At 39.8% G+C, this 60,948-nt stretch overlaps 2 protein-coding genes across 2 annotated transcripts; both read left to right on the top strand.

The window, feature by feature from the left end:
* The first annotated feature begins 5,292 nt into the window (after nucleotides 1-5,292).
* Nucleotides 5,293-5,835, top strand: LOC131244115 (uncharacterized). Its single transcript, XM_058243770.1, has one exon. The coding sequence runs from the start codon at nucleotides 5,293-5,295 to the stop codon at nucleotides 5,833-5,835; it is 543 nt and encodes a 180-aa protein (XP_058099753.1).
* Nucleotides 5,836-14,234: 8,399 nt separating this feature from the next.
* Nucleotides 14,235-42,973, top strand: LOC131243017 (mitochondrial phosphate carrier protein 1, mitochondrial). The gene is made up of 6 exons (XM_058242069.1): nucleotides 14,235-15,044; nucleotides 17,812-18,161; nucleotides 18,246-18,289; nucleotides 29,832-30,046; nucleotides 30,459-30,583; nucleotides 42,644-42,973. Exons 1-6 carry the CDS (start codon nucleotides 14,886-14,888, stop codon nucleotides 42,696-42,698), a joined length of 948 nt encoding a protein of 315 aa, XP_058098052.1. The 5' UTR covers nucleotides 14,235-14,885; the 3' UTR covers nucleotides 42,699-42,973.
* The last annotated feature ends 17,975 nt before the right edge of the window (nucleotides 42,974-60,948 follow it).

Raw genomic sequence — 60,948 nt, 5'->3', positions numbered from 1 at the left:
TTTCTACAATAAGGAGAGAGAGAGAGAGAGAGAGAGAGAGAGAGAGAGAGAGAGGAGTGATCTTGATAGGCCATCAATCCCATCCCTTCCATCCATCTCAACCATCCATCCCATCCCTTCCATCCATCTCAACCATCTATCTAATCTATCAAGGTAAGTACACCCACCTCACTCATTCTTATTTTGTTTTCCTTGTATTTATATATGGTGGAGATGGTGTGGATGATGAAGATAATATGATTGTTGAAGAAAATAATTATAATGATGATAATGACATGATTAATGGTGTGGATGTATAGGAGAAAATATACAAAACTAGATTATTATAGACTTCATGTGGGACTCATTGATAGTGGACCCCACCAAAATATTTGTATGCCATCCAAACAGTCCAAGCGTGGCCCATTGGGCTGGCCACACACACACAACACCACATGCAATTAAAAGGAGAGAGAAAGTGATGGAAGAGACGTTGCTGCCAGCGTCCCAGCTGCTATAGAAAGGGAGGGACTGTGGGACCATAACCCCACCCCCACCCATAAGATGTATGTATCTGATCCACACTGTGGGCCTTAAGCCAAAAAATGAAGCCATTCCAAACCTCCGGTAGGCCACACCTTTTTAAAAAAATCATTTTAATAGTAAGATTTACTATCAAAACTATTAAGGCCCAGTGTGATGTTTTTGTACACCTATGAAAAACCACGAATAAACCAAAATAAATAAATAAATAAAATAAAAAATAATAAACAACATTAGACATTGTTGCTGTCAGCATCTAGATGACGCTGCAGCAAGCAGAGTCCTGCTGCTGGACGCTGACAAGAACGGTGGGTCCCACCACTGGTCCCACCTTGATGTATGCTGAATATCTACACCGTGCATTTGATGGGTGCCCTTTAAAAATGGGATACCCCCAAAAATCAGCCGTACACGGAACTCAGGTGGCCCACACCATCTAAAATCATGTGAAGACTAGAAGTTTTGTGGGTCTGATCATGAGGTATGCCTTATATCCAAACTGTCCATCCATTTGGTGAGCTAGTCTTAAGGCTTAAGAAGAAAAATAAGACAGATCTAACTATCAAGTGGTCCACACTACAAAAAACAGCGGAGGATTGAACTTATACCATTGAAAACCTTTTCGGGTCACAGAAGTTTTGGACCAATATGAAATTTGTTTTTCCTCTTAATTCAGGTCTTTGTGACCCTATGAACATATTGGATGGAAAATAAACGTTATGGTGGGCCCTGTAAATTGTTTAATGGTGAAATCATTATCTCCACTACTATTTGTGGTGTGGTCCAGATAATCTTCGGATATGATTCATTTTTTTTTTGGATGATGCTCTAAAATGATCTCTAAAAATAGATGAATAGTGTAGATATAATAGATACATCACTTTAGGACCCATGCAACTTTGATCTCCTTGAACCGTTCGTACAACTCGGAGCTTGAGCATATAAAAGCACTTGTTGGGGTCCACCTGAAATTTGATCCATCTGAAACTTGCCCTGACCCCTTAACCAGGTGGGACACACATAATGGATGAGTTGAATTTGTGATCCACGCCTCAGTGGCCCAACAAATGAATGTTTTAACGGAGGGTAAACCTCTCAACTGTTATGCATGGTGTGGCCCACACAAGTCACTGATTGACTTGATTTTAAGCCTTAGGCCCACCATGAAATGGTGAATCTAACTGATGGGGTAGATGTTCAACATGCACCACAGTGGGCCCACACAACTCGACCTCATGGGGAGTTTCCATGAGCTGGACCGCATAGAACCTTTTCCCATATATATATATATATAAATATATATTGGTGGAAATAAATTTTGGGCCTCTTAATAATTATATGTTCTCCTCATCAAAGCCCAAATCAAAACCCATATAAGCCCACCATGAATACTTTGGTGTGTATTGGATTTAAGGTCACCCTATATGACAGGAATTTGTGGCCCAATTTCATGGATATCTTACATAGTAATACTAGGCATCTAAATCGCTCAATATAATGCAATGATCAAATCATGTAGTATGCAATTAGATTGTTAGCAGGGCATTCATACATAAGAAGGGATGTTAATTTATAATAAGGAGTAAGAACTAAAATTACAGTCAAGTATCCTGGTTTAGAAATTACAAGGACTACAATTCGATTAGTCATGATTAAGCAAGAAAGGAAAAGTATTTTGTAGTCGAAAGTACCAAGCTACGAGGCTGCAAGTTGACAGCATTACATAAGGATTGGTTATCCAGGTATGTGACTCTTTAATTATCTTACTCCCTGCATATTGGCATACCTTGAGTTCAAGTTATCCTTGAGTCGCTTGTCATTAGCATCACCATGCATTCCATGGCATGATTTATGATGAGAAATAGTATCCAAATTCTTTACAAACATCACGGATTGACCGTATTACGATAAGGATGGTGATATTGAATCATGGACACTGAAAGTATGAAAATAGTGGGGGATGATGTGCCACTTGGGTTGAGAGACCCTAAACCCCAATGGTACCTAGGGATGCCTCACCGTTGGGTCAGGTGGGCACATGGGACATAGATTTGACTCCCACTAACGAGGCCAGGTTGAGAAGGGGTATGTCCGACTCGCCTTAGGGCTGAGGTGGCAAACGGAGACCGGTTTGACCCGCCGGCGAGGAGAAGTGCAAACGAGGTCCGCTACTAGCATACAAAATGGAGGTTGTAACCCCATTGGTGGGTAGCGAGGTCGATTGCTGGTGTCTGGTGTATAGGCATCGACCCCGATGGATCCTAAGTTCCAACAATATATTGATCATAATCAAGACAATGATGTTTAGGAGTAGTGCGGTCAAGTCTGTGGTGAGAGGACTATTGGCGGGTGTTTCTATAGTTAACATATAGTTATTTTATGCATCTCACACATGATCGCCCTCCATCATTCATTAAGACATCGCTTTGTATAGATTATCACTTTTGGCGGTTCTTTCATTATATCTTTTATGTTAATTTATCTTGTGTACTTATCATGAGGACTTTGCACTTGTTAAGTTATAAGACTTACTTGTCTTTTAACCATTCAGGTAAAGGATCTAAAGAAGAAAAACAAGTAGCGACCACGAGTTAGGTGCCGCGTCAAGGGGACTAATTTGAGTTTTGGAATTTTGAATTATATATGATGTATATATGTATCGCGCAAACAAATGATGTACTTTTGGAATTTTGTAGTACCCAGTTTACATGTATGCAAATGTTACCTATCTTGTCTTTGATACTCACATATTTGAAGAAATGTTCAAGTGAGTGTGTTGCTTCTATTTAAAGGTGGGCATCGAGCCGAGTCGAGTTGAGGTGGGCCAACCTCGAATCGGCTTGTCCATGCTGTACTCGAGTTCGAGCTCGGCCTCGAGCTCAACATTGAAGCTTGGCTTGTTTGCCAAAGCTATCGAGTCGAGCTAGCGGTTTAAGTCGAGTCGAGTTTACCTCGAGTTGAGCTCGAGCTTTTTCATATGCTAACTTACTGAATTTTTGGCAAAAAAATGCAAATTAAATGTCTCATATCATATGCCACCATTACTAAGACATAAACATCTAGATTTTGATGGAGATGATTCTTAGCATGTATGGTGCCCCATGAAGAATCTCACCTGTTGAACGGTTTGGATTCTACATACACATCATGAATGGGGTCCACAGCTCAAATGCATGCGTGTGATCTTTTCACCCTTTCTAAACTATCTGCAGCCAGTAATGGTAGGATTCTCCCAAGGAGATTCTTATATTGTGGCCCATCCACCACCAGACCAAATAAAAATAATCTGGACCGTCAAACCATGGGCCCCACTTTTAAAAACCAACTATGTAACCGTATAATTCCTCAAGTATAAATTTCAATAAAAGCCCAATTTCATTTTTTCTCAAAATCCTTATTGCATTTCCATCTCCTTGTTACAAGGACCTGGTGTTGTAAAAAAAGAGCAGCCGTTCATCCTCCTAATCCATCTCTAATTGCTCAACCGTGTCCAAATCCGAATCATGGTTGCATTAGATGATTTGGAAAAAGGCAAAAAAGAGGATGATTTGGAAACTATGATATGGGAAAACCAAACAAAACAAAAATAAAAAAAGCAAAGAGTAATTTCTTAAAATAAAGGCATGGATGTGCCAGGAGACAGGTAAGTTCTAATCGAGTTAGGATTGGGTGCGCGGCCGTGCGGTCTTCTTCGCTTGGCGAGATCGAGTGGGCATGCAGCGTGTTGGTCGTGCACTGATGGTGGTGGTCCAGTGGATTTTTGGTGGTTGGGTGTTGGGCGAGTGTGTGGCAGGTAGAGAAAGAGAAGAAAGGGAAAGGGACTGCTTGCTAAGGTTGGGTGGGGGTCGGGTGTTTGAGTGACTTATATATATATAATATTTAATAAATTAATATGCTTATAGGGAAAGGGACTGCTTGCTAGGGTTGGGTGGGGCTAGGCCGAGTCGAGCTCGAGTTCGAGCTTTGAGTCGAGTCGAGTTGAAATGCCAACTGGTTGAACACGGCTCGAACTCAACTCGAGCTATAAAAAATCAACTTGACTCGGCTCTGATGTTCCTTTTGTGAAGAGTGAATGGTGAGATTTATCCTTTACATTACCTTGTCGGACGCCGAGATTAGGACTTAGTGCATGGGCATTGGGTATCCATCCCGGAGTTCGGCTTGTTGCACTCCAGATCCGGTAGATATAGCGGTAGTATAAGACTATCGGGTCTGGGGTGTAACAAAGTTGGTATCAGAACATGAGATAAGGGATTACCTGTGGACAAGTAATGATTTAAGAGAAAGCTAGAGTTCTAAAACTTGAAAACCGACTTAACATCTTAGAAACACTAGTTTTCCCCTTAAGGGACTCGGGAACAAAAAAATTACGATTAGGTCTTAAAGATAAGAAGTTAGGAAGATGTGCTTCTTGACCTTAAGAGACTATTTTAGGTTGAAGCTAACCCAGGTGTCCATTTTCTATTGTAGATCATGATGCCTAAGAAGGCCGTTAAAACCAAAACAACAGTAGAGCACGAGCCATCTGAGGATCACCAAGCCAAGGCACCAGATACTCCTTAGGACACCGCTTCGATTCATGAAATCCTTTGTGCCATGGCATCTCTGATGGAACGTCAAGAGAGGAGGTCTATAGAGGCATCTTCCGTATCAAAGCAGTCAGCTTTGATTCGGGAATTCCGGGCTTTGCAACCCCCTTGATTTAAAGGGCGGCCGGATCCACTTAAGGCCGACTGATGGAGGACCCAGGTTATCAAGATTTTATGTGTGATGGGGTGTCCTGATTCTCAGAGAGTATCGCTTACTACCTTCACACTCGAGGGAGAAGCAGAGTTATGGTGGCAGTCAGTTAAGAAGGAAGCTGGGTTGAGTATAGTTTGGAGTTGGAGCATGTTCAGCGACAAGTTCGACCAAAAATATTTTCCTGATAGTATTCGAGAAAAGATGGTGTCTAAATTTATATCTCTGGAGCAAGGAGCTTTATCCGTGGCCCAGTACAAGTCCAAATTCGTTGAGCTGTCTTGTTTCGCATCGAATTTGATTTCGACCTCCAGTATGAAAGCTCGTAAATTTGAGAAGGGACTTTGTCCTAGCTTGAGGAATAGAGTAGTACCTTTGCGACTCCCTACGTTTGAGGAGGTGACGGACCGAGCTAAGATTATAAAAGCAAATTTTGAAGAGATGAACAAGACTCGTGATCAACCACTTCGTAGACAGGATAATAGGAACAAGAGGAAGGGAGGCCTAACCCAGAAGTTTCATCCATCGAAAAGGCTTGCTAGGCAAGGATCAGCCATTCAGGAAGCCCAGTGAGATTAGCATTGATTAGCATTCTGAGGAACATGTTTTAGGTGCAGTGGAGTAGGCCATTAGGCCAGGTCTTACCCTACTCCGCCAGATGTCTTTGTAGAGCGGAAGGATAGGTCTTCTTACAGATAACAGCCTTATGGTCACCCCCAGCAGAGACCTTTTTAGCAACACCAAATTCAATAATACCATTGTAAGGCCCGTATCCGAGTTTGTACTGTTCCATAGGCTTCCGCAGTCATCCCGATCGAATTTCGGTGACTTGTGATCTGTTATTGGCAGTTGCATGCAATCTTGAGTCGTGTCCCATATATCAAAGTCGGTTCAACTCGAAACTTATATCCTTGCGACCGCGCCGTCGCCGCGATTTTAACACCGCGTCTCGGGCACCGAGGAGATACCTGGGCCAGGAGATGTGGGCCAGCGTTCAGTTCGAGAAAAATGCCGCGCATGTGAATTCCGAGAGAATCTCTACCACCCATCAAATCAATCAAGTACAAAGCAACCCAACCCATCCCTCTCTTACACAACCTTACCCAAAGTCAACTCTCTCTCTCTCCACCCATCCCTCTCTCACCCAAAACTCAACCAAGCCCATCCCTCTCTCCTTACGTCACTCCTCTCTCTCTCTCTCTCATTTCTCTCTCATTCTAAGCAACTTCCAAGAGAGCACCCAACGTTCAAGCTTCCTAAGCAACCCAAGTGTGGCCCACTTCTCTACCACCCAATCTCTCATCCCTCCATTAAAACTTCATCATCCTCCATCAAGATCGAAGTTAAGGAGCTTAGGAGTCCAAGGAGCTAAATAAGATAGCCAATAGGTGGGTGATCCATCGTCGATTTTTATTTTAAAGGGCCAACTTGTTGTGGGGCCCACTTGATGTATGCATTGTATAAGGGAGGGCCTAATAGTGGCGGGGTCCCTCCCCTTCATGTTTCTCTCTCTATCTCTCTCCCTCTACCTCTCTCTCTCTTTGATGTGTGGCCCACCTGATGATACATGTATTTTATCCATGCCATCAATAGGTGGGGCCCACCTTTGCTACCTGTCCAGCAGGCCGACCAGCTGCCTGTCCGTCTGGACAGGGCTGGTTGAAGGGAAAAATACGAATGTTAGCTGATCTAAAACAGGTGGGCCATATCCATGTGGGACCCACCTTGTATTGATGTATTACATCCACACCGTCCAATCCTTGGATGCTGGATGCAGATTGGCTGGTGTACTGTGCAGCTATATAGCTGCTGACTTACATAAGCAAGTTTTGTAGCCCACCATGTGGCATGTGAGATCCACACCGTCCAGCCACGTGGACGGTGGATCCCACCATAATGTATATGTTATATCCTAATCGTCCATTCTTTGGACGTGAACCCCACCATGGCAGCATGTGGGGCCCACCATAATGTATGTGTATATCCAGCCGTCCATCCAGGCCTGGACATGGACGCTGGATGCTGGGATTGTAAAAAATATATATAAAAAATAATATAATAATGATAATAATAATAATAAATAATAAAAATATTAATAATAATATATTATATATAATTGCTGTATTGACAGCTAGTATTGTGGGACCCACCGCTGATATCCCCACCGTCCATCTGTTTTGATGGTGGGCCAGCTGCCGCTGCTAGATGCTACTGCATGTGCAGCAGCAACACTCTATTGTATGTGAAAACCCCTCCCCCCTGGCCGTACATGCTGTGTGGATCCACACTGTCCAGACCTTGGATGGTGGGACCCACCATGATGCATGTGTTGTATCTATACTGTCCAACCATTTTTGGGGATCGTTTTATGGCATGAGGAAAAGAATGAGTCAGATCTAAAGTTCCAGCAGCCCACCATGATGGATGTGTTGCATCCAAACCGTCCACCCATTTGACAAGCTCATCTTAAGGCTTGGGACAAAAAAATGATGTAGATCTAATTATTAGGTGGACCACACTGCAAAAATCAGTGAGGGGATTAGAACGTCCACAATTGAAACCCTTTTTGGGGTCACAGAAGTTTGGATCAATATGAAATTTATTTTTCCTCTTAATCCAGGTCTTTGTGACTTTATGATCACGTTGGACAAAAAATAAAATGGTGAGCCCTGCGAATTTAAACGGTGAAAATCATTATCTCCACTGTTATTTGTGGTATGGTCCAGATGATCCTCCGATGTGATCTATTTCTTTTCAGTTAATGCACTAAAATGATCTTTAAAAATATAAGAATGGTGTAGATGATGCCCATATAATGCGGCCCATTTGATGTATGTTTGCCCATTCGTGCGGCCCATTTGATGTATGTTGGCCCAATGGTGCGACCCATATAATGTGGCCCATTTGATGTATGTTAGTCCATTGGTGCGGCCTATATAATGCGGCCCATTTGATGTATGTTGGCCCATTGGTGTCACCCATATGATGCGGCCCACTTGATGTATATTGGCCCATTGGTGCGGCCCATATAATGCAGCCCATTTGCTGTATATTGGCCCATTGGTGTGGCCCGTGGATGCGGCCCGCTTAGTGTGTGTGAGGCCCATTGGTGCGTCCCATGTGATGTGGCCCACTTGATGTATATGAGGCCCATTGAGATGTGTTTGAGGCCCAATGTAATGAATATGAGGACCTTAGGACCATAAGTGAGACCCGATGAGGCGTATGTGAGGCCTTTGTGTGGGGCCGAATGTGTTATATATAAGGCCCATTGCGATGTGAGATTCCACCATGATGTATGTAATGATATTTATGGTGGCCATGCCTTGGGAGCAATGATGGTTTGACGTCCACATTGTAAGAGTAATGTGGTTAAATGTCCGCATTGTAACTCTCCCTAGGGCCCATTCTTAGGCCCATACTTGTAGTGTGTAGGCCGTCTAGGTCCATCTTCGTTATGAATAGAGTCCATCACCATATAACATGCTTAGTATAGCCCCATGATTAATACTCATAAGCATCATATGTATGCTTGATAGAAGGAGTGACTGATCACAGCATATGCCTCAGGCGGATTGTTTATGGGCTCCTTGATAGGCGGAGTTACCCCATATAAGCACGCGGTACGTACAGGATTGCTGCATAACTGGTAGTGTGATTCATACACTTCGCATTTGTATGACATGATTACTGTATGCCCTATCGACATTAGAGTTGTGGCTTCTACAGACATATCGTGTATGGTAGGATCGGACACCGAAAATACTGTTACTAGCATCACGGCGCCATAGATGTCCCTGGGTGAAAATTCCTAAACTCGATGGTACTAGAGGATGACTCCAACGTTGAGACCGAGTGGATACATGAGCGCACGAGGGTTGTATACAGTAGGTTGCGTCTCCCACTGTGTCGTGGTCAGTTGGAAACGGGTGTGACCTTACCCGCCTGAGTGAGGGGGCAATATCTAGGTTAAGTTTGACCAACTTGAGGAATGGGTCCACTATCGATGAGCCGGGCCCGATATTGGTAGGCGGATAGTGAGGTCTCTTCCACTTACCCGGTTGAGCGCTTGGATAGGGGCGACAAGCTGGCGTTGAGTGTATTAGCCTCAGTGGTTGTCTAGTGTGAGAATTGTACTGATATTTGATGCTATAGTGATGAGTTGTATTGATATATGGATTCGGATGAGGACTAGTGTGCTTGAGTTGCATCTTGCATCGCATGGCCTTGGTATGACCGACATCATTTACTCCTTGCATCGTATGGCCTTGATGTGGCCGATAGTGTTCATGCCTCACATTGCATGGTCTTGATATGGTTGATAACATTCATGCCTTGCATCGCATAACCTTGGTATGGCTGATTACATTCATGGACTCATCAGCATGATTTCGCATTACTCTGATATTGTGTTCTGAGCACGCTCATATTGCGCACACACTTACACCACCCTATATGCTTTCTATAAGCTTATGCACGATTGCTATGTGTAGGTGACGTCAGGACGTAGTCATAGCTTAGTCGCAGCAGGAGAGTGCAATCGAGCTTCAAGAGTTTCCGTTATTATTATCTTGTATTTCCCTTCATACGCATTGTACCTTAAAGTTCTTGATCATAGTGGATTTGTGATGGTGTTCCTGTGGTGCTTGTTAGTGGGTTATGCTTACTGCGAATCAAATTCATGTTGAAAATCCTCCTTGTAGGATCTCTGTAGAATGGAAGGATAAGTCTTCTTACAGAAAGCAGCCTCATGGTCACCCCTAATAGAGACCTTTTTAACAACACCAGACTTAACAATACATCCTCAACAACAAACTCAGCAGTATCGCCCTCAACAACACCAGCAACAGCAGCCACCACAAGGTCGAGATCGCTCTCAGTAGTACCAGAGATCGCCCCAAAGACAACATGTAGGATTTGCAGCGACTGCCCAACCTCAATCATCAGCAACGATATGTTATTTAGCAGACTGATCCTCAATCATCAGCAACGATACTCGAGGGTACGACTACTCTCTTCTCATCATTTACACACACCTTATTCGACTCGGGCGCCTCCCATTCATTTAACGAACAATCCAAATACAACACTTATTTGAGCATTTTATTAAATACATGAAACATGTCGCCAAACACTTGCATTAAATCCATAAGTCGCGTAGCAACGATATGATTTCATGAAGAAGCCATACATATGATTAAAGAAATTAACAATCCTATCTTATTACACTTAATAAATACCAACCATTAACATTTTTTCATTCAGACATTTTATCAAACACTTAAACTACACCTTACTAAATACATAGACTAAATTAGTTACAACATTCACTATAACAATTTATTTCACGGCATTGGTTATAAAACATATAATACAAATGGATCTTAGATTAGTAATCATGACAAGCACAAATCAAAATTTCACATTTATTCAAACATTTCAACAAATACATGGAATGCATTTTCATACAACATAGTTCATACATATGTAATATATCGAAATTGACGTGTCTAAGACGATATGGCAGCAGTCAAGTCAGACATAAATCATTAGCTGACATTGAAAGCCTTGAAAACCATAAACTAAACGTTTATAGTCTACACCTTTCGTCAGAAAGCTCGATTCGGACCCGGTTCAGACTATACGTTTCCAAAAACGAGACGACAAACACCTACACGACGTAATAGGTTAGCTAGGTCGATAAACTACCAACCTGAATTTCTATAACGAGATTAGGGTTAGGATTTCTTACCCAAATCGTAATTGAAAAAGATGGTGCAGCGAAACGGGAGAGGTGATTCAGCCCGTGGAGTAGTGGGAGTGAATCCCAGCAACGATCTCCCTATATCTCTCTCTTCTCCTTACTTTTTTCTCCTTTTTTCTCTCTTCTCTCTCTTAGGGTTAGAGAATTTCGTATGAAATGGGAATGTGGTGATTTAAGGGCATTATATAGGCCCAGAACTGGTGTAAATGGCCCCACGGTCATGGTATACTTAGGTTACAGTCAAATGGTGCTTGTTTCGGGCAAACGGGACTCATTTGGAAGTCCATTACTCACCTGCAACATAGAGTAAGTTCTCTGACTAAGGATCTAAACCAGGTTATGATTTTGATATGATCGGATTAGCGGATTGACCGTTGAGGACCCGTATCAGATTAACGGTCGTTGTATCAGATCAACGGTCGTTCTTACCAGATCGGGGCCATAAGTATACGGATGGGTGTAGTCCCGTTAGAAACTAATGGTCTGAAATCTTCAATTTTGCCCGCAAGTGAATGATTCAATTCACTTAAATTTCAATACATTTTCTAAAGATATTCGCGTTTCTCACACACTTCGCTCAGGGCTCAAGTTGTGCGTTTCTTGATACTATTTGGGCTTGATTCTCGCGTGGGTCGTCAAGCCCAGTAAGGCGGACATGCCCTATAGTTTCGCAGTCATCGAACTTTCGACGTGAAGTCCAGGTCCGATTCGGAGTTTCAATGTGCTCCTGAGAGCAACTGGCTTTTGAGATTTCTCCTAGGTTATTAAGTAGTGTTGAGTTATTGCTTTTGATAGTTTTGAGTCTTGCCATTTGTATAGATAGTGGTTGAAGTTAAATCCACCGCCTATTTAGTTTAGCATTTAACTAAATTTCGTCTAAATTTTTACAGGATACGATCCTTAGGGATTCCTACCTGAGGTGGTACTCGGGCCTTTGTATAGATTTTTTCGAGACGTTACATTTTGCCAATCTTTTCTCTATCCTTTGTACTTGGTTTTCTTGGATCATTGGCATGTAAATTCTTCATTAATGACCTCTAAAATTTCAAGTCTTCACTTGGTAATCTTTTGAACATCAATTCATCATTTTAAGCGTCTTTTTCTCATTAACTCTCAAAATCACATTGCAAGTGAAAGCATGTGAAAATAGATCGATTAAGTGCATTTATATTTGTAAAACCAATGAATAACAAGGGGAAATATGCAATATTTCATACTCAACAGTAAGAGGCTCGTTAGCCACAATAGCGGCTTTTGAAGAATTGCGAGCACTCCTTCGGCCCATGATTCCGGACAATTATTGCACTGGCAAATATACTTGATTCTACTAAATGTTAAAGCAACAAATTAATTTGCAGTCTCATTGGGCATGTCAAAAAATGTTAGTTTTTTTTTTTTTTTGCATGACTGATGCATAGTAAATATTTTATGACAGCTCTCTCTCTCTCTCTATATATATATATATATTTATATATATTTGTTAAATTCCACTAAGCATGCCAAAAAATATTAGCTGCTTAGTTTGTTTGTTTTTAATTATACAAACATGCTGTAATTGATACAACGGCTCGATCCAAAAAGATTAACTTTGATGCCACCCGCCAAAATAAGCATACATATCCACTATGACCATTTAACAAGTTATATCTTATATGGCCAGGAAAGTTTCAACGTTGGGCATTGGAGTCCCCACAATTTACTGTGGTGGGTCCACTCGAAATGTGTATCTATCCAAAATGATGGACGGTGCATATAGAATGCATACATCATTAGAGGGCCTACGGAACCTAATGACGTCACTTCAATAGCTGCTCAACCTGCCTGTGGCTAATCGGCGTCCTTCCTAAACTGGTCCCGTAGTCCGAGAAAGGGACGCGGTTTTGGGGGCAGCGGATTGACTGTCACCCTCGACACAGAAATATCTCTATGCTTGGCGTTGCGTAGGGCATGGAGACGTCGTGGCAAATCCACTCCGTAATTTTGTTTTGAAAAACCTGTCGCAATCCGCGTCCTTTGGAATTTCAAGAACGCGGGACATGTGACTAGCGAGACTCGCTGATGAGGTGATGGCGCTAATTTCTGTGGATCCTACCATGACATGTGTTATGTATCTTACCATGATATGTGTTAGGCATCTACACCGTCCATCCATTTGGAGAGATGATTTTAGGGCACAAGCTAAAGAATGAGTCAATCTAAAGCTCGACTGGACCCCATCATAGAAAACAGCGTAAGGAGTGACGCCCACCGTTAAAAACTTGTAAGGGCCACAAAAGTTTTCAAACAAGTTGGTATTTGTGTTTTCCTTTATTTTAAGGTATGTCATTAGCACTTATGAATAAGTTAATTTCAAATAAACATCACGGTGGACCATAGGAAGGTTTCCTCATAGTCGTTACTCCTTTTTTTTTTGTCAGCTTGTCAGTGCACCCCACTGTCAGCTGACACTTCACTGCTAGCCACCCCTACCAGGGATAGATACTAAGACCTCAGTGTTATATGCAGCGGGTCTACTAAAGATATATCTAATTTTTTGGCTCATGCCATAAAATAATCTCTTTAAATGGATGAGCGGATAAAACACATATATCATGGTGACCCACAAATCTTAGCGACGTCAAGTAGGAGTTTTGCCCCTCAACCTGTGGGTAGCTCATCCATTTCCAACCTCATGGTTTCAGGGACGCGAATGCTGGCCTTAACATGAAATTCCTGCGCTGGAACCTAGCAGGCTACCGTCATGTTTTTGATTAATCTACTGTTTTTATCCGGTCTGTGAGATCATTTTGTGACATTAGACCAAAAATGAGTTCGATCCAATATGTGAGTTAGCTGAAAGTGTGAGTATTGAACATACAATGTTAAAATATTCTTAGAGCCACATAAGTTTTTAATCCGTCTAATATTTATTTTCTCAGTTCATCCCAATAAGAACGAGCTTATGAACGGTATGGATGACATGTAAGCGTCACTGTCGAACCTAGGAAGGTTTTAACGGTAGGAGTTTCCCTACCCACCTTTTCGTTTAGCGCGGCCCACTTGATCCTTGGATCTAGCTCACTTTTTCTCTTGAGACCTAAAATGAGATCAGAAAACAGATGGACGGAGTGGATTTCTTAAAAATATGAAGGTTGGCCCCACCAAGGTTCCCAGCGCAGGAACTTATTGGAAAGGCTTTTGCAGGACACCCGCGTTCTGGTTTCAGGGTTTAAGCACCAGTCGCCTACCAAAACCTCTCTTTCAGGACTTGCGTTTCTGTCATGGAGACGTGGTCGCATTTCCAGCGTTCAATGCCAGCCACGACTTCTTCGATTCTTGAAAGCGAATCTCCACTCAATTTTCAAAATACAAAGCAAGGATCCAAAGCCCAATTCCCGTCTCTTCTCATTCCCTTTTCCTCTCAGAAATCTTCATTTGAGTGTTTGAGCTCTGTAGAGAACCGAAGCGAAATGAAGGGAGTTTTGGCTTGATTCTTGAATTTAATCTAGAAAGGAAAAAATCCGTTTCTTTTAATCTTCCCATATTTTGAAATTTCAATTGAATTTGGGAGAACGAAAATAACTCAATCTTGAATTCCAACCCGTAAAAGAAAAGAAAAGAAAAACCCATTTTTTTTCATATCCTCTTCTTTTCGAAATTTGGTGCAGTTTCGCTTGAATTTGAGAGGAGTGAAGGAAACTGAAGAGTATATGAGAGGAGTCTTGATTTGATTTTCAAATTCTGTACAGAGGAAAAACCGATTTCAGAAGTTTCCCAGATTTCATCTCAATTTGGGAGATCTGTGAAGGTGTGATTTTTCCAAGAAATGGGGGTTTTTTAAGAGAGGAATTGAAAAAGAAGGGAGGATTGGAGAGAGAAAATGATAGGAATTGATGGAAAGAATAATAAGGAGGAAGAGAAGGGATTGAGGGTTTTCTCGCCCGGGTATTATGCGGTTTGTGCAGCGGGAGGAACGGTCAGTGCAGGGATGACCCATCTCGCCATCACACCTCTCGATGTCTTGAAAGTGAATATGCAGGTGACCTTGATCTGAACAAGGACAATGTTTTTGTTTTTGTTTTCGGTTTTTTTTTTTTTTTTGGGTTATTTCTTTTTGCAGATATTATTTAATTTTCAGAAATTTAGCATGCTTTTGCCTGAGGAGATTCCAATTTCTTGCATGTCTTATTAGGTGTGTTTGGCATAGTATTTTAGGGGCTGGTTCCTCGACAAGAAGAATAAGCTGATTTGATAACTACCTGTGTGGGGTCCACCATGACGTCGGACACAAATCCACTCCGTCCATAAGGTGCCTTTTGAGTTCATCCTGTATCCAAAAAATCAGGCCAATGGAAAACACAGGTGGTTCAAACCACAGGGAACAGTTGAGATGGGAATGCACGCCATTAAAACCTTACAGCTTGTGTGGGGGGCGTACAATGTTTTGCATATGCCATCCAATTCATTCATAAGATGATCCTCACCAGGTGAATGGACACCCAAAAATCCAGGCCCTTACAAACTGAGGCGGCCACACTGTAATGCTAGAAGTTTTGGGCATGATTTTGCATGGTGTGGCCCACCTGAGTTTCGGATCAGCCTGATTTTTTGGCTTCAAGGAGAACATTAGGGGCCAAACATGATGGGCAGTGTGGATTTGGTCCCTACACAATGTTGGGCTCCACAAACGTAGTTGTAGAATAAGCTTATTCTAAAAAAGTTGCAGAGGAATGGGCCTCTTATATTTATTCCTCTATGAGATTATATAAGCATGTTATTACTGTTGCACGTGCCAACTTTCACCACATTTGCAAGATCCAAGTGGCTCATTTGTGGGGTGGAAAATGAGCCTGGCATGACTGAGTATCTTCTTAAATTGAACTAGTCTGGCCTGACAGGTTTAAAATCCATTTTCCAACCCATCGTGGCCTCCCAACCCAATTGCAGCTGCGTTCATCTGGCTGGCCCACTGCTAGATTACCTGGTCCAAAAATCAGGCCAGTCAATTTATCAGATGGGCCATGTGTAGGTGGAATTTGAACCATTGGCAATTTTTTTACCTGACCATTGTTTTCCTAAATGAGTGAAACCAGCTTGATGTGTTGGGCCAGGTGCTACAAAATGGGGTCCACCTGATGAGTGGCTTGGATCTCAAACTGTGGCAGACACATGGTTGTGTTTGCATGTTAAGGGTTCTGTACTGAATCAACAAAAATGCTGAAAGTCATTGATTTGTTTTCGTTTGGTATTTCTTTAATTTATTCTTTGTTTGCTATGGTCTTCAAGTCATTTCCCAAAGGGGAATGGATCCCTATGTTGCATGTCCTCATAATATTGTGATGAGGCTGCTGCATTCCTTTGGTGGGCCACACTTTGTCTGGGCTGGACCAGCTGCCTGGTGGGCTCCACCTTCCATTGCATGTAACTCATATTCTGCTCTAACCACAATGCTAACCCATCCGATCAAGAGCCTGCATAGCTGCAAGTAGGAAGCAAAATAGGATAGGTAGTGGTCCTCATTCAATTCTGAAAATCTTATCTGTGAGAGAATTATAATTGTCCAATCACCTTAATTATTTGGCCATGGGGAATCCAAGATAGGGCCTGCCATGGTGGATCACCCCTTATTAATCTGTGGGCCCATCTACATGGCAGACTTGCACCTCTTCATGATGTGATGAAGATCTGCGCCAAACTTGATGAATCCTTTGAGGGAGATGTTAGTGTGTCTTCACCTAGGAAGAGTCTTTTGAAATTGTTCATTTCATGTTTGTTTCTTTATTAAATTTTATTCTTTGTATGGTTGTCTAAATTCCTTCAATCTTTTGTTTTTATGAGCATATTAGCTTGTCTTGATTGGAGAGGAATGTGTTCTAAAAATAGTTACTTTCAGTGTTTTATTTTACTTTCTGTCTATGACAGGTTTGGTCAGGTTCTGTAGATTTTGCTTATTTAGGATACAAAAACTCCACCTTTATAATTCAGGAAATGTTGTTTTTCTAGATGGATAAGCTGAACTAAACTATAATTTGGGTCCAGTGGGTGATTATTTTTGTCTCAATATTTGATTTTTCTTTGGTGGTGCTTGTTGTATGCAGTTTTCTTTCTATTTAGAAAGAAGAATTATATATGTTATGATCCTTTTTGGATGCCTTCACACACACACACACACACACACACACACACACACACGCACGCCTGCCCGCCCGCCCGCCCGCACACTGTGTGCACACACACGGGTCATGATCTAGTGCAAACTTTGCTCCACCCTGATGTGTTCATGACATGCACTTCTACCATCATCCATGCCATCCCTTGTGGCGCAAATATCAGGCCAATCCATGACTCAGGTGGGCACATGAGCAAGAAGGGTTGGGAGGGGGAGGGTGTGCCCTCTCAAGTGTTCCCTATAGTGCGGCCCACCTGAGTCATGAGTTGGCATGATTTTGGGCTCACGGTCAAATGATGGCATGCATGATGTTCTGAGTGGATGTCATGAACACATCATGGTGGGGCCCACAGAGGTCGTTTCCACTACAATTTTGGTAAAAATATTTGCACTTGATCATTTTCTTCTCTGTGTGTGTGTGTGTGTGTACACATATATCCTGTATTCTTATTTAATTTAGCGCTCTTCTATCTTGTGTGATTGGTTTTGTTGACTATATTTTACATTCTTTGTGAGGGCTTGAGCAATTTCTTTTGAATATAATTTCTTGAGAAAATAGTAAGGTGTTGTTACTTGTTTCTGGACTCTTCCCTTGATTTTCATATGGTGAACTTAATCAATGAAAATTCCTTTGCAGGTGAATCCTGTCAAGTATAACCACATCTTCTCTAGTTTGAATATTCTTTTGAAAGAACAAGGCCCTTCAGCCCTTTGGAGAGGGTGGGCTGGCAAGTTCTTTGGATATGGTGTGCAGGGTGGATGCAAGTTTGGCCTTTATGAATATTTCAAAAAGCTGTATTCTGATGTATTGGTTGAACATAATAGGAGTGTCATCTACTTCATCAGCAGTGCATCGGCTCAAGTAATTGCGGACGTTGCCCTTTGCCCCTTCGAAGCAGTCAAGGTCCGTGTTCAGACACAGACCGAGTTTGCAAAGGGCTTGGCTGATGGCTTCCCAAAGTTATATGCGACTGAAGGCCTTGCTGGGTATATAATTATTATGTCTTTTGGGTAGATTTCTTTATTCAAAATTGAGTTAAAAAGTGTTTACGCCTTCTCTTCAATTTTCAGGTTCTACAGAGGGCTTCTTCCACTTTGGGGTCGTAACCTTCCATGTAATCACTTGTTCTCTATTCCCCAGAGTTCTCATTCTGTTCCTCCTGATATTTGGATAGCTACAATCTGAATGCTGTTTTCAGTGGATTATGAATAGTTGAAATTTACATGGATTAGCATTTATGGTTACTTTTGAACTGATTGCAAACAGTTATGCTTTTCTGATTCAATTTCTGTGTATTCACTCTCCCATAGTTTTTGCAATTGGAAGTATCTGAGAGTATGAGCATGGGCTGTTTGACCATTGGAGGCCCTGGCATCTTTGTGTGTGGGAAGTACTTGTCCATCCTTGTTATCCTTGTCCATTGCTTTAGACAGAACTATGCAGTTCTGCATGATATCTTACCTTAGCAAGGTTGTTCTTTGTTATGCTGGTCCCTTGGGGAGTTGGAAACTCTGAGGTTTTGGTCGATTAACTTCCTGGACCGCTCCTTTTTATCACTAGCATTGGAGGATAGATCTACTCAAGGTGGAACGAAACCTTATTGAAAAATTAAGTTCAGACAAAATCACAGATCCACCAACTTTTTGCTTTAGGTAACTTGCATTGTTGAAGATTCCAAGCGATGTTATGTTTAGTTTCTGTCTCTGGGCAGGCATAGTCCATCATTATTACACCACGGTGTTATAGATATCTTCAATAGGGAGGTGTTATAGATATCTTCAATAGGGAGTCTTTCTGGGTGAATCAGCTTGTTCGGTTATAGGACAATGTGCAGTCTCGGTACTCTTTTTCAAGAAACAGGGCCCTTTTAAAAAAAAAGAAATAATTGAAAATTTTCAGGTGTGCTAGTTAACTGCACATTTTTAGTGCTTCTGTCATGTTAAGAGTTCTTGGAGAATACGATGGGTTAATTCCCATAAAATGAGAGAGGGTTTGTCTATCTATTCGCCATAAGAGTGACTAAATTCCATGCATCATCAGTGAATAAATATACTAGGTGCCCTTCTGCTGGGAGAAGGATGACCAGCATAACAGAAGGTAACGTGTACAATGTGTGCAATATATAGCTGTTAACAGAGATTTGGCATACTGGATTTCCACGTTGGTGATGTAGGCCCACACGGCTCACTTAGGCCCACTGATGCAGGACAATTAATCACTTGGCCACCCCAATCGAGCCCGGTGTGAAAATGCCCCCGCATTAATCACCCCTGGTGAGGAGTCTTGAACACAAGACCTCCTGCTTTGATACCAATTTGACGCAGGACAATTAACCACTTGCTCTAAAAGTTCGAATTGATAGAGCATGGAAAATTAATCCCTTTATCTCATAGCCCAGCCCCCAAATCCATGGGTTACACGGGCCGCCCCCCTCGAGTGTGCCCCTGCATCCCACAAGCCACCCCAATCGAGCCCGGTGTGAAAATGCCCCCGCATTACCCACGGCCCCACCTAGGCCTACCATAGGTCCCAAAAATAACGTAGGCCCAAGCCCACCATAGGGCCCAACATGTGTTGATTTTTGGACTATTTATTTTATAGATTTGGGGGCCAAAATCAAGGGTTGCAATTTACTATAATTTGGAAGATATGGGGGCTGATTTAAAGATGCAATTGAAAATGTGAGGGGCTGATTCAGCAATGTAATTAGGATTGTTTTCTGTATTTACCATTGTTAGGCTTTTACTATCTTAGGTAGATTAGATTGATTTGAAGTCAACTATGATTGATTTGAAATCAATTTCTTAGTTGGAGGAATTCTCATTAGAGATTCACTTAGAATCTATAAAAAGGGGGGTAGTGTAGAAGTCAGTAATTCCAATATTTTTCTTAGTGTGAGTTTTTCTTGAGTGTTGTAAGAGAAGAAGTTTGATACCAATGAAGTTACTTCTCCCTCTCTGCTCCATTCTTGTGGGTGTACTTTTGTCCATTTTTTTTTTTAAAATTTTACAATTCAGGTGTTGAGATCTCATTGACTCAATAACTAGGTTCAACATTCAAAATATCGATATCGCTACAAGCTTTGCTAGCCCGGGATACAAAAACAATATCAATATCGCCGATAACCGAAAATGTGAGGAAACATTGGGAAAATATGGGAAAAACAGTTGAATTTTTCAGTGAAACTTTAGGAGATGGTAAAATATACATATTTGCATATTTAGGAATTAAAAAATTACAAAAAAAATGCATATATAATAAGTGTCCATTTAATGGGGGCCCAAAAGCATGTGTTGTCGTAAGAAACTAGTACAACCATCTCATCCATCCCATCTATCCATCCAACCTCCATCCAAACATCCATCGATATTTCAGAATATTTACAACACATGATACTTCGTTGAGAAATCATCGACAACTGGAAAGGAAAGGAAAGACTATCTTGATATCGCCCTTGTTGCAATAATGATAATATCGTGTTATGATTGATATTGTCGTTGACAATTTGAGCACTGCATACAACCATGCGCCCATTAAAAAATTTGAAATGGAAATTTTTTAATAAACAAATTTTAGTCAATATCGATACATTGGTGATATTATCAAAATATCGTTGATGCACTAGCAATACAAGCAACACTTGGAATTTACACAGTCGAAAATATTAGAGATACATTGGTGATACTTAGCGATACATTGTATATACTTGGAATTTTTAAGACTACCAGTGTTATTGGTATTGCTACTAGTGTTAATGATATCATTGAGCTTTAGATATGAATAATGTTTGGGATATCTCAATAATATCGGTGATACTTTGAATAATGACCGGGTTGCACCATTTTGGTATCAAAGGGGGTGATATTTAGGAAACTGCCAACTCTGCATCATTTCCTAATGGCTTAAAAGGGGTTGACACACGAAGAGTTTGTGCAAGTTATCCATCTAATTGATCCACTCCCTCACAGAGCGAATAGATCAACTCATTCATGTGGTAGGTAATCTCAACAATCAAGTGAAGGAGCTCGAGCTTGCCCATAGGCCTCGAATACATCACAATGGGCCACAACTCATGGGATTCAAATACGCAATAGGTGGGCCCTACACATGGGCCTAAGATACATCACAGATGGGCCCTGCACATGGGCCTCATACACATCAGGTGGGCTGCATCAATGGGCTGCACTAATGAGCCTCTTGTATATCAAACCGGGCCAAATCAAATGGGCCGAATCAAATGGGCCAAGTCGAATGGGCCGAGTTGGATGGGCCTAGTCGAATGGGCAGAGTTCAAATATGCCGAACCCAACTCATCTATTTTTAGAAATCAATATATATATATATATATATATATATATATATATATATATATATATATATATATATAAAAAATAAATCCTATCAAAAGATCAACTGGACCGCACTCCAAATAATAGTAGTGACAATGATTTCCACCGTTAAAATCTTACAGGGCCCACCGTTATATATATATATATATTATTTGGGATCCGATCTATTCATAAGTTAACATGGAGATAGATGAAGTGAAAGCAGAAACCTCAGCTTGATTGGAACCACCGTGGCCCTTAAGAAGTTTGAACGGTGAATGTCACTATCCCCACTATTTTAAATGGTGGGGTCTACTTGAACTATAGATCCGACTCATTCTTTAGCTCATGCCATAAAATGAGCTTGTAAAATGGTTGGACGGCTTGGATGCAACACATGCATCATGGTGGGTCCCGTAAATGAACGGCGTGGATGAAGTAGGTGGGACCCACAAAGCTTGGTGACGCAACTACAGCAACTATATAGCTGGATTGAGGTACACCAGCCGTCCCACTCCCATGGACGGTGTGGGTTAAAACACTTACATCAGTTGGTCCCATGTGGGGCCCACCATAACGTTTATCTGCCATCCAATCTGTTGATAAGGTCATGCAGACCTAGATGAAAAGGAAAAACAAATTTCGTAATGATCCAAAACTTCTGTGACAACCCAAATGGGTTTCAATGGCAGACGTTCAATCCCACTGTTTCCTGCCGTGTGGGCCACCTGAGTCCCACATACAGCTGATTTGGTGGGGCCATGGCTAGGACCCACATCCCAGCGTCAGATGTTGCAAGACGCCGCTGGCGTCCTCTGACTATTGGCAGCAGCAGCAGGCGCTGCCTTATTTGTTGTTTTTTTTGTTTTTTATGTTTTCCTAAGGATTTTCTTAGGTGGGGCCCGCATCAGTAGAATCCACCCTGTCCACTGGCTCCTATGGCTCAAGACAAGCCAAACAAGCCCAATATCCGAGGTATTTTGGCGTATAGGAACATCAAGGTGGCTGTTAACGGTAAAGACCACCATTTTCCAAGATACGGCCCACCAGATACTCGGATTAACTTCATTTTTCGGCTCAACGCCTAAATTGGGTCGAGAAATGGAATGAATGGCGTGGATTAGATGTACACATCAAGGTGGGGTCCGCATGAGTGGCCCACCCAAAAGTTTTGAACCAAGCTGATATTTTTGTGGTGTCAGTACGCCACACCATCAGTTCACACTTCACGGCCTGCCTGGCCACGTCCAGCGTCTCTGGACGCTGGACGGTTTTGCACACAACACAGGCATCACGGTGGGTCCCACATGGACGTGGCCCACCATGCATGTATATATTTATATATATATTTATATAATATAAATAGAATATAGTATACATCATTCAGTCTAGTGTGGGGATCTCCACCGTCCCAACAATGGATGGTGTGGGCCACACCGTCTGATGGACAGTTATATATAACACATTTGTGGGGTCCACTCCAATCATGAGAGAGAGAGAGAGAGAGAGAGAGAGAGAGAGAGAGAGAGAGAGAGACCCCGCCACTATGGGCCTCTCATGGTTACATCACATACATCAAAATGGGTCCCACCAACAAGTGAGCCCTAAAATAAGAATCAACGGTGGATCACTCACCTATTGCACTCCTCTTTGATCCCTTAGCCTCCTTAGCTCCTTGCCTTCACTTTTGATGTAGGTTGATGGGTATTGGAAGGTTGAGATGGGAGATGAGAAGGTGGGCCACACTTACTATTTGGGAGAGAGCTTGGATGTTGGAGCTCTCATGGGATTTTGAGAAATTGCTAGAGAATGAGAGGGAGAGATAGAAATAATGGATGAAGGGATGGGTGGAGTGGTGGTTGTAAGTAAAGGAGATGGGGAAGCATGGGTGTGTTTGAAATTTTGTAAAAGAGGGATAGTTAGGGGAGAAAGAGAGTTGACTTGTGGAAAAATGAGGGATGGAGCTTGTACTTGAGGTATGGGGTGTATTGATTGATGGGACACGTACAGATTCCCTCGAAATTCGCAACACACTGCGTTTTCCTCGAAATGAACGCGGGCCCACATCTTCTAGCCAGGGTATCAGATCGGTGCGCGAGTCGCAGCGTTGGAACCGTAGCGACGGCGCGGTCGCTAAGGTACAAGTTTCGGGTCGAGCCGACTTCGGCATGCAGGCCTTGGCTTAGGATCGCGTGCAAATGTCGGATACAGGTCGAGGGTTGCCAGAATTCGATCGGGAGGACCGCGGAAGCCTACGGAATGGCACGGACTAGGATACGGGCCTTACAAGTATATTGGTGAGAGGCATGTAGGTCCTTTTGCAATAACTTATGGAAGTGTACCTTTGATGGTATATCTGGAATCCAGTCTCTATGCAACTTCTCTTTAAGGTTTTCTGTATCCTTTTGCATTTAAAGAGCTTGAAGGAAATTTGGAGTTCTTCGTCTTCTTCTTCCTTTTTGTTTTTTGTTTTTTTTTCCTGAGCAAGTAGCTTAAGAGATTGAATTAAAAGATAATCAAAAGAGGACAAAGGTCTCAATACCAAAAGCTAGTTAGCTAATGCCTTGGGAGTTTACAGTCAACCTATTTCAGACTTTATTTTTATGGCTAAATGAACTATTTTACCTAGAAATAAGGCTTCTAATGTTGGGAAAAACATAGCATACATGGCATGGCTCATTCTGAAAGTTGCCTATTGAAGGATATTATTGTGGTTGTGGTTGAATCCAATAGATTTGGCAAGGATACACAGGCCCTCTCCTAAAGGCAGAGTGACTGCTTTTGGGGCTTTTGGGGTGGAGCATGACCTGATGGGTCCGAAGAAGGCCTGATGAACCCCACTAGAGGCATTTCTAGGCGCAACACCCACACCTGTAAGCCCCTGGCCAACATAAAATAAAACCCACTAAAATTCAGCTTGGAAACTGGAGTTCTCCACTTTGATCAACAATGCTCAAGTGCAGATATTTGTTAAAAGGGCCTTGCTTTTTCAATTGATGTCGAGCATCTTTTTTCACAGGTTGAATTTTAATGATTTTGTTGATGGTATCATGATGTACAACATTGACAATCACTTCTACTGTTAGGACATCATCATCATCATCATCATCATCATCATATGTCCCATCTATGGGTTAGATATATGAATCCTATTTCCATAATTGGTAAATTTTGATTTGTTTAGGAGTGAACATTCAACTATTTTTTTTTTTTTTTTTTGCATTTTATTGTGAAAAAAAAATGTAATTGGTATATTTTGAAAGAGATTATTATTATTATTTTGCATTTTTATTGTGAAAAAATGTAATTGGTATTTTTAGAAAGTAACTTCTAATTGTGCGTATACCTTTTATTTATTTTTTGAAAGCTATTTCCAGAAAAAAAAATCCATCGGATTTGCTATTCCTTTTTAAAATTTTAGTATATGAAATTTACCTTTCAAATTTAAACTTTGAATTCTAAAATTTTTATTACAAAAAAAGGGAACCTCATATTTTGAGGCAAAAAGAAGAAGAAGAAGAAGAAGAAGAAGAAGAAGAAAAAGAAAAAGAAAAAAGAAAAAGAGTAAATGTTCTATTTTATTCCTCTAGGAAGGAGGATATGAACAAAGAAACCCATACCCTCCCATTACTAGTATTTGATTTCTATTGTCGAGTATGAAATGGCTATATTAGATCCCCCTTTCTCTATTGATATTTACTGACAAGACAACATTCATTATGCTGACCCAAATGGTGGCGGTGATGATTAATTGTTTCTCTAGACATATATGGCTATGTTCTTCTAGGATTATTGTTGAAAATGAAGTTCTTTACAACCTTTGTTGATGTTAAGAAAACACAAGGTGTGCATTCAATCGTGCATGCAAACACACATCCATCCATACATTCTCAATTTTACAGTAATACATCCATTTTTAAACTTCTTCTTCTTCTTCTTCTTCTTCTTCTTCTTCTTTTTTTTTTAATTTTTAATTTTATTTTAAAGCATACAAATTAAACCCCGAATCTTTTTATTTTTTTAATTTATTTTTGTTTTGCTCAACCATTTATACCAACTCATTGACCCACTCACCATAGTTATTTTGAACCTAAACAAAATCAATCTTGACCTTATTGTTTGCAGATTTTTTCAGAGTGAATTTTTTATTGTGGTGGTAAAATTAGCTTTTGCAACATGTTAATCCCTACAGTTAAGAGAAAATGCAGCATTTACTTTCTTAAAAAAAATCCTACCTTTATGTTGCTATTTTTGTACACATTTAACTAATTTATACCATGCATAGTGTCAGGCATTGACCTAAGTATCCATCTTTAGCTAACATTCTAGCATATGGGCTTGATTGACAATCTAACTACCATGTTAACCTAATGGGACTCCTACTTTGACTCAATGTTTTAAATATCGACGATATTGGCCGATATATCCCACGATATATCTTGTATCCCATGTATGTGATACAAAACGCACATGTAGTGTTGATATATCCCACGAGTTCGATTCGGTGAGCATTTTTCAATTTTTGATTCCTTTTTTTTTTTTTTGAAATTATGTTAAATCAGTGTCAAATGGTTATAAATCCATTGATTCTTCATGTTTTGCATGAAAAATCATGGGGTTGGAGCTTTAATTTCGATACCATTGGTTCTTCGTGTTCTCCATGTTTTTTTTTCTTTAATTTTCCTTCAACCAGTTATCAATTGAAATTAATTTCGAAGTATTTTGGAGTATTTGATGAAATGATCATCACATACACTCTAATTTCGAAATTGGAGTGTAGGTGGTCTGATTTGGGAAAAATTAGGAAAATTTTAAAATTTCCCCAAATTTTCCTAAATTGCTTGCAATGATTGACTCCAAACATGAAATCAAGCACGTATGAGGGTTGAACTACTGATTTGTTAAATCCTTGTTAATTTTCGGAAAATAAAAATCATTTTTTAATTAAAAATAATAAGTTTTTTAATTAAAATATTAATTTTTTAAAAAAAATTTATTTATAAATTTCCATTCAACTAGCTATCAACTAATTTTTGAAATATTTAGTATTTAGGAGTGTTTGATGAAATGATCATCATATACACTCTAAATTATATTATGCATTCAATTTGAACATAGTTGCATTAGTTCAATTAGACAACACATAGCTTAGGACCTTATATAAAGGAAACCTATTATGTGCACTTTTTTTTTTTTTTTGAGATGTTATGATTTAAAAGTGTGTATTAAGGTCTTTTTTAACGATCCTAGAAGTTTCATTGAAAAATTCAACCATTTCCCCAACGTTTCTCAAAAAGTGCGATAAATTACCCGATACAAATGATATATCCCATGCGATAACCGATACGTATCTGTATCCCAAGGATGTGATACGTATCACGATACCGATATTTCGAACACTGCTTTGACTATAATAGATTTTGAGAACGTGAGATGAGGAACTAGTATTTCCTAGATAGTCACCCCATTTTTTCTCTATTGCAAAAGCTAAAACTTGAGCAAAATTGAATTGTTCTCGGTTGAGAAGGTAGAGCCTTCGATCTTCACAACCACCACCAATTGTATTCTTCATTGTTAGACCCTGGATAACATAATGAGATGGATAAGAAATAACACAACAATTCACTTGTTTGGTTAGACAACTCAAGGAAAGAAGATTAGATGGAAACAAGGGAACACGAACTACAAAAGAGATAGATAGGGAATCAGAAAGATGGAAAGTTCCATCTCCCAGGGCTTCATGAAGAGAATCGTCAACCAATCTAATATTGCTGGAGATAGGTGAGTAGGAAGTGTATCCATTGGTTATATCCATCATATAATCAGATGCTCTTGAATCGATGATCCATGATGTTTGAGAGACATGGTTCGCGGTTATAGAAGTACCCGACTGCCCTATCTGGTTAGCAATGGAGATGGAGGCCTAGAGGGCTGCCACTTGTTGTTGTAGTTCACTGATGTTTTGTCTCTTAGGTCCTGGTCACTATGGGCAAAAGTATCTTCAACAATACTCATATCAGTAGAAGACTTTGTTTTGACATTCTTAGGCTGAAGATGGGGGTGAAGGACCCAACAATATTCTTTTATATATCCTCTCTCTCTCTCTCTCTCTCTCTCTCTCTCTCTCTCTCTCTTTCACAATGTGTGCATTTGAGCTTATCTTTGTCAACATTTCCCCATCAAGTTCCTTGCGCCTTAGTATTTTTGGAGTTTGTATTCAAGGCTGGTTATTATGGAAGGATGGCGTGAGAAGCATTCTATCATCTAGCTTCCGCATGTATGTTTATATATAGATTTGAGGGTAAGAAGAGATTCGTTCCCAAGAATATGTGTGTTGAGGTTTGAAATCCAAATGAAGACCAACTAGAAACTCAAAGATTCTGGGTTGACATATTTGATTTCAGATCTTCTAATTTTAGAATTACTACTTGATAGTTATCCAATTCTTACCATTTTTTTTGTTCAAGCTAGCAAAGTATTCTTCTACGGTTCCATCTTACTGTTCGGCATTGTTTATCTTTGTGGAGTCGATAGGGGCTAAGTCTTCTTGGTGAGAGTACATCTTAGCAACTTTATCCCATACATCCTTTGCGGTTTTCAGGAGATAAGAGTCCATGACTAATGTTTGGTTGCATAGAATTTAGCAATCAAGACATTTCAAGCCAGTTTTCACTTTCCCATTCATCATATGTGGGATCATCAGAATTTGATTGTTTCTTGGTTTCCGTAATGTGTCCTGGTTTCTTTCATGGTCCAATATTCATCCGAGCTGCCTGGGACCATTCTAAATAATCTGTGCTATCTAGTTTTACCATAGTAATGGTAATACTAGTCTAGGGCTATCCATATGTCCAGAAGCTCCTTGGATATGTTTATTATCTCCCATTTAGAGACTAATTAATATAAAAAAAAATAAAATCCTTAAGGATGATATGTGTAGTGTTGGAGGGTTTTGGAGTTGGATTGAGTGTCTGATAGAGGACTGTACATTGGATCCACCATTAACAACCGGCCTAGAGAACAGATCTAAAAGTAGATGATGGTCCAGGTGGTCCAGTGGGTAAATTCGACGATGAATGGAGGTACGTATGATAAATGCGGCAACAGCAGGCAGTCCTAGAGGTGGATCAAGTGTCTGTTGAAGGACTGGACGTCAGATCCAGCCCCAACAGGTGGTTCTGGAGGCATAAATGACAGATCCGGCAGCAGCGGGAGGCCCACAAGGCAGTTCTAGCAACAACAGAGGCTGCTATACTTGATTCTGGTGACTCCAGCGACAACAGAGGGAGGATCCGGTGATGTATGTCAGAATCGGCAGCGATAGGAAGCTCAAGAGGCAATTTTGGCAACAACAAAGGCTCTTGGGCCTGAATCTGGTGATGATAGAGGTTTGTCGCCTTAGATCTGGTGGCTCCGGCGATGATAGAGGTTGCTTTTCTTGATTCTGGTGACGTTGGAGTGTCCCTGACCCAAATCCCATGATGAAATTGGTGCCAGAATGGGACTCCAATGACACCGGAGTGGTTCTGGCTAAGAGACCTAATCTGGCGACTTTAGATGGTTTACGGTGCAGATTGGGTGACAAAAAAAATGCCAAAACTAGATTCCTGTATGCTTCTTGATATAAGAAGACTCCTCTAGTGAGATCTGCAGCTTCGAGTTGCTGCAGATCTTTCTTCCAGAGGAATGGCCGGTGGAGAAATCTCTTCCTGTGGATTTAATGATGCATCCGTAGGATGGTGATGGAGAAAACTTATCTCACTTTCACCATCTTACAGGGTAAACAGGGATTGACGAAAAGGACTTTCAAAATTGAAGCTTGGGGAGAAGTAAAAGAAGCAGGGAAGAAGTAAAAAGGAAGTAGAAAAGGATGTAGAGGTCGGATCAAAGAAGCTCTGTTACCATGATAGATTTAGAAGAAGAGAACATGAGATGAGGAACCTAGTATCTCCCCTCCTCTCTTAATGTTGATTTATATAAAAGATTACAGGTAGATAATTTGAGTTAAAAGAGAAAACTAAAAGATAAAGAAGGGTTAGAGACCTAATCTAATCCTAATACTGATCCTAGACAAAAACTGTACTCCACAGGTGTACATAAATCTGTGTACACCGCAGGTGTATACTAAGCTGTTGTGGACACTGCAGATGTCCGCAAGTCTGCGATTCTTTGAGGTCAGCCTACACACATCTATCATTTACTCTTGTTTCTTTTGCTTCTCTCTTCTTTTAATGCAATCACAATTTTTTATTCAAATTGGATGTTTTGTAGTCTGTTTGCAGGACAACTTCTATACGTGTTAACGCCCCTAAATATTCTATTGAGCAGTTTCAGTTCTTATGTTCTCAACATTCGAGCATTCAGTAGACCTTTTATACCATAATGTACTTCAAAGAAGAAAAGAGGATTGCTCAAGAGCTCAACAGCTTGGGGTGACATGTGTAGCTGGCTATGCAGCTGGGGCCATTGGTACTGTCATTTCAAATCCTGCGGACAACATTGTTGCTTCTCTCTACAATAAGAAGACTGATAATGTCTTACAGGTAACATCCATCCCCTTAACTTTTCTTCTCTAAGGCTGTGTTTGGACATACCCCCGAATCACCATTGATGAATGTGGTGATGTGTCTGCTTCATTTGAACTCACAAATCATTTGGGATGGTAGAAAACCCAATTTGACAGGTTATCAGTTTTCACCCAACACAACAAGTCCACTAATTTCAACCAGTACTTTAAATTATCAAAAAAGAAAAAAAAAAAAGAAAACGAAAAAAGACGACAAAAAAGAAAAAAAAAAGTTGAACTATGTAAATCGATTCCTTCCACCACTGATTTCTGAGGTATTTCTAAATATAGCTTAAGTTTTAGGTTCATATTCTACATTTTGGTAGCATAATTTATATGATCAAAAGCTAATAAATATGGATTTAAATATTGTTCCTCTATATCTGCAGGCTGTGAGGAGCATTGGGCTCGTCAATTTGTTTACTAGAAGTCTTCCTATTCGGATCATGTTTGTAGGACCTGTTATAACTATGCAATGGTTATTCTACGACACCATTAAAGTGCTGACCGGATTGTAAGTGTATCTTGCTTGGCATGTCTATATTTTATACTTTCCGAAATGCTCTATAAATTTGTCTTAATATGTTAATACATGCGTCTTTTATAATTAATAACTATTTGAAAAGAAGGTTGAAACTATACATTAGCATAGTCTTCCAAATAGATAAGGGAGTACTAACAAACCTCCTTGTTAGCAAAGCTATCTTCCACCTTTTCCACCTAATGTAATACATATCTAAACTCGATTACGAAGGATTGGACTCCATGCATCATTGGACTTTGAGAGGTTTTAAAATAATGAGTGAGAGTCTATTTTCTGGCATACTAGGTTTTTAGAGGTTGTAGAAAATCAAAGAGATCCCTTTATCTAGAACTAGGAATTAGGTTGGGTTTGACTAGTTAAAGTGTTAAGCGTGGTAAGGGGAGAGAGAGGTGACAGTGGTCTTGGGTGAGTATTTGGAAGGCCATCGCTGGATAGGTGGGTTCTGGTTTGGCAATGGAAATGTTGGTTATAGCTGGAGATACAGGGGCTAGGATTCCTGGAAGAATTGTGGACATTAGAAGGTTTAGACTTCAACCTAAGTGACATCTTGGAAAGGCAATAATCTACATGAAGAGAAGAAATGGGATTTCCAGCCGTTGATTTAGATAGGAGAGATGTATATTTGGTTCCACCTGTCTACTTTGATACGGAAGGGTCATTGTAGCTGTTTGCCTCATAATGACAACAAGCATATTTTGCTAAGGGCCATAAGCATAAGAGGACTTTGGTTCATCATTTGTACAAGTGGCCCGTGGTTCAATGAACTAGGACATTGATCTCATAGGCCTACCTTGGATGGACCATGCCTTCAAAATTTTTGAGTGGATGATCCTAGCCATCAACGTTTGACCTTTTCTCCATTGATTTTGGCATTTGTTGTGTTGCTTCTTTTAACTGTCTATTTTCAGGCGACCAATTGAAAGGTTAGAATAGCTTCATGGAGAATATTGTGGGTGTTATGGACCATAACTCAACACATTACTATGTGCATAGCTCTCTTTACTTGGCCTATTTTTACAAAAGTTTAGCACTCTTTCTGTCACGCCCCAAATCCAGTTTCCGGTGCCCATTCGCCGTAATCCGAACTTGGATCTGATAGCCTCCATAGTACCCCAGTTTTGGCACCCAACACCCATACGCCAAGTCCCAGAAACGGAACTCATGAGGCGGATTTTCGAAGTGATTTTTTTTTTTTTTTTTGTAAAGGAGTATAACCACAGGTGTACCACAAACCAAACATCATCATCACATACATCCACTATAAAAGGATTTGCGTATAGTTCTGGAAAGGGAAATACCTAAAAAGGCCAAAAGATCAGGCACATGCTCCTGCCTCAATACTGTTATGGTCCAGTATAATCTGCACGTAAACAGCATGCGTAAGCTTACTATGAAGCTTAGAGAATGCGTGTGCATTGCATATAACAAGTATGCAAATATTAGAGTATGTGGAAATGATGGAGAGTTATGCTGCCAAGTCCATGAATGCCATCAACCACCAAGGCTATGTAATGCAAAGGCCCATCGAGCCAAAGGTCATATACAACTATGCAATACAAACGTGCCACTCATGATGTCTAATCCACATGACAGTTCGGTTCCCATCTAGAATATCGTTAGGATTTAATACGCAAGCAATGACGTGTAAAGGTAGGAGACCTCACTACTTGCCTTGTCGGTAATATACCAATATTCACCTGGCTCGTCAGTAATAGACCCATTTCCAAGCTAGTCAGACATGACCTCAATCACCCACTACTCTCTAAGTAGGTGAGGCCGAACCTCCTCCCAACCGACGATGACATAGTGGGAGATGCGGCCTACTGGTAGTTGGCACTCATGCGCTCATGAATCCACTCGGTTTAGATGTTGGAGCATCCTACTAGTACTACAGGGTTTAGGGATTTTATCCTTGGACATCCATAGCGCCTAATATGTTGTAACAAAATTTTTGGTGTCCACAACTCATTCGCTAGCAATATCCAGACTGTGGGAATACATCCCTGATGTCTTTAGGGAGTAGATGCAACGTGTCATATATAATGCTTCATGCATGAATCATACTATTCAAATCATGCATCAAGTCATATGATGATCATGTGGGTGACCCTATCTCGTATGGTTTCCCAAAGGGTTGTGAGGCATATACTGTAGGTTTGCCTTGCATCATGCAATCTAATCCATGATATGAGTATGAAACGTAGCCTATGGCCGGGTGTATGCTATGATACATTCACATTCATAGTCAGGCATACATGATGCGTATGAGCATATGAATGGGCATGGTATTCATTACACTAAGCATATTATCAGTGTCGATCTTATCAGGCTAGGTATACTAGCATGTTACCAATTGTGGCACATATACACATGTTCTCATTCATGTATACAATCTGGGGTGCACAATATACGTGATAATCTTCCTTAAATGGTTCAATATAAAGAAAATGGGAGGACCCGAATGGTGGCCCTACTAGAAATTTAAATGTCCATGTGACATTGCCCACTTGAGACTTGCATCGGTCCTACACTTGGGCTCGTGCACATAAAATGGGCTAGTAAGACAAATGTATAGTATGGATAAATCATATACATCAAGGTGAGTGTCATGTCCCAAAATAATCTAGAGAATTGGTTGGATTACTTCGATAGTATACTTATAACAGGGTAGGTTCCATGAAGTGGGCCACCTGTTTTGTGTTTTCACTCCGTTCAAGTCTGTATGACCTTTAGATGGCAGGTTAGGTGGCATTAATTGCCTTGGTACGACTCTAGGATGGTTTCAATGGTGGAGTCATTACCCCAATGTTTGTTAATATGCAACCATTGGGATTGGGGTCTTGCTTTATTTTTAGAAAAAAAAAAAAATGGAAAATCTATGGATGGTTAGGATGAACTACATAAATCAAGGTGGGCCCAGGGTCTGTGCAAGACAGGCGGACAGAGTGGATTTGTCACAGACATGTCTGTGGGCCCAAAAGAAGGTTCCACAGTTCCCTGTGGTGGGCCCACCTAGGATTAAAATTTGTCCCATGCTGAGATGGTGGGCCATGGGGTATTTCATCAACAGGTGTCAACGGTAGGGTCTACTTGAAATTGTACATGTTGCAGTCCTAGGTCCAAGGTTTAGACAAAATGGAAGGACTGGGTGGATTCTAATCGACATTACGGTGGACCAGGGAAGTTCAACGGTGGATATTTCATCCCCACTGCTTTCAGTGTTGGGGTCCACAAAAGCCATAGGCTAAGATGATATTTGTATTCTCTCTTTAGATAGGAGTCTCTGACCATATATCAACAGGTTGATGGCAAATAGCCATCACAATGGTTTCAAGAAGTTTTCAACGATAGGTAGTTTCAATCATCACTATTGTCGCATGGTCCACTTGAGCTTTGGGTCTACCTCGCCTTGGGGCTCGTACCCAACAGAGTACTAGCAACATGGATGAATGGTGTGGGTAAAACGGACACATCATGTCAGTCCCAGCCACCATGTGGACGGTGCGAATAAAATACATACATCACAGTGGTTCCATTGGATGGGCGGTGTTCAAACACCTCTGATCTATGGTGGGGCCCACCTGGAATTGGATCTGCCTCACATCTGGTGTCTTTCCCTACCATGGAATGTAAAATGGATAGACCGAATGCATCCAGCAGGTGGGTCCAACTCCTTGGGAAGATTACAACAGTAAGTGTTCCCATCTCCATTGTTTTGGAGAGGCGGGGTCCACGGAGGTCTGGGACCAAGCTATTATGTGTCTTCCTTTCACTCCAGGTCCACATGTGACCTTATGAAGAGTTTAGATGGTAAATAAACATCTTGGTGGGGCCTAGGAATGTTTCAATGTTGGGTGTGCAACCATTTTCTATGGTGTGGTCCACCTGAGATCTCGATTTTATTTATTTTTGGGCCCTCGATTTAAAAAAAGCTGGTGAAACAAATGGACAGTTTAGATTCAACACAAACCTCAAGGTGGGTCCCACGAATGGGAGCCCCACTCCCACGCTGTGGGTGGCGTCACTGATGCAAACAACGTATTTGGCATTAACACTGTTATTATTATTTTTTTTAATACATAGGTGTAGGGGTGTACATCGAGTCGAACCGAGTCGAGCTGGCCTCAGCTCGACTTGGCTCAGCCACTGGCTGACCTCAGCTCGAACTCGGCTCGGCTCGGCTCGGTCCTTGAGCCTGACTAGCTAGCTCGGCTTGGTTCGGTCAGGTCAGCAACTCGGGCCGAGTTCGAGTCGAGATCGAGTCGAGTTCGCCATTGAGGCATTTCCACAAACACCTGGACTGCACCTTCAAAATCCCTCTGTATGTGAAACAAAAGCAATGGGTTTACAGGTATTTTATCAAACACCTAAGCAAGATAAAAACCAAGAAAAACCAAGAAAAAAAGGGTATTTGTTTCATGTACATGCCTTCCTTGCCACCAGCCACACTTCCTTGAGTCATTTTATCAAACACTTGGTGAGCAACATCAATGGCAAAGTAACCGAGTCACCGAACTGGTTCAATCCGAGTTCGATTTGAGCTGGATTCAATCCGAGTCGAGTCGAGTTGGGGCCTGCTTGAACTCGGCTCGAACTCATTTTTAAGCTCAAAAAATCAGCTCGACTCGGCTCGAACTCAGCTTTGAACCGAGTCGAATCGAGCTTTTTCGAGTCGAGTCGAGCGACCTAACCGAGCTAGCTCGGTTTGTGTACACCCCTACATAGGTGCAGTCCATGTGGAAGATCTAGTCCGTCCATGAGGTTAGCCAGCTCATGCTGGGCCCAAAGAGCTTTCAAAGCAGTAGGTTTAGATGAAAAATAAACATCATGATGGCCCTAAAAAGGTTCCAATGGTGGACATCACTATCCCCACCATTTCATGTAGTGTGGATCACCTAAGATTAGGATCTGCCTCATTTTTGGGCTCCAACCATAAAAAGATCTAGAGAAATAGATGGACGGTATGGATGAAACACATACATCATGGTGGCTCTCACGAGTGGTGGCCTACTCACGTGGAATTCATGCAGCGTCCTTGACGCCAGCGTCCAGACGCTAACTCTTTTTTTTTTTTTTTAAAAAACTTTTTGATTTCCATGATGTGGGGTCCATGCTTGGACAATCCACTCCATCCATCAGTCTAACCAGTTCATGGTGAGCCCATTTGGATCCACCTAATCTTTGTATTTTTCCTTTATCCAGGTCTTCCTGACCTTATTAACATCTTGGATTGCAATTAGACGTCATGGTGGGCCTCACAGCATGGTCCACATGCTAGACAGCATGCGGATGCATGCTGCCTAGTTTGTGGCCCACTTGTGGGTCCCATCTGAAATTAAAAAAGAAACTGAAAAGCGACAATGAAATGAGGCAAGGTGGGTCCCCCACCACTATGGGATCCACATGCATGTACAATACACACATCAAGATGGACTGCATGCTGTCGACGCCGACAGGGTGGATAGGTGGGTCCCACCTCCTAGTAAAATAGATGGATGGCATGGATATACATCAAATACATCAAGATGGGGTCCATTTGTTGGGCCTGACATCAAGATAAGTAGGTAAATGACTTGTGCACTCACTTCAACAGTTGATTGGAGATAGGGTGCATATGAACGGTTGGGATCGCCTCTCATTCTCCCTTACCTCCTCTAATTCTCACTCAATTTCCTCCCTTAATATCTCTCTCTCTCTCTCTCTCTCTCTCTCTCTCTCCTCTGTTTTCCTTCTTTTCTTCTCACGCTAGTTTCTTTCTTACAAGGGTGTAGTGGGGACAATGAGATGGATGGGAGTGGATGGTTAAATGGGCGAGGATGATATGACTGTTGTTAAAAACGAGGGGGGGGGGGGGGGGGGAAGCCATGGGTTGATAGCGATGGTTGAGTTACTGCAGGCTTGACCCTTTTTTTTTTTTCCTTCAAGGGAATACTATTCCTAATATTTCATACCAAGTGGGCTACACGTGCGCACATGTACGATGCGTGCCATGCGTTGATTCTGATGGGGGTGCACAACTTTCAATACGACTGTTGCAATGGGGCATGTTGTGTGTCGTTGGAATCACATGGTCGCTAAGGTATAGGTTTCAAGTGATTAGGGGTACTAAAAAAATACGGTTGCGATCAAAGCTCCCCGATCTAGTCCATTTCAGGTATGCCAACATTGGAAACGAAGCATACGGAAGGTTAATCAGGGTATGGGTCTCTCTCTCTCTCTCTCTCTCTCTCTCTCTCTCGCTCTCTCTCCTCTCTCTCCCCTCATCCAAGCACCCATGGTATCAGAGCCTACATGATCTACTTTTGGTTCCTTCTTCTGCTTTTATGTCGTCTTCTCTCCTATTTCTTCTTTCCTTTTGTTGGAGGTGGAGATCTAAGATCGTTGGGGGGCTGATCTATACAAATCTCTCATCCCACCATATGGTGGGTTGTGTACTCCTGGTTCGTGAAGGTGCATCGATTACGTCGCCTTCTCTCCTATTTCTTCTTTCCTTTTGTTGGAGGTGGAGATCTAAGATCGTTGGGGGGCTGATCTATACAAATCTCTCATCCCACCGTATGGTGGGTTGCTTACTCCTGGTTCATGAAGGTTCATCTATTACGTCGTCTTCTCTCCTATTTCTTCTTTCCTTTTGTTGGAGGTGGAGATCTAAGATCGTTGGGGGGCTGATCTATACAAATCTCTCATCCCACCGTATGGTGGGTTGCATACTCCTGGTTTGTGAAAGTTCATCTATTACATCGCCTCCTCTCCTATTTCTTCTTTCCTTTTGTTGGAGGTGGAGATCTAAGATCGTTGGGGGGCTGATCTATACAAATCTCTCATCCCACTGTATTGTGGGTTGCGTACTCCTGGTTCATGAATGTTCATCTATTACGTCGTCTTCTCTCCTATTTCTTCTTTCCTTTTGTTGGAGGTGGAGATCTAAGATCGTTGGGGGGCTGATCTATACAAATCTCTCATCCCACCGTATGGTGGGTTGCGTACTCCTGGTTCATGAAGGTGTGTAATGCGCTCTCACCTTAATCCATTGTAATGGATAGAAGTTGGCCAAATTTATGGGTCTGATTCGAAGAAGCTGAACATTGGAATAGTATGGAGCCTCAAGTCAACACAAATATTATCTTTTCCAAAACTGCGAAGGAGGTGTGCAAAAATCTAATAGACATGCATTTTGGTGAAAAGAAGTTAACATGAATCAAGTTGTTTTGAAACATATTTGTCATACAACAAGGAGACGAGCATTGGTGAATACCATTTAGCCGTGAGAGGCATGTGGTAAGAATTAAATGTATACCATCTTTTTGCCATTGATTATGATACTATGAGACAATAAGGAGATGAATTTCGTGTTGCTAAATTCCTCTCTAGACTTTGTCTTAATTTTGAGCTTGTCCAAGCGCAAATTCTTGGAGGTAGAGAGATTCCCTATATTTGTGAGACATTTGCTCGTATTCAGTATGTAGTTAGTATACAAAGTTTGTCTCCTTCAAATTGTTCAGCCCTTATTTCTATGTCTGGCAGAGTTGATTGAGGAAGTTGAGGTTGTGGACATGGTGGCCAAGTTGGTGGCAGAGATTCGAGGGGAGGAAGAAATAACTAGGGAGGTCGCAGTACATATTTTAATAGTAGCTGTGCTCGTGGTTTGGGTAATGGGCAGTGCACTCATTGTGGTCTTAGTAACCACACAGTTGATACGTGTTGGGATCTTGTGGGCAAACCTGCTTGAGTAAATCAAGTTCAATCTTCTGATGGTGGTACTGAAGGTTATGCTCCTAAGCTTATTACCTCTGTCTCCAAGCTGAGTACTTCAGTGAGACGGTTAGTTTATTCAAGAAGGAATATGCTAGACTTTCAAAGGATCGTTCCACTCTCACATCATCCTCTTCAACAGCTTTTGCTTAGTTAGATACAATGTCTTATTAGGTCGAGTGACAGTATCCCCGGGGTCATCGATTCAATTGCTTCTGATCGCATAACTGGTAAACAAAATGCATTATCTCAATTAGTCAAATCGTCACCTATTTCTTTTGTCACTATAGTAGACGGCACATCAACCCATGTATCTGGGTTGGACAGTGGCCATCTTATACCATCACTTTCACTAATGTCAGTACCTTACAATTTGAAATTTCTTTTTAAGTTTATTATCAGCACGTAAACTGACCAAGTCCCTAAATTGTCCTGTTACGTTCTTTCTTATTGTCAATTTCAAGATCTAAAGACGGGGAGGATGATTGGTGGTAAGTGTGAAGCAAATGGACTCCATTATCTTGATTATGGATTAACTAAAGTTGCTATGCAAGCAAAAATCTCTCCACATCAGTGGCGTTCCAAGCTTGGTCACTGACCTAAAAGTAGTTTAAAAAGTCTAGTTCCGTCATTGACACATATTTCTGAGTTGCAATGTGAGACTTTTGAGTTGAGCAAACACCATAAAGTGTCCTTTCTTCCTCGTGTTGACAAAAGCAGTGATAAAGCTTTTTATTTAGTTCATTTAGATATTTGGGGTCCAATTCATTTTACTAGTTTATCGACCTTCAAGTACTTTGTTATATTCGTGGATGATTACTCAATAATGACTTGGTTATATTTGATGAAAAATAAATCGAAGGTGTTTTCTTATTTTAAAGAATTTCACAAGGAAACCCAAATATAATTTAATTCTAAGGTGTGTGTTCTACGTTCTAATGAGAGAATATATATCCAATGATTTTAGTTTATGTCTTTCATTTCATAGCATCATTCATCAAACATCATGTACACATACCACAGCAACATGGGGGTAGCCGAGCATAAGAACTGTCACCTGCTTGAAGTTGTTAGGGCATTTTTCTTAAATATGAATGTTCCTAAAATATTTTGGAGTGATGCAATTTTAGCTGCATGCTACTTGATAAATAGGATGCCTTCATTTGTCTTATATAGAAAATCCCCTCTTTCTATTTTGTGTCCTCACATCCCTACCTTTTTTGTCCCTCTAAAAGTACTTGACTGTGTTCTTTGTACATCACCTTGATCATGTTCATGACAAGTTTGAAGCCAGGGCAATCAAATGTATCTTTCTTGGGTATTCTTGTATAATCCTGTTTCCCGTAGAAGATGTGTTAGCCGATGTCACCTTTTTTTTTTTTTTAACAAGCTTCGTATTTCTGTAATGGAGAAAAGTCTTTACAACTTAAAGAGAATACCACTACTATACCTGTTGTGCCAGATCTTTCTACTAGTGTTGGAGAGATACTTGTGCAACATACAAATAAACCTTTACAAGTTTATTCCAAACATTCTAAGCATGGAGAGGGAGTACATTCAAGCACACCTTTGACCAATCCTCCCAATCTGTCAGCAGATCCTCACCCTTCAAAGTCCCTCTCTACAACTCCTGATGAAGGTAATTTACCTATTTCTCTTTGTAAGGGAACACGTTCTTATACTTGACATCCTAATTCTGACTTCATTTCATTTATTGGTTTCTCCGTCATTCTGTCAGTTTGCTTTGTCTTTGTTGTATGTGTCTGTCCCTCGTTTTTTCCAAGAAGGTTTGAAGTGTAAAGGGTGGAATGAGTTATGGAAGAAGAAATGCGGCACTTCGTCAAAATCAAACTTAGATATTAGTTGATCTCCCAACTAGAAAGCATGTTGTGGGGGTGCAAATGGGTGTATACAATGAAGCATCACTCTAATGGTTTAGTTGACTGATTGAAAGCATTGGTTGCGAAGGGATATTCTCAGGCTTTTGGTGTTGACTATTCAGAGACTTACTCCCTAGTTGCGAAGCTTAATTCTGTACGTGTGATTGTGTCTATTGTTGCAGATTTAGACTGGCCTCTATATCAACTTCATGTGATAAATGCATTTCTTCATGACGATTTGGTTGAAGAAGTATATATGGAGCAACCACCTGGATTTGTTGCTCAGGGGGAGTCAAACAAGCTATGCTACCATAAAAATCTCTATGTGGTTTGAAAGTCTCAAAAAGCTTGGTTTGACAAGTTTAGTAAAGTGGTGCTTGCATTTGGGATGAAGCGTGGCCAGGTAGATCATTCTATGTTTGTAAGGAAGAGTGAGGCAGGCACTATCGTGTTGGTAGTGTATATGGGCAATAATGTTATCCTGGGTAGTGACCATTCAAGAATTGAAAGCTGAAGAGTTTCTTGTAGAAACACTGTATACGAAGGACTTAAGTTGTCTTCGGTACTTCGGCATTGAAGTTGCAATCCAAGTTGGGAATAAATCTGTCATAATGAAAATATTTGATGGATCTATTGGAGGAGATAGGTCTTCTGGGAGCTAAGTCCTCTAAAAGTCCTATGGATACAAGTCAAAAGTTAGGTGTGGATCAACGGGAATTGTTTAATCATCCAGCTAGATATTGCCGTCTGGTGAGAAAAATTATTTAACCATCACTTGATTCGATATCAAATATCTAGTAAGTGTGGTTAGCTAGTTCATACAAGCTCCTCGAACTCATATGGATGGGGTGTTTCGTATCCTCAAGTATTTGAAGGAAGTGCCTGGCCACGTTATCCTATATAACAGGAATGTTCATCTTCATGTAGAAGGATATTTAGATGCATATTGGGCAAGGCTCTCCATTTGATAGGTGGTCGGCTACTGGCTACCCTACTTTTGTAGGGAGTACCCTTGTCACCTGGAAGAGTAAAAAACCAGATTATGGTGGCTCGTTCAAGTGTTGAAGTATAGGGGTATGGCTTATGCAACATGTGAGCTCATGTGGCTGAAAACATTAATGGGCAAACTTGGATTTGTGGTGGATACTCCTATGAAGTTGTATTGTGATAATCAAGTAGTTTCCCACATTTCTAGCAATCCCTCTTTATTATGAAAGAACCAAGCATATCGAGGTCGATTGTCACTTTATCAGGGAGAAGGTTACCAGCAAGTTTGTATGCCATTTATCAAATCACAGGATCAACCGGTAGATATGTTTACTATAGCTCTTAGTCATCCTCTCCTAGATTGTGTCACTGTTAAGCTGGGCATTAGTGACATATATGCTTCAGCTTGAGGGGGAGTGTTATGGACCGTAACTCAACCCATTGCTATGTGTTTAGCTCTCTTTACTTGGCCTATTTTACATAAATTTATTTACTTATGGGACTAACACCAAACAAATAATTAAAATATAATGCTCTATTATTTAAATATTTGTACGGAAAGGTTGGTTATGTATCCAATTTCTAAAAGCCACTATTGTTTGACACCCCGTATCAATGTCTGAGATTGACACATGCCTGCATCCAAATGTGTTCTTATGCAAGTTACATAGTTTTGTGGGTGTCAGAGAGTGCGATCTTTAGCATGAAAGGCATGTGGTGAGCTTGCATTTCAATTCTTATAAAAGGCGCTCTGGTAGTGTTCTTCCCTATGCCCATGGTCCTTTTGAAGTTGATCTATCTCCCACTTTATCTTCTGTCAAAGTTTCAACATGCTACAGTAAATCCTGAGTGACTTCTGTTCTATATGAATTTTTCTTTAGGTTTTGGTGGGGGTTTACGAATGAATTTATTAAGCCAGTTCCTTAAAATGAATAAATAATAATAATAATAATAAATTATTGGAGTCAGGTTCCTATCATTTTAAGATCTAGATATCTTATGGTAATGTTTGGATATCCTATAGCGGCGGATGGAATCCACTCCACAAAAACCAATTGTGTTTCTGACTTAAGTTGGGATTTGGGTTGCAGGAAAATAGTAACTCGAACAACCACCAGATTTTCTATCATGCATACCCAACACCTGGTGAATAGGTCTCAACAAGAAAAATTAAAACCAGTCCGGATTTTGGGTACATCCAAACACTCAATTTTCTACAAACCCAATTGCTAAGTCTGCCAAATCCTTTTTACTTTTTCTTTCTTCTTCTTCTTTGGTTGCCAGCCTGAAGTAAAGGTCATGTAAAATGGATTCTTTCATGTGAATGTTATGTTCTATTATTTTGTCTCTAAGCTGTTTTTTCTTCCTGCAAGAGGTTAACATGTTTTCTTTTATGGAAATGTTGTTTTAGGCCAACAAGTGGAGGCACGTGCAGTTACTTCGAGGAGGCCAAGAGCACTTGTTAGTTACCTGTTTTGACTAAAGACCCGTGTTGAAAGGATGCTGCACAATCCCCTATGAGTTTTCTTTTGAGAAAAATGGCAGCGCAGGTTGGAAGCTACATCCATCAATTATAACTTAATGCCATTCCCGTCTTTCCAATGGTATTATGATATTTACCACCATCATCTCTTACGGAGTGAGATTTGGGTGTTGGCGAAATGTTAAAACTATCCGTGTTTTTACTATAATATTGGGCATGATCCTTTGATTATGCAGGGGGAGTACCAGTCTTTTTGCATGGGTGATGCGTTTTTGTCATAACTGACCCCTGCAAGGTTCCCTTGTGTACAAAACTCTGCATATGGGATAAAAGATGGTTGTTTGGTTTTTTTGAACATTGATAATTGTATAACTAAACAGGCCAAAGCCAAAAATATACAAAAAACAAACAAAAGAAAAATAAAATAAAATTGCAATTCTCACCAGCAAACCCGGTAACTGATTGATCACCTTTGCCGCTACCGGCCATTACATGACAAAAGATTTAGCCCAGTTAAAAACCTCTAAACCTGAAACACGGGTTATTTCCTTTTGACCATATAACCGGAAAGCCTGCTAGAAGCTTAGTTGCCAAAATTTTTTCCTACTTTTGCCAACACCCCGCCATGCCACATCAATGAGAAGAAAACTTGGGCAATACCCAGGAAACTCCCAAAATAATTTGAAGAAATAGTCCCACAATCCTTTTGCAAAGATGGCTGTTTGCTGCAAACATCATCTGTTGAGTACAGCGTAATTGCCTATAAATGTATTCATACTTATTTTGATAACTTACATATATTGTCGAAGGTATTTTTGCCAGCTTATATATATATATATATATATATATATATATATATATATATATATATATATATATATATATATATATATAAAGTAAACATTGTTAAGGACGTGTTTGTGTTCATCCCCATTATCTTCATTCCTCTTAAGAGCCTATGAGAGCATATTATGTGTGATTTATATAAAATCTGCATGGTGTATTTGGAGATTTGAAAAGATTTCTTAGTAAACAAAAACTAGAATGTATCAAACAGTATCACGTCAATGTCTAAGCAGCTAATGAAGAAGCAATCGTGAAGAAATGGTTATAGGACAGATGACAAAGGGAGAAACAAAGGGAATCAAGTAGTGGCAAACGGTTGCCATCCGTAGTGTAATTTGTAACATTAATCAAGTAGTTAGTAATCTTTAGTTGTAATTTGAGTTTGCGCTTGCATGTTGGATTTAGTTCATCATTCGGAAAGGTGTTCTGCAGCTGCTCATCGTGATTGACTGTAAGAATCAGTTACTTATTTTCACTTATCTATATTGGAAAAGTCTTTTCATATGGAAGGCAAAGGTGCAACCAATCATCAGAGGACGAACCCCACCCTCTGAATATTGCCTGGTCCTGCTTACACTTTGAGTGAGTGGTTGAATAGGCAATCAATCTCATCAAATCTCGATCATACACTGTGTGTTTGCCTATCTTAGTGCTTGGGATCATAGTTGTTCGGTTTGTATTGAAGTCGCAATTTCAATTCTGGCATGCTCGCACACAACTGAAAATAGAATAATGCAACAATTTTTGGAACGCACGGTGGGACCCTATCTTTAATTAACCGGTGTAATATTGCCAATAATGAATACAAGAAATGCTCGCATTGTTGGGATCGATCCCTCTATGCCAATCGCACCACCTCTAGATGAGGATGTTCTAGTTCCAGCACCCCCTGAGGTATTGAATTTAAACAATAGTCCAACGCCTGATACTAAGGATTAGGGAGGGGCATTGACCTTTCAGATTGTTCTTTCAGACAAAATAGTTGTTGTACTGCGAGATGCATAACTGAGCATTCAGCTTGTACAAGAGTATCGAAGAGCCCAAGGAGAGAAATTTCGTATTCAGGCTGAAAATACTAATTAATATATGGTCAGCCAGACTAAGGCCATGCGTTGATTTATGTCTATGATGACCGAGCGAACACATCGGTAATGCAATACAATGTCGGAAGTTCTATTGGTAATGCAACTCCGTTACCATCCATGCCGCCTCCGCAATGAAATTTATCACTGGTCCTAGTCTAGTAGATGAGAACTGTTCCTCCTCTTGTGGAAGCTAGCCGACCGGAGCGAGAGGATATGAATTTTATACCTGAGAATTGGAATCAGGGATTGCCAGGAAGATTCAATCCTCAACAATTCCTCAGATTCCATGATAATTTGAACCGATTTGGCCCCGACCATCCACCAATTTTAGAACCTTAGTGGATGGATGATGACTAGATTGTGCAAATCGTCCACAAAGTTGTTAGTTAAGTACTCGGCTGCAACACTATCCCGATATATCATAAACCATACCCCGAATGGATAGATTAGCAATACCCATTGCCGAGGAACTATCGACCAGATTTGCCTTATTTTTGGGTGAGCCCTGTTAGTCGACTATTGAGCACGTTGGCCGATTTACAATGCAATGTAGAGAATTGGCCAATAATGATTATCACAAATTACAGTTGTTTGGTCATTTGCTGATCGTGACAACCTTCATGTGGTATTCGAACAGATTGACAGATTTAGTACACACTTGACAAGAAATGGAAGAAAAGTTCCACACTCAGTTCTTCTTTAAGAATAGAGAAATCACTATGGCCGATCTCATCTGTTTTCGACAATTACCTAGAGAGATGTGAGAGTTATGTCACATAGTTTAAACGGGCAAAGAGCTGCTATAAGATTGTCATGACTGAAGTTGAATTTGTGCAACTTGCGCAAGATGGGCATGAGTATAAATTGCATAAGAAGTTTATATGCACGGAGTTCATAGATTTATATGACCTAACCAAAAAGGTCTCTCGGTATAAAGAACTCTTGCAAGAAGAAACCAGCAAAAAGAACTCGTCATTAGGGATGTATTACAATGGCTCGAATTATGAGGTCGCAATTGCCAAAGTAGTGGCTAAGAAGCCACTAGTATGTTCTGCATTGGTCAAAGCGGAATCAACTGCAACGACCGCACATAAAGCTCAAAAGATCTACACTTTTGACATTATGAAAGCTAAGAAATATTTGATATTTTGTTGGTTAGGAAATTTATCAAAATTCCCATGAATCATAAGATACCCTTGGCCGATGAATTGCAAAAGACCAAATATTGCAAATGGCACGAAACTCGGTCATATTCAACAAATAAATACGTTGTGTTCAAGAATGTTATACATGATCACATCGATCGTGGATTGCTGAAGTTTCCTGAGAAAGGTGATGAAGCCATGTTGATTGATACAGATCTGTTCCCATCCAACCTTGAGGTCAATGTGGCCACGACTAATATGAGGAATCAGCCGTGGTTGAGGGTCAACCTCAGCCCGAGTAATCAAGGAGAGGTATCACAATGACTAGTACAAGGTCGATGTTGGCCCTCTCATTTAAATAATAATCGATCGAACACTGTTCAACGGGCTGGTCCAGGCTACCAACATTATGACCGATGTGCTCGAAGAACTATTCCTGGGTGGAAGATCCTCCTGAACCAAGATGGAGAGGTCGTTACATGGCTCCTAGGCTAGTCAGAGGGAACGACTAGCATCGACCATAACAGATGGTTCCTGACTGCCACCAGCGAGTTGAACCACCGAACCAAAGGATGGTCAACCCCCCAACAACTTGAGAAGGAATATGGAAGTGAGTTACGCATCCAAAATTTCCATCCATAACGGAGGCGCTAACCGGGACTCAAAAGCATCAATGGAAAAGGCATCAAGCCACGTTAAGAAGAAAATCAAAAGAAGTAGCAAAACTCCCTTAATCAGAAATAACTCAACCGAGGCCTTTCTGGAGGATCCTCATGCCCGAAGGTTAGGTGGTTGTAAACACAGTAGGAGAGGACTAATACTTTCTTTTACATTACAAAACCAGGATTCCAATGATCGAGTCCTAAGGAGGAAGACAATTATGGTAACTTATCAGACTACCTCAGCGATGAGTGCTTCTAAGTGGATGAATGGTAAGCTAATGAACTGATATCGACCGTTGAGGCACTAAAAATTGTCTCACCAACAGGCGCCTTGGCTGACCATGTGGCCGATGGAGGTATTAATCATATAAAAAATCGTAGAATGAAAGTGAGTGATGAAACACTAAGGGGGCAATGTCTAATTGGTGGAATTATGTATGGGACATTGCCACCAGTCATGTTCTATTGCAACATGGTCTTTACGTTGCCTTCAAGTTTCCAAGTCAGGTCAGCCCAGCCAAACAGAATGACGGGCGATATAAAAGAATATACCCCCCTGATAATAATATATCATGCTTCTTTCCCATTCGAAGAAGATGCTAGAAATGAATCCAAGGCCGACAAAGCCCCTCATGTTAACACCATCATAGTAGAGGCATGGGCTACAATCGAAAGGGTGGTCATAGAGAGACCCACCCATGGCATGAGGCAACACCTCAAGCCGTTGTACATATCGGCTCACCTCGAAGGGTGCCCCATCACCAGGATTCTGATCAACAATAGGGCCGATGTTAACCTCTTGCCATTGAGAATGATGTCTAAATTAGGGAAGACTGCGATTGACTTGATTCCATCATAGGTGATCGTCAGTAATTTTGCCAGTCATGTCACGAATACTCACAGTGTTTTACCGGTCGATCTGATTGTTGGAACTAAGGCAGTGTTGGCACCATTTTTTGTGGTCGATACATTATCAAGATATAATGCTTTAATTGGGCAGGGACTGGATTCATTTGTTTACATGTATCCCGTCCTCCTTACATCAGTTTGTCAAGCATAGGCTCCCAATAAAAGAAGGATATCGGCTACACAAGTAGCCGCCTAGGTGAATAACAGCTGAGGTGACCCCTAAGATAAATGAAGAGATTGAACGACTCTTGAAGGTTGGTTTAATTCGACCTATCAAATATGCCGAATGGATGCCAAATGTTGTTTCGCTAATAAAAAAGAATGGCAAGTTGAAGATTTGTATCAATTTCAAAAATTTAAATTTAGCTACACCAAAAGATAAATACCCAATGCCGGTAGTCGATCAATTAATTGATTGGGCTGCTAGGCATGAAATTGTCTTTCATGGATGGACATTCTGGATACAATCAGATTTATATTGCAACGGATGACATGCCGAAAACGACATTCAGATATTCAGTTCCATTAGGAACCTACTGTTGGGTGGTATTGCCTTTTGGACTTAAAAATGCAGAGGGCAATGAATGCCATCTTCCATGATATGATCAGTGTTCATGAAAGCCTATGTGGACAACATAGTCGTTAAATCGGCTGACGTGGAAGATCATGTGGCCCAACTACGCAAATCATTTGAGCGGATGAGCCTTCAAAAACTGAAAATGAACCCCTTGAAGTGTGCTTTCGAGGTCTCGACCGTCAATTTCCTAGGACTCTTAGTGCACTAGATAGGAATTGAGGTTGATCAAAATAAGGCTCGAGCGATCATTAACGCTTATCTGTCGAGGAATAAATCGGAGCTGCAAGAGTTCCTAGGACAAGTCAATTTTATGCGCAGATTTGAAATTGCAGTAGGACCGCTGTTACTAAAGTATGGATATATGTCCAAGTGTCCTAAAGGGGGTTGAATATGATTTTTTAAATTTTATGCCACTTTGAAATCCTAATAGCCTAACTTAAACTAATTTGCAATTAAACTAAGCAAGACAATTTAACTCTAAGGCTTCCAAGCCAATAGAGGGTTCAATCACATAGGCTACACTCTATATGCAAGTAAAGCAACTAGCCTATAAAGATAACGTATAAGAGAGTGCGGGATGTGATTCCTATCAATCCTAGATATTTATCTAATCATGCATCATAATTAAACATTCAAAGTACATGAGCATAATTAAATAAATGAGTTAAGACAATCCCGAACGCGATCATATATAGTGGTTCGGCTATGTGCATACTTCACTCCCGGCTGACACACTCCACCCTAGAGTGTGCCGAATTTCACTATCCAATGGTTTTAAATCAGGTTAACCATAAACCTTGATAACCTACACAAGGTATAGCCTACACAAGGCAAATAGATCCTACACAAGGACTCTATGTGTATTCTCCCATTGGAGGCCTACGAAAGGTCTTAACGAGTTTGAGTATCAAACTCTGAATCCCAATCCTACACAAGGAAAGGTTTTCAGATCCTATGGACTCTAATAAGTTACTTATAAGTATGTGAGCCCTGTTTTAGTACATTTTAAAGACGATCTCCGTTGTTGATGAAGAGTCTTCAGCTCCCTTGATCTGCAACAGCTGTAGATGCTCCCGATGCAAGTTGCTGGTTGTTGAGTCAAGGTATTTTTGGTGAATCTCCTCTAATAAATGTGGGACTTTAAGTGAGGATGAGATTCCTAAATGTCAAACATTTACAAGATTCCAGCTTAATGATTTTCCAATAAATGAGCTGCTGGAAGATCCTTGAATGGTGGAGTTCATTCTTCAATCCAATTTATTGATATTCCAATAATTGTATTTAAGATAGAGTTGAAGGATGAACTCCCATGAGAAAAGAGATTTAAGATGGTGGGTGTATTTCTATAGCAATTACTCTCTTAAATCTCACTATTTTTCTCAATGCAAACCAAGAAACCAAGCTTTTATTTATAAAGACAAAAATCCCAACGGTACAAAAACGGGCAAATTCTGTCCCTGTTTGATGTCATCAAGTAACAGTTCGTTGGCATTGGGATTTTCACTAAAATTGCTTAGAGCTTGCTGGAAAATTTCATTCAATTGTTCGATTCATCGAACATTCTTCGATATCATTGAAATTTGAATTTCGATGTCATTGAAGGTGATTCGATAAAATCGAAGAGTTCGGTTCTTTTTCTATAAAACACTCTGGATAAGTCTAGTTAAGTTTTGATGTAATCGAACATACCTTCGATGTCATCGAATTTTAAATTTTGATGTCATCGAATGAGTTCATTATGTTTCAATAGAACTCTTTGGACAAGTCAGGCATTGGTTTGATGTCATCGAAATTTGAATTTCGATGTCATCAAACATATGCACGATGACGTCGATCTTTTAAGTGAATCTCAACCTGAACTTTCTGGACATATGATTCTCATTTTCCATGTCATCGAGATAGGTTCGATGTCATTGAACATGTAAGTTCGATGTCATCAAACCCTATTCGATGTAATCAAGATTTGTTCCAGATTTTTGGTTTGGTTGTTGGACAAAAATGAGTCCATTCTCGATGTCATCGAAGGTTGTTCGATGAATCGAAAGTTGCATAAAACTTTTTTATTTTTTCATTTGTTCTTGCAACTTGATTTTATATTATCTAATTTACCAGAGATGTTTTCCTAACTGAGTTTTAGGATAGATTAGAACATTTTTAAGGGGATTATTACCTGATGTGTTTTGGTCATGGGATGTGAGGTTTAGTTTACCTTTGAAGATCTTTAAACACTTCCACTTTGTCAAGTCTTCAGCTTGTAGTCTTTCATGTGGGGCTCACTGAACTGTATGACTCAACTGTCACATTAATTGACAAACAAGGGCACTTTCAATCTCCCCCTTTGTCAATTACATGAAAAAACACCTAGAGCAACTAACTAAATTGTGTGTACAACAACACTACACAATTTTACAATGTAACATTACAAATTTTAGACATAAGAGAACAAGATATGTTGTGTAAGTGCTAGGATGCTGAGCACACTTAGGTTGTCAAATTTCGTTAGACAAAACCACTTCAAAGTATATCTTCAAAGATCGGTCTATATTCAAGAGAAGATCAAGCTCAAGATCAGTTTTTGTTCAAGAGAAGGTCAAGCTCAAGATTGGGTGATATTTAAGATGAAGTCTGAGACAAAGTTCGTTCTCAAATTCAAGATGAAGTTCGAGACAAAGATTGAATTCAAATTCAAGATGAAGTCCGAGACTAAGTTCAAGCCAAAGAGAACCAGATATTTGATATATCTCAGGTGGTACAAAACCGTATAAAGACCTTAAGACTAGGTACTTTTAAAATTGTTTAATTATGGTTTTTCACTTGTTTTTTTTCTAGAATTTGGCTAGCCTAACTTTAGGTTCGGCTAGCCTAAGCTTCCTTGGCCAGCCCAACTTCAAGCTTGAAGTGAGTAACAACTTTTGTTGTAAATTCGGCTAGCCCAAGTTTTGGTTCGGTTAGCCCGAGCTTGAAATTTGGCCAGCCCGAGAAAGTTCAGGTTAAATTTCAGCAACTTCAACTTTTGGAATTCGAAGGAATTCGGCCAGCCGAAGGTCAAATTTGGCTAGCTGAATTATGCTGTTCGGCCAGCCGAATTTTGGATAATCTTTGTCCCACGCAATTTGAATTCCATTGAACTGAATCCACTGAACTTAGGCTAGTCGAAGCCTATCTCGGGGTAGCCGAAGTTCTAACTTCTTTGCTTATAAATTGAGTTCTTCTCTCATTCTGAATTACACAAGTTAATTATCAGAATTCTTCTGTAAGAGAGAAAGAAGCTCAAGTTATTAACAAGCTATTGAACGGTATTTATAATTTATTTAAATAGCTTTTTCAATTCCATTTAGTCTTAGATCTTTCAAGTTTAATCTAAGAGAGTAAACTATACTCCTCTTTGAGATCTAAGAGAATTGAATTAAGTAACTTTTGGGTTTAACAATATTAAAATCAATAGAACCCTAAACCCTTTCTATTTGACTGAACACGGCACCATCTACATTCAAGAAAGAGGTCCTTTTGCTACATCTTCTATGGTGAAGATAAGTATATCTTCTATAACTCTTTTTATGTTTTTCTGATATTTCTTGTGAAAATCTCAGTTAAGGTTTTGTTTGAGATAGCTTGGTAAAATCTCAGTTTGGGTTTTGATTGTGATAGCCCGTGAAAATGACAAGAAATTGTATCAGGTTATTAAGGTGACCCTGTGAAAACCGTTTTATAGTAGAAGCCAAAATTACGAGGGAAGTAATTTTGGGAGTGGAGTAAGTGTGGCTATTTTTAAAGCACTAAACTACTATAATTCTTTGTGCCATGTGGTGAATGCCTTATTTTTATTTGTAGTGAATTGAATTTATTTAATTTCAGTTGTGTGGTGAATGTTGTAATTCTTTAATTTACTCTTGCTAGTTTGAGGTTTTGATTTTAAAGAAATTCATGAAATATGGTTGTCCTGTTGCGCAGTTTCCCAAATAGACTCAAAGTTTCAGAATATGCTTTTTCAGGACAATTTTAGGAATATGTTTGTCTTAAGGATAATTTCGGGATTCCTTTTCTTCACTTCAAATCTTTGATTCACTTCATTCCTCTCTTAGTTTTCTTGGATCTTTGGCATGTGAATTCTTCATTAATGACTTTCAAATATCCAAGTCTTCATTTAGTAATCTTTTGAGCATAAATCTTCCTTTTGGCATCAATGTCACTTTAAGCTCTCGAAATCACCTCGCACATGAAAACATGTATAATTAGATAGATTAAACACTATCATGTTTATAAAACTAAGGTATAAATAGGAAAAAATATGCAACATTTCACACTCAACACTTGCCTAAAACTTTGGGTGAATGTTGTCCTACGAATTATTTGGAATCAAGGTTTCAATACTCAAGCAATTGAGATCTTTGTATTATTTACATATTTAGCACTTGTTTTGATTATTTGACATTGTCGTATTCACCCTCCCTTTAGGACATCGTAAGCTCTCCTTTTCAAGTGGTATCAAAGCGGATTGCTCTTTTTATTTTTTGGCTTTACCTTCTAGAGTTAGATCCAGAGCTTTAATATGTCAAATTTTGAAACCTTATTCATTACCAGGCCACCTCTCTTTGATGGCTCTAATTATTTATATTGGAAAGCCAGGATCAAGATTTTCCTTAAATCGATAGATGAATGTGTGTGGCAAGCCACTGTATCTAAATGGATCCCACCAATGATGGAAGTAGTAGCTGATGATGGAACCATATCAATGAAAGAAACCGCATTTGCTTTTTTGACTACGGTTCAGAAAAGTGAAAGCAATGCAAATGCAAAAGTCTTAAATGTTATAACTTGTGCTCTATTGCTAGATGAATTTAAAAGAATCATTTCTTGCGATACAACTAAACAAGCATAGGACATTCTCGAAATGACACATGAAGGAACTACTATAGTAAAAAAATCTAAAATTCAAATCCTCATAACCAAATTCGAGGAGATTCGTATGGAGGCATGAGGAGATCTTTGAATACTTCCACTTTGTCAAGTCTTCTACTTGTAGTCTTTCATGTGGGGCTTACTAGACTTTATGACTCAATTGTCATGTTAATTGACAAACAAGGGCACTTTCAATCTCCCCCTTTGTCAATTACATGACAAAACACATAGAACAACTAACTAAATTGTGTGTACAACAACACTACACAATTTTACAATGCAACATTACAAATTTTAGACATAAGAGAACAAGATATGTTGTGTAAGTGCTAGGATGCTAAGCACACTTAGGCTGTCAAATTTCATAAGACAAAACCACTTCAAAGTAGATCTTCAAAGATCGGCCTATGTTCAAGAGAAGATCAAGCTCAAGATCGGTTTATTTTCAAGAAAAGATCGAGCTCAAGATTGGCTGATATTCAAGATGAAGTTTGAGACAAAGTTTGAACTCAAATTCAAAATAAAGTCCGAGACAAAGATCGAGCTCAAATTCAAGATGAAGTCTGAGACTAAGTTCAAGCCAAAGAGAATCAGATATTTGATATATCTCAGGTTGTCAAATTTCATAAGAAAAAACCACTTCAAAGTAGATCTTCAAAGATCGATCTATGTTCAAGAGATGATTAAGCTCAATATCAGTTTTTGTTCAAGAGAAGATCAAGCTCAAGATTGGTCTATTTTCAAGAAAAGATCAAGCTCAAGATTGGTTGATATTCAAGATGAAGTCCAAGACAAAGTTCGAGCTCAAATTCAAGATGAAGTCTGAGACAAAGATCAAGTGCAACTTCAAGATGAAGTCTGAGACTAAGTTCAAGCCAAAGAGAATCAGAAATTTGATATATCTCAGGTGGTATAAAACCCTATAAAGACCTTAGGACTAGGTACTTTCAAAATTGTTTAATCGTGGGATTTTCACTTGTTTTTGCCAGGAATTTAGCCAGCCTAACTTCAGGTTCGGCCAGACTAAGCTTCCTCGGCCAGCCCAACTTCAAGCCTGAAGTGAATGACAACTTTTATTATAAATTCAGTTATCCCGAGTTTTGATTCGGCTAGCCCAAGCTTGAAATTTGGCCAGCCCGAGAAAGTTCAGGTCAAATTCTAGTAACTTTAACTTTTGCAATTCAGAGGATTTCGGCCAGCTGAAGGTCAAATTCGGCTAGTCAAATTGTGCTGTTCGGCCAGCCGAAGGTCAAATTCAGTTAGTCGAATTGTGCTGTTCGGCCAACCGAATTTTGGATAATCCTTATCCTGCGCAATCCGAAATCCGTTGAACTGAATCCACTGAACTTAGGCTAGTCGAAGCCTATCTCGGGGTAGCTGAAGTTCTAACTTCTTTACCTATAATTGAGTTTTTTTCTCATTCCGAATTATACAAGTTAATTATCAAAATTCTTTTGTAAGAGAGAAAAAGCTCAAGTTATTATCAAGCTATTGAATAGTATTTATAATTTATTTAAATAAGTTTTTCAATTCTCTTTAGTCTCAGATCTTTTAAGTTTAATCTAAGAGAGTTAACTATACTCCTCTTTGAGATCTAAGAGAATTGAATTAAGTAACTTTTGGGTTTAACAATATTAAAATCAATAAAACCCTATACCCTTTCTATCTGACTGAACACGACACCATCTACATTTAAGAAAGAGGCCCTTCTACTACAAGCTTCTGTTACATCTTCTACGGTGAAGATAAGTATACCTTCTATAACTCTTTTTAGGTTTTTCTGAGATCTCCTATGAAAATCAGTTAAGGTTTTGTCTGAGATAGCTTGGTAAAATCTCAATTTAAGTTTTGATTGTGATAGCCCGTGAAAATCATAAGGAATTGTATCAGGTTATTAAGGTGACCCTGTGAAAACCTTTTCATAGTGAAAGCTAAAATTACGAGGGAAGTAATTTTGAGAGTGGAGTAGTGTGACTATTTTTAAAGCACCGAACCACTATAATTCTTTGTGCCATGTGGTGAATGCCTTATTTTTATATGTGGCGGATTAAATGTATTTAATTTCAGTTGTCTACTGAATGTTGTAATTCTTTAATTTACTCTTGCTAATTTGAGGTTTTGATTTTAAAGAAATTAATGAAATAAGGTCGTCTTGCCTAAAACTTTAACTGAAGGTTGTCCTACGAATTATTTGAAATCGTGGTTTTAATACTCAAGTAATTGAGATCTTTGTATTATTTACATATTCAATACTTGTTTCGATTATTTAGCATTGTCCTAATCACCCCCCCTCTCGGACATCGTAAGCTCTCCTTTTCATGTTGCTTAAGTTGCTGCTCCCCCTATAGCCCTGCATCACCATTATCTTAGGAAGAAACAAACATATACACATAATGGTGGAATAGTTCTCCCCCTTTTTGCCAGTCATTAGCATTGGGTCAGTTTGTAAAAATCAATGTTAGGTTGTATAACTGAAGTTGGAGAATACAGGCGCCATAAATCTTGTTAGATAGGAATTTTAAAATAAGTATTATATGAAAATCACAACAGGCATGCCACATGCATATAAATTCATCAAATATGCCTAAGAATGACATAATTTGAAGAAAATATTATCTAAAAGATAGTGCCCCAACCATTGGCATTAATAAAACAAAATGTATCATAATCCAAACCATATCTAGTATTGCACACACACACACAAGCTTAGGGCATCCAAAAAGATACACATGCCCTGGCTATCATATCGATATTTGTATGCGATGAATGTGAAGACTATGGTGAAAGTGCCCTTATTTGTTAATATACGTGAGTGTTGAGTCTGTCAATGAAGAGAGCCCCAAGTTGAAGACATCTATCCCAAGACTCATCAAAGATGAAGGCATACGATCATGCTTAAGTAAACTAAGCCTCATCTACCCAAAACAAACCTTAACAGGTATATGCCCCCAAAAGAACCTAACTTACCCACAACTTCTGAAAAACTTCTGGTAAAAATGGGTTGCTTTTTGCACTTTAAGTATTGGAGGAAGAATGGAACAAACATGAAAATCATATGCCCTATCGAGTGCATTGAAATGCAATTGAAGAATGGAATTGAACATTCGATTCCATTGAATGCAAGTCCATACTATCCAGGAACAAAATGAAAACATGCTGTGAATTATCGATTGCATCGAATGCGGTTCGATGACATCGAAACTTATGTTTCGATAACATCGAATGGCATTCGATTGCATCGACCCTGGGCTTCTTCCAAAAATCCAAAAATAATCTAAGTGCTCTTTAATGCAATTGAACCTGCTTCGATGGCATCGAGGATAAGTTATTGATAACATCGAAGGTTAATCGATGACATTGAAACTAACACTAGTTTGTCCAGCAAGCTTTCAAGGAAAATCTAATTTTCTTTGAGCATATCAAAGACCTTTCGAAGTCATCAAAATTCAAATCTCGATGCATCGAAGGTCTGTTTGATTGCATCAAACGGGGGACAAAACTTTCCAACAACCGTTGTGTATGTTTGAAAAAGAATCCCGTTGGCATAGAACTATCCCTCGATGGTATACCTCCATGTATGCCATCGAGGGATAGTGGTTCGGTGTGTACACCGTGTAAAAGAAGGTTTTCAAAAAGAAAACCTTCTTTTACACACCGAACCACTATATCCGATCTCAAGTTTAGGGTCTCCCTGGGCATACCTCCATGTATCCTTTGAACTCAATAGGGAAGACACTTCACATTTTAGTTTCTCATTTTCTGTTCTTAATTTTTCAAGTTCAGATGTTTTGAAATTCAAATTGCATTTTGTTTTTTCAAAACAATAAAAAATATGAAATTTTTCTAAAACAGAAATTTCAAATTCCTCTTTTAATTTTAGAATTTTTTTTTTTTAAAGTTTTAGCTTGACAGCAATCTTACAACTTTCCCTGTATAGGGCTTTATAGGCATCTTAAAGATCATCTTCATTATCATTTTCAGGGTCACTTCTCAAAATTTCATATTTGGTTGAATCGCAACTATCTGTGGAAGTGACTCTGGCTAGAGTCATTAAAGCCTTGACTTCATTTGAAGTTTCGGGTTGTGATTCATCCGACTTAGAAGAAGCTTCAGAGTTGGATATTCATCCCATGTGGCTATCATGCCTTTTCTCTTTGGCTTGTCCCTTTTTGGACACGTCTTTGCCAAATGCCCATATTCATGGCAGTTGAAGCACTGACTATCTTTTAGAGATTTTCAGTTTTTAGATTTTCCCTTTTTCTTCTCAAAGGGTTTTTGAAAGTCAACTCTTTCTTACTTTTAAAAATCTTGTAAAACTTTTTAACGAGTAAAGCCATATCATCCTCTGAGTTTTCACAATCAGAACTAACATTACAATCTTGAGAAATAGATTTGGATGATTTAAGAGCTATGGACTTACCTTTTGGGGCTTTGAAATTTAACTCATAAGTTTGAAGTGAACCAACAAGTTCCTCAACCTTCATATGATTTGTCTCTCAGTTCCTAAATCGCAGTCACCTTGGAATTAAATCTCTAAGGAAGTGATCGCAGTATTTTTGCACAGACTTTGCTTTCTGGGATGCCATCTCCAAGACCCCACATAGAGTTAACTATGTCATTTAGTTTCGTATAAAAGTCTATGAAAGACTCATTTTCTTCCATACGAATTTCCTCAAACCTAGTGGTGAGGATCTGAACTTTAGACTTTTTTTTTTTTTACTATAGATGTTTCCTTGTGTGTCATTTCAAGAATGTCCCAGGCTTGTTTAGTAGTATCATAAGAAATAATTCTTTTGAATTCATTAGGTGATGGTGCACAAGTGATTACATTTAAAGCCTTAGCATTAGCACTACTCTCATTTTTTTGAAGAGTAGTCCACATGTAAAATGGTGTTTCCTTCATGGACTTTGTTCCATCACTGCCTAGAACCTCAGATACTGGTGGTTTCCATCTAGTCACCGTGGCTTGCCACACGCTTTCATCAATGGATCCTAAAAAGATCCTCATTCTGGCTTTCTAATAAGCATAGTTGGAGCTATCAAACGGTGGTGGCCTAATGATAGAAAGACCATCAAAATTTGACATATTGAAAGCTTTAGATTGATAAGCTCAGGAAATAAATCCAGTAAAATGAGTAACTCAGCTCTGATACCACTTGAAAAGGGTGAGCTCTCAGTCCTTGAGGGGGAGGGGGGATGAATAGGACTATGCCAAATAAAAATAAATTGCAGAATACAAATACAAATAGTTGAATCAAAGAACAAACTCAAATGCAATAGTATTGAGAGGTTGATTCAAACGTTGTTCAAAGGACAACTTTACACAAAAAAGCAAAGTTTATGGTAGGACAACCTAATGTCTTGAACTTGGTAAGGTTCAAAAACTCAAACTAAAAGAAGAAGCAAATAGAAAGAAACTAGCTATTACAACATTCACCACATGTACATGAAATAAATACAAGCATTTATTACACATACATCACATACATCATCATCATCATCATCATCCACCAAACTCCAAGAATTATAGTGGTTCAGTGTGTACACCAACTGTTCTCAAATAGCCACACCTACTCCACTTCCAATAATCACAACCCACATGATATTGGCTTTCACTATGAAAGAAGGTTTTCTAAGGTTCACATTAAAACCTTTACAATTGTGTTTTCAATGGGCTACCATAATTAAAAACCCCATGCTGAGATTTTCTGGCTATCTCAGTCAAAACCACAATAGAGATTTTTTGACAATCTCACAAACCAAAAGCTGTAAATGAAAATACTTATCTGAAGATTCTTCTTCGATGTAGCCCAGTAGAACCGCTTCTTTGAAGATGAAGATGTTCAATATTCAATCACACATATAGCAGGGTTCTAGGTCTAAATGAATTTTAAATTAATCCAACCTTGGGTTACTTTAATTCAATTTCTTGGATCTCAAAAGGGGTAGAGAAGAACACCCTTATAAAATCAAATTTATGTTAAGAGAGATCAAGAAATTAGAAATCAAAAAGCTATAACGAAGAATCTTAATTTACCGGACAATAGCTTCACAATCACGGGGATCTTTCTCTCAAAGTGGTGGCTTGGTTTTTCTTTGAATGAATGAAAAAAGCTAAGGAAAGACCTCTATTTATAGGCTGTAAAACGGTTCCTCCGATTGGTCTAAGGTCAACCGCGACTGGTCCTAGGAGCAACCAAATTTCAAAAATTTTGGCGCGATCAGATAAAACCGACCCTCGACTGGTCAAGTAGCCTTCTCGACTGGTCGAGTGAGGCCCAAAATGGTTACTAGACTTTGAGTCGAGCCCTGCTCGACTGGTCGAGCCAGGTCCCACGAATGGTCGAGCGGGGGGCTCGATTGGTCATGACCCTATCAGAAAAATTTGAAAATTTGAAATAAATTCTGGACTGGTCGAGAAAAACCCTAGACTAGTCGAACATTGACTAGGACTAGTCGAAGTAAAGCCTAAAATAAGTACAATAACCCATATTAAATGTGCAATATGAATGACCTAAACCTAAGGTGTTTTTAGGGTCATTTATACCTGAAATATTGAACATTGAACTTGTAGCTTCGGTAGCTTCAGTAGATAGTATACTTGAAGCACTCCAGGCTTGATCTTGTATACTTGAAACTTGATCTTGATCTTGACCATGTAATGCACTTGGACTTGATCTTGCATTTGAAGTAGCACTTGCACTTGGTCTAGTACTTGAACTTGAACTAGTACTTGTAGTTGAACATGCACTTTAACTTGAAGTAGAACTTGCACTTGAAGTTGAAATAGCATTTGATGTTGATGTTGTACTTGAAGTTGATGTAGATAGAGTAATCTTCATGACTTGTAGTTCATCTTCGTATGAAGGTGAACTTTCCATCTATGAATAAGTTCATCATTCCAAAGTAGTTTGTCACTACGAAATTTGACAATACGGGGTGCTAGATATATAACATAGCACTTACAACTCTAACATTCATTGATTTTTCAGCAACATCCTTCATAGGAAAATTATTGTGCTAAAATTCTTGAATGCTTAGCTCATGGGAATCTTCTTTATGTGTTTAAATTATATCATTTAAATAGAGAAGAACAACTAAACCCTAGACCTTACAACCTCAGATCATTGATCAAAGCATCATAAACGGTTGTGGTTCAAGGGAGTAGAAGACTCTTCATCAATGTGGAAGATCTTCAAATTGTGCGAGAAAGGGGCTCACTCACTTATCTGTAAGTATAAGGAGTCCGTTGAGTCTGAAGCTCTTTCCATGTATAGGATCGGGATTCAAAGTTTGAGTGACAAACTCGCCAAGACCTTTTCATAAGGCCTCCGACTAGAGAATACAATGTCCTTGTGTAGGACGTGTTTACCTTGTGTAGGCTCTTAAGTGTGTCCTTATGTAGGACTCATCGCATTGTGTATGCATCTGAGGTAACCTTGTGTAGGTCCCTTAGTTAACCTTGTTTAGGTTGTGAAGGTTCATGGTTAACCTGATTTAAAACCATTGGATAGTGAAATCCGGTACACTCTAGGAGAGAGTACGTCGTCCACGAGTGGAGTAGGCAAGTAGCCGAACCATTATATATGATTTTGTTTGGGATTATTTTTTATGCATTGATCTAATTATGCTCATGTCTATCAAATGATTATTATGATGCATGATTTAGGAAATGTATAAGTAGTGATAGGAATCACTTCCCACACACTATCACATACACTATCTTTATAGGCTTGTTTCTTTACATGTAAATCTTGTGTAAGCCTAGGTGTTTTGGACCATCTATTGGCCTGGATGCCATAGAGTTACTTTGCCTTACTCGTCTTGATTAAAGTTAGGCATTGTGTTGTTATAAGAAAATAATTTTTGAAAAGTCCTATTACCCCCCTCTAGGATACTTAGATATACTTCTATACTTCGGTACTAGCTGTTTTATCGCAATTTCAATTGGTATCAGAGCAGGTTCCTCACGAAGGGTTTAACGACCTAGAGGGAGATCCTAACTGAAGTAGGAATTATGGGTAAAGGAGAGGGAACATCTATCCCTCGACCTCCTATTTTCAATGGTTTAAATTATGAATATTGGAAAGTAAGAATGTACTATTTTCTA

The sequence above is a fragment of the Magnolia sinica genome, chromosome 4, assembly GCF_029962835.1.
Source record: "Magnolia sinica isolate HGM2019 chromosome 4, MsV1, whole genome shotgun sequence".
Taxonomy (NCBI): domain Eukaryota; kingdom Viridiplantae; phylum Streptophyta; class Magnoliopsida; order Magnoliales; family Magnoliaceae; genus Magnolia; species Magnolia sinica.
The sequence above is the reverse complement of the archived record's forward strand: the minus strand, read 5'-3'. Positions and strand labels throughout refer to the sequence as shown.

Excerpts from the sequence above, each read along its gene's own strand:
- LOC131244115 (XM_058243770.1), top strand. The coding sequence starts at position 5,293 with ATGGGGTGTCCTGATTCTCAGAGAGTATCGCTTACTACCTTCACACTC.
- LOC131243017 (XM_058242069.1), top strand. The coding sequence starts at position 14,886 with ATGATAGGAATTGATGGAAAGAATAATAAGGAGGAAGAGAAGGGATTG. Across the intron at positions 15,045-17,811 it reads TCTTGAAAGTGAATATGCAG|GTGAATCCTGTCAAGTATAA; the intron begins GTGACCTTGATC and ends ATTCCTTTGCAG. Across the intron at positions 30,047-30,458 it reads AGACTGATAATGTCTTACAG|GCTGTGAGGAGCATTGGGCT; the intron begins GTAACATCCATC and ends CTATATCTGCAG.